The sequence below is a fragment of the Haliaeetus leucocephalus genome, unplaced genomic scaffold, assembly GCF_000737465.1.
Source record: "Haliaeetus leucocephalus isolate CR32 unplaced genomic scaffold, Haliaeetus_leucocephalus-4.0 Scaffold495, whole genome shotgun sequence".
NCBI classification, from domain to species: domain Eukaryota; kingdom Metazoa; phylum Chordata; class Aves; order Accipitriformes; family Accipitridae; genus Haliaeetus; species Haliaeetus leucocephalus.
In genome coordinates this window covers 6355867-6427372 of record NW_010972931.1, presented here as the reverse complement: position 1 = coordinate 6427372, position 71506 = coordinate 6355867, and the positions used below count along the sequence as shown (strand labels likewise).

At 40.8% G+C, this 71506-nt stretch overlaps 3 protein-coding genes across 5 annotated transcripts in view; all 3 read left to right on the top strand.

Moving 5' to 3' along the window:
• LOC104836919 (interleukin-1 receptor type 1-like) overlaps positions 1-2675 on the top strand; it is a 9429-nt gene extending 6754 nt beyond the window's left edge. The window contains exons 7-9 of the mRNA XM_010575713.1: positions 51-194; positions 1642-1803; positions 2284-2675. Coding sequence (XP_010574015.1) covers positions 51-194; positions 1642-1803; positions 2284-2675 — 698 coding nt within the window. The remainder of the gene's footprint in view (positions 1-50; positions 195-1641; positions 1804-2283) is intronic.
• Positions 2676-31702: 29027 nt separating this feature from the next.
• Positions 31703-59381, top strand: IL1RL1 (interleukin 1 receptor-like 1). 3 transcript variants are annotated; one of them, XM_010575711.1, is made up of 11 exons: positions 31703-31718; positions 33958-34159; positions 34457-34625; positions 34713-34875; positions 37531-37599; positions 39470-39602; positions 39695-39846; positions 47712-47855; positions 49767-49925; positions 53033-53254; positions 59362-59381. In XM_010575711.1, exons 1-11 carry the CDS (start codon positions 31703-31705, stop codon positions 59379-59381), a joined length of 1449 nt encoding a protein of 482 aa, XP_010574013.1. The 3 variants fall into 3 exon arrangements, with proteins under 3 accessions (XP_010574013.1, XP_010574012.1, XP_010574014.1); XM_010575710.1 differs by lacking the exon at positions 59362-59381 and having other exon boundaries at positions 53033-53379; XM_010575712.1 differs by lacking the exons at positions 47712-47855; positions 59362-59381 and having other exon boundaries at positions 53033-53379.
• A 5062-nt stretch (positions 59382-64443) lies between these two features.
• Positions 64444-71506, top strand: part of IL18R1 (interleukin 18 receptor 1) — an 18671-nt gene continuing 11608 nt past the window's right edge. Inside the window, exons 1-3 of the mRNA XM_010575709.1 lie at positions 64444-64506; positions 64820-64937; positions 65992-66232. Coding sequence (XP_010574011.1) covers positions 64889-64937; positions 65992-66232 — 290 coding nt within the window. The 5' untranslated portion in view covers positions 64444-64506; positions 64820-64888. The remainder of the gene's footprint in view (positions 64507-64819; positions 64938-65991; positions 66233-71506) is intronic.

The following is a 71506-nucleotide window of genomic DNA, read 5'->3' as shown; positions in this document are numbered from 1 at the left end:
TTTGGACAAATTTAACATTTAAAATACAGTCTTCTTGTATTTTTGTGCAGTTCCTGATGTAAAAAGATGGCTGACTGGAGGACTTGTCTCTTTGTTAATATTAACATTTATTACTTTAATAATCTACAAGATTTTCAAGATTGACTTGGTGCTTTGGTACCGTAATTCTGTCTGTGCCTTTGCAAGTAAGGAAGGTATGTGAGTGTGACCAGGTATGTTAGTCTGTAGTATGTTAGCTAGTGTAACTAGCTTATTGATTTTTTTTTTTTTTTTTCCACTTGCCATTACTTCTAAGCAATAATGTGATTATTTAGTAGAATGTATGTGGAATTTCTTTGAGGAATTTTCAGATACACACAAAGACATTTGGGGGGGGATTTTTTTCAGTCATATGGGTAAAATATATAATCATAGTTGAGTTAATAAACACTGCATAATGTTGAAGGCAGTCATGGTGGGATAGGTCAAAAAGACCTCCAGGTTATTGCCAAATTAGCATGTTGCTTTTTGCTTTTCTGTAAAGTAGTTTCTTTACATGTAGATTTATGGTCACTCTGATGATGATCAATAGGTGTCAGCAGAGCTACATCCTGTAAACTAGCTGTTTAAAGACGTGCATTAAATATTTATATTGAAAATCAGACTCTCTTTTCTCAGAGATTAATTTTGTTAGTTTTCTTTTTTTCCAACTTCTTTTACTCAACACTTTTCTTTCAGTCCTGTCAGTTATGATGTTTACATGCCAAAGAGAAAAAATGCTACTAGTTCTCTATTATGTGATTCTTCTTATGTGTTTTGATTGCTGTGGTGTAGACAAATACATTGGATAGGTATGAAAAAATTGGAATAAGTGCAACATTATAGATATTATGCATGGCAGTGCTCAGAATTAGACTGTCTGAAGTTCCCCATAGCTTGAAAGTAAATGGATTATGTGCATTGAGATAGTTAATGTTTCCTCATGGCTGTTCTAAATGTTTTCACAGAAAAGTAATTTCAACTTCTGGTTAAAATTTTAGTTTTCCCAGAACACTTTAATAGAGTTCTAATTAAAAAAAAAAAAACAAACCAAAAAAACCCCAACCAAAACCCAAAGAAACTTGAGCTAAACTTAACTTGTTGAGTTAAATCTGATTTTGATTTGGTTCCTTCGTTCTTGTTTATTATGCAATTTTAACTCTCAAAACACCAGCTGCCTTTTGGCCTTTTCTTCTACCTGCCTTTCCCCCACAAAAATATTACGAGAAAGAATTGCCATCTTCCACCGTCTCTTGTGGTTAGTCAGAAGTGGCGATAACTGCTGTTGAGTTTGTTTCAGGAGAGGTGGTGAAGAATGTCCTGCAACAGGACACTTTCTTAATGTCCTGGCACCCCTGGGGTTGGGGGCTCCTTCCTCAGTTCCCAGGTCCTGCATCCAGCTGACTTGCTGGCACATCCGTCCCCATGATGAGAAAAGAAGTCCGGTTTTGTGGCTGATGATCTTTCTTTTGATTTGTAGAGCATTTTAGTGCTTTGACATCATTCAGTCAGATAGGTGAATCAGCCTCCCATTACTTATTTTAAACAGTCAAAAATGGAACCTTGCAAAAGGCATGTTGCTGATTTTTAGTTTTTTAATAGAAACATTTGTGTTTGTTTTAGATGGGAAAATCTACGATGCATATGTCCTGTACACAAAAAGCAGTGGAGGTAGAAGTTTCTATCGTCTAGAAACCTTTGTTCATAGCGTACTCCCTGATGTTTTAGAACAACAATGTGGATATAATCTCTTCATATTAGGAAGGGATGATTTACTGGGAGAAGGTATGCTTTAATGAGTAGAGTTATTAGGTTGTCTTTTGGCATATTGTTCTCGGGTTACAAGATTATATATACAATTAAAAAATGCCTATTTTTGGAAAACAAAGCTGTATTTGTTTTTAATGGATAATTTGTCCATTTGTCCAATGGACAATTTTTTTATTTTGAAATTTTTTGGTTTCTTACCAAAAATTCTGTTTTGATGTTATGAGTATCTGCACTTTTTGTAGTGATGAACAAAGGAGGATTCAGCAGCATTAATATTGTTGAGGTTTTTTGAACAATATCTGTGGCTGGGGACTGAAGAAAACAATTTTTATCAGTAATTTCATCCAATGAATCATGAATGATAGTGTGGAGATCTTAAACTAGTCCTCTGAGCTAGCCACTGCTCCATACATATGCAATTTTAAAATTAAGAAATATTTTACATCAGTTGTAAAGTTTCTATGCAAACTTTGATTGTTCCTTCATTACTTATAGCTGTGGTCAGTGTTACTGATGAAACCCTTAAGCAAAGCAGAAGACTGATGATTATTTTGGGATCAGAAACATCTAGTTGCTGCCTGTTTCAAGGCACCTCTGAACAACAACTAGCTATGTATAATGCTCTCATCCGTGATGGGATTCAAGTGATTCTTATAGAAATGGATGAAATACAGGACTACACAAGCATGCCGGAATCAATCAGATACATTAAGCAAAAACATGGAGCTATCCAATGGAAAGGGGACTTCTCAGAGAAATCTCGTTCAGCAAATACAAGATTCTGGAAAAATGTGCGCTATCAAATGCCATCCAAGAAAAAGGTATCTTATTCTGACGTATATTTGTTGCCCCTAACTTTGAAGAATTCTGCAGCAAAGGGAAGTTAAGATGCACTTATGAAAATAATACTGAGAAGGTAATTCTGAAATGTGGGGTTTTTTTTACACAAATTATTTATAATATAAAGTAAATGTTTTCTTCAAGGAGTAAAAACTACTCATACTTTCCCCAAATTACACCCTAGAAGACAAACTGTGCAACTTTTATTTCCGTTCTGGGTTTTGGATAATGAAACAAGTTGTTGTGTTAGTCTCACACAGATATGAGAAGTAAACGTTGCTGATGCTGGTAGACTATTAAATAGTCATGGTCCACATAAATGTAATATCCACTGAAGAAGCAGCTGTGAAGTCCATTTTTTAAAAATTTAATCTGCAGTTGATAAATCAAAAATCTGTTTCTGTCGTCAGCATTTTCCTAGTCATTCTGTTCCTCTTCTTGTTGCCTCTCTGTGATTGACTTCCTCATTACTGCAAGAATCTGCACTGTGCAAGCTTCGGGGTCCCCTCCTGAGCAACAGGCCTCATCCTTGCTTATTGAAGGAGTTGGGGAAATACATGACATAGCAGATATATTTAAAACTCCTCACAACACTAAATATGTTTCAGCTGAACAATTGGTGCCAAATGTGTTCAGCAAATGGAATGGAATCCATGGCTTTTTAGATATTTGTTGAATAATTCTGTGATACCTGGTCTGTGGGGTGTTTCTAAACTTAGCCTCTTGAAATGGTCAGGAAACTGAAAATACTTCAGATTTCTTGCAAACTGGAAGCTTTCTAGACTGTGCTGCTACTCTGGAAACCAGACGTTCTCATTCCATGTCTCAACTGTGCTAACTACAAGCACAGAAATGTACTGAGAATCTATCAAAGGACTATGCTTGGACTGGGTATCCTGGAGAGTCTGGAAAATGGCCGGTTCTGAAACATGACCAGGTGCTAATGGCAAGAAATAATATCTTGTCTACTTGTGAAAGAAGAAATTAGAGGCGTGTGGCTATATCAACCTGCTTATGAGTAGCTTGGTATTTCTGGACCCCGATCTGTTGCTCTGTGTTCAACACCATGAGAAAACAACATGCTGCTTCCTTTTCAGGGTGGTCTGAAGTGGCAAGAGTTTTCATGCTCCAGCCTTGAAGAGCATCATCTAAATGCAAATGTGAATTCTGCTTGCTTTTTTTGTTCTTTTCTGAAGTTAAGTAGGTTCTTACATTATCTTTATTGCCAGGATAGGATCTGTCACTGAATTCCTTTCAGCTGGTTCTCAGAGGTGTGTGTGCTGTAGAATATACTCTTCATTGGGCTGCATTGATGGGAGAGGAAGCAAGGTCCAGGAGTGGAATGTGTGTTTAAAATGAAGAATTTGCAATAGCATTTCATGGTACCTTTTTCTTTGAGAAGATCTAGCAAATAATCCTTAACGAGCAGTGTCTCATTCTGCTGGCTGTGGGGTTCACAGCAGTGTAATTTTCCACAGCCTCCATTGACTAGAGACTTACTTCTGAGATGTCGCCATGAAACCTGAACAGGATAGATCCATCAGATGAGGTACTATTGTTCTAGTACATGTTGAATCAGTCTTCTTTGGAAATGCATAATGTTTAGGCTGGAACCTTTAAAAAATAAATTTAGGAACTAGAGAGTTTAGATAATCATTATTGTCAAATTTTTACACTGTGTTTAGACTTAGACTTGCTCAGAAAAGTGTGGAAAATTACACTTTCCTTCAAAGATTTTTTTTTTTTCCACTTGTGTTCAAAAACAGAACCCTCTTACTTTCTATGTAGAATGAGAGAAATAACAAAGAAAAGATGTTGAAACTGTGGTAGATTTTTTTGATGTCTTAATTTTATATACTTTGAAATAAAAAAAATACCAGTGACTAGGATTTCCAGTACTACAGATAAGTACATTGATTTGCATGGAGTTGTGCTGGTACTTTTTCTTTATTCTGTGAATGTGCTGTTATGATTTCTGGCTACTTTTTTCATAGTTTTTTTCAGAGGTTTGCTACAATATTCAAGATAAGCATTTTCCTACTAAATGAGACTCCTAAAGACTCTTAAGTGAAGACAGATGATTGTGAGTCAGTATTTATCTACCTGATTCTTTCTTTTAAACAACAACATTTAGTATCATTATGTAGGCATTTTAGTATTCTTATGTGAAAATGAGTGTGGGAGAAAGGTTTCAGTTATTGTGGTTAATTGTTAGCTAACTGCCTGAATGTAGTACGACATAAAGTGGCTTATCCTTTTATCATGGGACTTTATTCTGAGGCTGAACTTTGTGTTTTTTTCCCCCTTGGAAACTTTTTTTTTGCAAGTCACATAGGAAAACAGACTATTTTTTTGTGGTACAATAAAAGAAATCCAGTAGAGACCTATGTGCTGATTGGAGGGTTTTTTTTAATAAAGAGCACAAATGATTAGTTGGCTAGAGGTCTGCTTCTGGAAACTTGGTAGCTTCAGAAGGAAAAGGCAAATGCAATGTAATCCACGAAAAAGTATTTGTTCACCGCAATGTAGTAGATATATTTCAGTTTTTGTCTATCTAAGCTGACAGAGAAGACGGTCTGAATGGTAAGTCTGTGGTGTAAGATACATTGAAAGCATTCTCTGCACCATTTTTTACTTTTCAACCATAACTATATGATATTTACTTCTATTGGCTTGTTCCTGTCAATTTATTTGGCACTCCGCATTGCCCCTTCCCTTTCTTGCCTTGTGATTAACTTGTCTCAAATTTTACAATTCCACTGAGTCTTTTCATCCATACTGTGAGGCTAGTTTTTTCTGGGAGACTTTCCTCTTTTCATAATTTTCCATATCCCACTTTCTTACCTTTATGGCAGCTAGTGTCAAGAGATGGCCTGTTTCAGGTTTTAATGTACACAGCTATGACTGTATTAATTAATGGATAGAGGTTTATGTGATGGGGAGGAGCATGTGTTCTGAGCCCAAACCCAGAACAGGTTGTTATAACCTGGTGGAGTCTATGTGGTGGCCCCAGATGGGACAGCCCTGACTGACTCTTTTTCTTTTTTTCCTTTTAATTTACCTCTGTATTGCATCCTAGAAGGCAGAAGAGCAAAAAAAAAAGTGACTTTGCATTTCCTCTTTATCTTGGTGCCTTGAGCTTCTGCTGGAGGGGGAAACCCATTCTGCCTTTTGTTCAGAGGCTCTGATAGCTTAACTACTATACCTCCTTCTATAGCTGCAGTTAGGTTGAAGATGAAGCAGACAGAATACAGTTAATGTTTATAAAATCTGGGCTAAGGAGAGGCTTTTTTTCCTAGAAATACTTAAGGCTGTATTACATTGTAGAGCTTTAGAATACAGGTAAGTAAAATCAGTGGCTAGCAGCTTTACTCCAGAAGACTCCCAGGTCTCTGATTTAGTCATAGATACTACAAGGCATGAACGGAGAAGCAACAGAGTTTCCTCCTCTCATCCCTACGCTCATTATTCCTGAGAGTAAAGGCAAAGTACAGCACTTGTTCTCTTTTAAGATGGGATAATATTAACCAGGACCTGATGCATTTGTTGAGAGAAACTGAACATTAGTCACTAAAAGTGAGCTAGAAAGTAGTACAAACCACTTGTGTCTGCAGCCCGCTGAGGATTTCCCATGTTGAAATCAATTGGAAAAGGAGTCTGATGTCTGCTGGGCATCAGGGGCACAGTTAAAAAGTACAGCTCGTGTGTGACTTCTTCTGAGAGGTCACTGTGGCGTTACAGCTGGAGCTAGAGCTCCGCTTGGCAATGATGGTGACTATGAGGAGTTGGTATTTCACTCTGAAGAAAGGTAGAAAGCTCACCAAGTCATTAAGGTGAATTTTCTGCTCCAGAAAGGTTGGGTTTGAATTGCTGCTCCAGATCACATGACTTAGGTAAATTCTTTTTCTGGTTCGTTTTTGCCCCCAGCCACTCATATGATCTTCCCTAATTTTTTTTTGAGCACAACAGTGGCTGTAGTAGAAGGGCAGTTTTGAACACTGTCTCATTAGATTTTTTTTTTTCTTTCACTAAGCAGTTTCCCTGATGGGCTTTATTTCTATTGGCAATTATTAAAATCTGTGTTCTCTCTTTCCATTATCTCACCAGCAATATGTATCAGGGGAGTGCTTCCTTTTCCTACATTGTCCATGGTAACACACACCCCAGTGCTGCCTCATCTCTCCACCAGTCTCTAATGCTGATTTTGATCTTTTGCACTTTCTTGCTCAGTTTATTTACTCTGAATACACACAAATTCCCTGAAAAATGGAAGGGCCACATTCAAGGCCTTAAGAAGATATTTTTTCTCTCTTTGAACACATTGTTTCTAATACCCACACTGTTTGTTTGTTTTGGTTTCTATTTTTCAAATATACATAACTGTTTCTTCTGTGCCATGGAAGTGGGTGACTTGGACAAGCAGTTGGATTTGGAAAGAAATTCGAGTTATTTATGCTTGTCCTACCTCTCACTCCTAGGGAAGCACACTCAGACTGTATCAGCTAGGTCTGTACCTTCTGGGTAAGGTGTGCCACAACCACATCATTTCAAATGGAGCATAGGAGAAGTGGCAGGACAAATGCATCTTTGTAGGAGTAAAGAAGTTACAGACATGTAAAGCAGGCTATAAATTCTCCCATTTCTGAAATGGTGAATAAGCAGGGCATTTGGGAGTTACAAAGAATAAGATTCATCTGTCCCTTTAAAACAGAAAAAAAATTGGCAGTTAACTCCCCTACATATTGCCTACAGGAACAAATAGTGAAAAAGCTAAAGAGCTGTCTTGACAGGGATACTCGCAGTGGGAAAGAACTTGTGTGCCATATGTCCCCCTGCCATCTGTGTATGCTCTCTTCTGGGTCGTGACATCTGGTTCTGCTTGATATCTGGCTCCGATTCCTGTATTTTTAGAGTAAACGGGACTTGATTCTCTTCAGAGACTGAAGAGAACAGACCACATGCTGACTTCTTCAAGAAAAGCCAAGTTTTTCAAAAAAGTATGTCTCCTCAGCCTAGATCTGAATGGCTTGGTACATGTATGTATTTAAATGAGCCAAGGATGTGCCAGCACCGTCTGCTGTCACTTTTTAAAAACTGCTAACTTTGGTGTGTTTGACATTTTTGGAGGGTTGGGCCATAAAGTTAGTTGGGTACCTAAATTAGGAGATGAATTGGCTTATTATTGAGGAAAGGATCACGTCCAAGAGAGCAGACAACTGAGGATGGGAAAAGATCAGGGGTCCCAGGGTGAGGGTTGGTGAGAGAATAGTAACATCTGCCATAGGAAGTGGCTGTAGGGATCCTGAAACCCCACAGCAGTGAGATGCACCGGTGTTGCACTGTGCAATGCCTCCACCTACTGATGCCTGAGACTGAAGATCTCCCTTTTTAAAAAAAGCCACTCTGTTTACATAAGATCATAACAAAGTTCTGTTGCTAATAATGCCAAGCCACAACAGTAAAAAAACAAAACAAAACACCAAAAGGGGGTCAAAAAAGAAGATATTCTGATGACTGCTGTTCCGAATTATACTGTAATTATTATTTTTAGTGCTTTCCCCATGTTGTTTCTCAGTTGTAGGAACTAGCAGGGAGTTTAGTGGAAAATGAGATTTTTGGCCTTTGAGTCTGTACATCTGTTAATTCAGTGCCTCAGAATAATTGGGAAATGGGGAGGAGTTGTCCTCTGTAGAGCTGCGTTTCTTTATCACCCTCCAGCATATGTCAGTTAGATCTGACTGCTTTATGTTGAGCAGCACTTCACATTGATTATTCCAAGAAAAAGACTATGAATGGAGACCACTTCATCTGGGAGCTGCATTCCAGCAAATCAGCCGTGCATGATGTCTGGAGAACCGTTACCAACTGTGTGCTCCCCAGGCAATTGACAGTCCCACAGCTCACTTGACATGGTGAAGTATGGATAATTTGTGCCTAATTTAACTGTCTAGCCCACTCAGCTGGGAACAAATGGATCCAATGGTCACATGGTGAGAAAATCTTGGAGTCTGGAATGCTGAAGTGTTCGTAGGACCCCAGTACCCAGAGGGACAGTAGGCAAGATTCAGTAGTCCTGGAGTCCTTGAAGAAGAATTGCCTCTGGGCTGCCATCAGAGAGGAGCAGTCAGGTGCATCACGAAGACCATCTGAAACTGAATGTCACAATGTTCCTGAGAGCAGGAAGCACTGGCCAGTCCTCCCTGGCTCTGACAATTTATGAATCCAATTTCACAGGTAGTGTCTCTGCTACGTGAAATGATCAGTCCCCAATCCTTGCCTTGGATGGTGTGTCCAGGCCCCAAGGGACCTTGCAAACCCTCTTTTCCTTGGTGGTATGTAGCCCTTTTTTTTTTTCTTTTTTTTTTTCTCAATTAATCTACAGCCATATCGTTTATAAGTTGAAGAGAGTTTGCAAAATGGAAGTGAGTGGTTTCAAAGCCTATCTAGAACCTTTGCCAAAATCTCTGTGGAGCAAAATTTTGTACTTGGATTAATGCCTGTCTTTAATAATAATATGGTTATTATTATTAATATTACTATTAATGTTAATATTAACAATAAATGCAGCCAGATCAAAAATCCTGCCATAGCTCAGGCAAAATGATTCTTAGTTCCAGAACTAATGGTGAAGATGAGACTTTGCAGAAAGTGATTAAAGCAATTAGCACAGGATGGCTGGGGCAGAGTGGTTTGTAATGCTATCATCGATTCAAGGAGCTCTCAGTAGTAGTTAGATTTTGTAGTGAGCACTCGGGTGGCAATTCTTAAAGTGTTATAGTAGTATATGTATTAGGATACATGAAGGTCATCTGATGACTGAAGGATCCAAGAGCAGCCCCAGGCATGCTCACGTGTAGGCCCTCAAATGCACAGTGGTGCCAAAACTGAAATTTTCTGCTCCAGCTGTAGGGAGGCTATGAGCAGTCGCTGGTATCCTGGGAGAGGCTGGGAGTTATGGGAGAGAGGGGCTCAGTGGGTTTGGTGGGGCTTCAGGAATCTGGGAGTCAGGCCATGCACTTGTTCTTTTCTTCTTCAGTCTATCTCTCTCTTCCTTGAAACCCACCAAAAGAGGCTGCTTCTTGCTCACCTCATCTTCAGTGGCACACAGCTGCTTCTCACAAAACCCAGCCTTACTCGTATGCCTGCACTTGTGAGTTACAACAGGTCCTAGCTGGAACTGGGCTAGAGTGCTTGAGAAGAGAGTCAGTATGTACATTTCTCTCAAGGATATGAATAACACAGGGTAGTGGCTATTTCCATTTACGGAGTAGGGTCTGGGTGGGTAGTATGAGATGGTCTTTTCATAGGAAACAAAATGAGAGTTCTTGGCTGTATTGTAATGGGGGTTAAACCAAAGTGCATATTTTGCAAAAGAAAACATGTCATTTTCAAAAATAACCATATGACGACTTCTTTGGCAGCTAAATGCCATCTCAGCTGAGTAAGAGGCTAATAAGAAAAAAAAAAATCCTTGTAAGGCTTTAAGTGTTTAGCTAATTTGACCTAGAGCTGGTAGCATTATAAAGTCTTTGTGGCCTGGTCTGGGGGAGAAGGGAGGAGGTGAGGAGGAATAAAGCCAGTAGCACGCTATATAATTACTGATTAAGATCACATGTAACATTTTGAGCTACTTGTGGGACGTGTGAAGCAGCAAAGTGCCATTTTATCTTTGTATGTACCTCTCTCTAACCACAAATGTACTTACTATGGGCATATTTCACTGCTCTTGGCTTTTCTTTTTGAAAAGAACTCCAATCAGTCTGGTGATCTTCTTTTGATTTCCTGAGCGTGGCAACCTCCTGGATTGCCATGTTCCTCTCACAAGACCCAGTGTTGTGGAAATTCCCTTGCTTTAGAGGCAAAGCAGATTTTTTTCTTCCCCTAAAAGCTCCTGGCTTATTGTCAGCAACGTATTTTCAAGCGGGGAGTACAGAGCACTTTTGAGGGGAGCTGTGGAAGCAGTTATTTTTGACCTACACTGAAAACCTGCACCTGTATTTCATAACTCAGTGCAGGATGTATCCACCTGCAGGTGATCTGAAATGCCTAGGGGAGGAAAATGAGCCTTTTGACATGCAATGAAGTTTGGTTACAGATGCTGTGAGTCTGTGTGTTCCTCCAGCTAGGGGCTTGTAAGGGCTGGAGGGAGATGCGCTGGCTGCAGTAGCTCCAGCTGACCAATTCCTTGGGCCAAGAGCTGTCTCGCAGCCAAAGGACCCAGTTTACTTACAAGGGCTGCTGGGAAAAAAGAAGAACAACAAACGCTGGAGAAGAGCATGAGAAATACTCTGCAGAGTCAGGCCAGCAGCTGACCGAGCCAGGCATTCTGTCTTCAACAGAGGCGCAAGGAGCTGCTGAAAATCCGACCGATATCTCAACAGCTGCCCCAAGGCGCTGGGCTGGCTCTCCAATTGCCGAGGCAGCCGAGCAGGTTGCTGCTACCTTCTCGCCTTGCTGCCCAGCCTCCGTGTGCTCCAGCTTCTGACAGGATGCTCCGTCATTGTGGGAAAAGGGTGACATTCCCAAGGGCTCTGGTGGGTGTCCAAGCTGAAGCCACCCTTGCTCTGGTGCTGCACCTGCATGGACAGCCTCCCGAGGGTGCCAGCTCCAGCTGCACCTCTCGTCACTGTCAGCTCAAGCCAGCTTGGTTCCTGTGCCATGGCCGTGTCACTCTTTTGCTGTGACCATCCTGTAAGCTCCTCGTGCAGTGTCTCAGGTCTGATTCTGGGCCTGACGTCCTTGGTGGTTCCTCATGCACTCCCTCCAGGACAAGGAATGGAGCCAACAGCAGGCAGGCCTCTGAAAAGAGCTCCTCCTGTAGACCAGAGATGCTCCCACACGAAGTCGCTCTCCTTTTGCTTGATCCAGCCTAACCAAGCTGGAGCACCAGTTGTAGAGACACCTCGTGCTGGCAGGCTAATGGGTTTTGTCCCCACTAGCTGTTAGCTAAGACTAGCCAGGGTGTTTTAATGTCACAAGTTTCAGAATGCAGTGGTGGTTGAACAAAAGCAAGTGACATTTGTCATATAAGCGCCCCTGGAGATCTAGGTGTGCTTTGGTCTCCCGTCTGCCTGTTTGCCTACAAAAGTCAGCAGGGAGCTGGGCACATTTGCAGCTGCTGGGCCGTGGCTAATTTATCTCCAGCACTCAAGATCTGAAATCTGAGCTCCATTGAAACCTTGGGATCAGGATAACATTCTGGTGTCTGAACCCAGAAGTTTCTTTAGTATTTTGCTTCTTTTGCCTCTGTAGCAATAAACAAAAAACCATGTGAAAATGGCTGGGTTTTGCATAGCTTGTTTGGCCTGTGCTGCTCCAGTATTTCATGGTGTTTTGCCACTGCTTGTAGCAATAGGTGTCAAATGAAGTTGTGTGTTTACAGTGAGGTGCTTTTATCATGCTTACTCAGCAATTATTTAGACTGGGGCAGACTGCTGACTTTTTCTCTTGGGAGTGAAAAAGAGGGTTTTCTGCAAAGTCTTTTGCTATTGGTGGAAAAGAAACTCCCTGGGCTGGAGTATCAGAACCCAAACACTGTTCTGTAAGCCTTGAAAACCACATGGAGCGGAACTTATTTCCATTCAGATATAGTAATGCTGAGTTGGTCTGTTGTTATTGCATAACAAAATTAACTACATCCTCCCCCAGAAAAACAATAGTGTTGTCTTGCCTTATTAAGGTGACTTGGGACCCTGGAAGGTATTAAAACAGCTTTCTCTTGAAGAAAACAGTATTCTTTGTTGGTTCTTGGTTAGCAAATGCTCATGCAACATGAAATTACCAGAGAAATGCCTGCAGGCATCAAGCTGGTGTGGCCATCCCGTGCAGCTGGCTATCAGGAGAGTTGTGACACATTTTTGGTATTCTTCTGGCATGGTCTGACAGGTGCTTATTCCCTGTCCTCACAAGTTTGGATTGTCCTGCTCCCTGTGTCTGCCCACACCTGCTCCAAGGCTGCCTTTCTACTGTGCCAGTACTGCTGCCTGTCCGTGAAACCTGCCCAAGAACCAAACCAGTTGAAAAATAATTGTGCTTTTGTTGTTCATCTCAGCCAGTTGTTTCTCAGGCAGAGCTGTTTTCTGCACTGTCTGCCATCTAGGGACACAAAATATTTTTTTTCTGGCACAGGAGAGGTAGGAAAGCCAAGGGTGGAAGACTAGGATGGTGTGAGAAGCACTACTCCTAAAGCACAGCCTTGGTAGGGTTAAGCAGCTGTTTGATGGTCTGTGTTCTTGTGGCTATCCCATTTCCAGCACTCGAGTATGGTCCTTCAGAGCCCCCTCTGTAGATTGCAGTACAATGCCAGGAACACATTGAGGTAATGTCTCTCTTCTCTGGCCACCTGTTTGGGTTTTAAGGATTTTTTCTATGGATTGCATCTGATGGACTTTCAGTTGCCCTGGTCAAGGGGTTGAGTGAAAAAGGTCATATCCCACAGTAAGCAGCATGGTCTGAGACACCAGCTTCTGATGAGGGGTATTTTCTGCAACCAACACATTTTTTCTCATGTTTTTACCTATTCCTTTATCAAGCTTCAGCACAATCCCGGTGCTGGCCATCCAGCTTATTACAGAGAAAAAAGTGATGGATCTTCAGGAAAGAGTTATCAGCCCTGTGTAACTCCTTGCCAGAGGACACTGCAGAAGTAGGAAGTCCACACGTTCCTGGGGAGACCAGACTTGGAAGACAGATTCAATAGAAGGTGAATAAACAGACAAAACATAACAGGCTCAGGGAATTCCTGGTGCTGAGAGCAATTGGAGGCTAGGAGAGCACTGAGGTGGAGTTATGGTGTATGTTGGATGTGAACTTACTCTTTATTTTTCTTAATAGTCCTTACTGCAGAAGAAGTTAGCTACTGAGCTAGATGGTCTGAACCAGCACAGCTGTTGTCATGTTTCTGTGACTCGAACTATAAAAGCAATAGAAGGATGGAGCTATTCCATGAAAGCTTGCTACCACTGCTGTTGACAAGTATTCTTTCATGTCTTTTTTTCATATCATTTACTGATGGTTTAATTCCATAAATGGCAAGTCTTGAAAGGAATCATCTTGTCTGAATTGTAGACTCTTCAAAATTCATCATTACTTCTTTTGTCTATCTGCCTGTTCCTTCATGTCAGTGAAGTTTGTTGTCATTGTCCATTACATTGCCTCAACAGGCTCCACAGTTGCTTTTTATCCTTCTGAGAATTTGTAATTTTTCCACGATTCCAGTAACCTCAACTAGCTGTATATTGGCTCAAGATCTGTTATTTCCATTCTTGCAGTAAATTTATTCTTTGTCTTTTCAAGCTTTAATGGACCATCTGAAGGGACCCTGCTGGTGAAAACCACCTGGAAACATTTTGCTAGAGCAGGTTCTACTTCTTTTGTCATCACTGTTCTATTGTCTTAGTCTTTCGAACAGAAATATTTATTTTGTCTTGATGCAGATGATACTTTTACTGCTCCCTATTGGATATTACATTTTGACTGAAACTTCTGGGTGCTTCTTTCTTCTCATTAATATACACAGAATTTCCACCATAAGAAGTTAACTCCTTCTTTCCTGACATGTTTGACTCAAATGACCAAAACAGAAAAAATAGGAGGTAGTAATAATCGAGTACAAACAAGCACATTGACCTACAGTAAGTTCTGTTGACTTTGGCATATATAAATAATTAAAGGAAAAATGTACCTGGAACCTCACAGACTTTTCTGTTGGCAAGGTGCAGGGAGATGCATGGATTAGATATAGATGCAGTTATAACAGTGCTTTTAGAATTGAACTTCTCCTAGAGTCAATATGAGCCTCTGACTAGTTATGACAAATACTACTTACGACCTCCTTTAAATTCCACTGTTTTAGCTATGATGGCAGGTGGAATTGTCCATAACAATGACGTGCTGATATTATTTAATGGTAGGATTTCCATTCTAGGCTTTCTTTTCTTCAGCTCAAAAAAGCAACAACAACAAAAAAGAAAAAAAAAAGGAAAAAAAAAAAAAGAAAAAGATAATCAGAATTATTCATTTCCACTTTAGCTGGAGCATGGAAAATACTTACTGGCAAAAGTAATTTCCAGTAAGGAGTTAGAGGCGAAGTTGGTGGAAAAAATGGTTACAGGTGGGAAGCTGATTGATTGACTGACTGAAAGGAAACATAACTGAAAGGTATGCCCACTGAAGTGTACAATCTCAGGGGTTTTTTTGCACATAATCCCATTCCTCTTCATGCTGGCTGGAAGAGGTTATAGTAACATTTGTTACAATACTTAGTCGTGCATTTGAAAGTTTCTTCTTCTGAAATCTGCAGTCCAGAGATGTGTCCCTGCTTTCCTCATGGTGTTTCCTGAAAATGTAGTTGAGGTGTGTGCTGTTATGCTGGGTTGATATGCTAATCTATTGTGATGAATTAGCTGGAAAACATGCCACAATCTTGTTCATTTTCTATTTCTTTTGCTAAGTGTACGTAGTTTTCATCTAGATTTAAAGTGTTTACAGAGAATTAAGTTTTCTTTGATTTAGATTTTCTCATGAGACGCATTCTTGTAGTGTAAATCAGTATTTTCTGAAACTTCATAATAAACTACTCCAGAAAGACAACACAAACCGAACAGAATATTTTTAATAACAATAATAACTCAAGGATTTTAGTGTCTCCCAGCTATTTTTCAAAGAGTATATAATGTAACAATTGCTTTACAGATATGTTTCCTTAATTGGTTTATCAGCCAGAGAGTTGCTGTTCTACTTATGACTACTTTTAACTGCCTCTTTCCATCCTTTAGTTTATGAATTCATAAAAAAGTGCTTTTGCTAGTGATGTGGAGAGATATTAAACCGATTTTCTGTGTTTATTTCACATGATAGACTGCCATTTCTGCTGAGCTTTTAAAATTAAAACTTTGTGGCTACCCAAAGGTCAGATCTGACACCTGAGGTTTTGCTGGGGCAGAAAACCAACCTGACAGAAACCTTACGTTGACTTTACAGTATCAGTAAGCTTTGTGACAGCAGCAGGAGAAAGTCTGTGGAAAGAGCTCTCCACACAAGCACTCTTATCCAGAAAACTTCTGGTTGTCTGAGAAAATTAGGATAAATTAATTTGCATGAATGTAGTATTGCTTCTGTGATATCCCGCAGAGCTAGATATGTCAGTGCCTATGGGCAATGTCTTTTTCCGAATTTAGACACACACACCCCCCAAAGGGAAAGGGATGGTCTAATCTGGTTAGTGGCAGAAGGTGAGGACCTCTAAGACCTTTGGAGGGAAATCCCTAAATTGGCTACTCTTGACCCTTACTGTTGACTGTAGAGAGAACTAAAAGGAAATGCTTACTTCCACCCCCAGTCATGATGTAAGCTGGCTCGCTATCTTCTGAGAAGAGATGCTAACTGAGCAGAAACAGCTCTGATGATACAAAAAAAATCTGAAGGCATGGTGCACCTCTGCTCAGCTCTTCATTCTCATTCTAGCCTTGTGGTTAGTGCATTCGTCAGGAAACTGGTGACATATGTTGCCCTGAAGGAGAACGTGTTCCCTCAACTCCTGCTAGGACACTTTCTGCTTCTTCTGAGGTACCTGGGCCAGTTTGTACCTGGTGGTGCAGTTTTGCTTGTTGAAAGCAAGTGTGAGGGAGCCCAATCCACTTAAGAAGAGTCAGAGCCTCAGAATACAAATTTCTTATTAATGTCTACCCCCCAAGTGGCTAGAGTTAAGTTCATTCTTGGCTGTTCTCTGTCTTCCCCATGATTTATAAACCTTAGCATGTAGCATCCCAGTCTCAGTGGTCAGGGTGGAGGGTTCTTCCCTTAACATAGAAGCCTCTAGACACCTTAGAAGTTGTGTCTTCTGGTTTCTGGATAAGTGTTCTGACTGGAAGCCTTGTCTGGGCATTGTGGATTGTTCTCAGTCTGAGTTGTAAATGATTTTACATCAGAGAGAAATCCCTGTCCTTTCCAAACGATGGGATTCTGAGTGTGTAGAGTGCCTATCTCAAGCACAGAAGAGACCTTGATTGAGTTCAGGCAGTGCTGGACATCAGATGTATGGGATTTTTGCCTGAGGTGTGGGTCAGTCCTATTTTCTAAATCCCAATTCAGGCAATATTTAGCTAGAAACACAAGATATGATAAAGAATTTCTGGCCATGTCTCTGTTGTCTGGGCTTGAATGGCCTTTGAGAACAGCAAAGTGACTCTATCCTTTATAATGCACCAAAATAACCTTTTTTCCTGGGTAATGGAAATGAATACCAGAAGTCTCCTGGTAGTCTGCAACTTCTTTAAAGTAAGAAAATAACAAATCTTATTACTGTCTGGATGTGCAGTGTCTGACCCAATCATCTCCATGTCACCCACCCATCCTGTCGCATCCACAGCAGTGTGGGCATGTCTGCACTGAGGCTGCTGGGGCAATACGGAGCTGGCCAGGGAGCATCCTTGGCTCCATGGCCTAGCCTATGTTTAGTGTGTACCTGTGTGATCTCACCCGAGGATGTCACTCAATTCATTTAAGATACAAGAGCCTCAAGATGATTACTGAGCTAATCACTAATCTGGACACAGGCTGTGGCATTCACTCATGTGCAATTATCCAAATGAACCATGCAGGGTGGCTGGCACTCGCTTGCGCGTCCAGTACATGGTGCACACTAACTCCATGGAATCAAGAGTATGTGAGGGCTTACATACCATGATTTGTCTGTCTTTGCAGGACAGATATTCACTGAACTCATACGCATTTTTAATAATTTTTCATTGTTTTTATTACTTACTTCTACTTCTGCATTAGGGATGTTTATGTACCCCGAGAGATACCATGTCCACATTAACTAATAAAACTAAGCATCCTTGAATTTTCCTTCTTTTAGGCCTACTTGTGTCAACTGCTCTTTTGTAAACATAAAATAGGTGGAATGTGGTTTATCCTTGACACTGAGGTGTAGTTTCCCCAGCAAAGGAGGGGCCCAGAAGTGCCCAAAGCAGCTGGTTGTATATGCATATTTTTCCCAGATGCCCCACTTTAATGCAAATGGAGTCTGCAGTTGATGAGATGGCCCTGTCAAGCTGTGAACTATTAATCACAGTATTTGTGAGATGAAATGAAATAACCGACAGAAAAAGGAATTTAAACTCAAATAAGAGTTACCTCCACTTTTGTGTTTCTTCTGTTTCCCTATTAATGTAAAAAATAAGAACTATCATACCAGTTTGCACAACCTCCCCCAACCCCATCCCCGGATCTTTATCTTGTTGCTAACCAAAAGCACAAGCCATCAGAAACATGCAAAGGAGAGGATGATGAACTCTGCCAGTGTCAGTCACGTGGGATGGACATCCTCAGTTTAAAGTAGCTTTTCCAACAACATCTTAAATGATATCTCTCCATCTTAAATTTGAGTCATGCCTTTTGAACCCAGCTGTGCATCTACTTTTGACAGCTTCATGTGGCGATTAGTTTCTGTTTCTATTTATGTGAAAGAGTAGTGTTCTCTGCTTTAACCATGTGCCTGATCATTTCCCTATTTCTTTTATTATGAAAAGTACCGAAAAATCATTCCCTGTGTAATTTTTCCAAGTGCTGAAAGTCCTCCCTTTTCTCAGCTGCAGAGTGCCAGTCAATTTGGTTTATCCCTGTAGCAAAAGCCCTCTGTACCTCTGATATCCTTACTGCTCTTTTTAGTAACTTTTTTCATGCTATTATATCCTTTTTTGTCACTGACAACCAGGATTACATCCAGTGCTCAAGATAAGGATATATTGCATCAGTATAATAACATTTCCTGTTTTGTTCTCTGTTCTTTTGCTAATAACTCCTCATGATCTGTTTGCCCTCTTGGCAGCTGCTGAACATCAGGCTGTTTTCAGAGAAAATCCAAAATGACCCCAAGATGACTTTCCTAGGTAGTGAAAGCTGATCGCTTTGTATGCATTGGTAAGATGATTTCTCTGAGAATAGTGTTTTGTGTAGGTCAATGGCTAAAAATAACAAACCAAATAAAGCTAGAGGATACCCGATCTCATGGGCTTTCCCATGAAAATTTATCTGCTGTCCAAAAGTAATCATTCTGCTACAGAACTGACTGACAGAGTGGCCTTTGGATTTCAGTTAGTTTCACAGGATCTAGGAAACTTCCAGCATTTGGGTCCTGTCCTAGAGCCTTAGTCCTGGACTGGTGTGTCTGGGAGCCACAGGTAGTTAGTACGGCTGTTGGGTTCCGGCGCACGAGCCTGTGATGTGGTCAGAGGAGGACAGACAGACAGACATACCTCCTCACATTGTACAATGCAGAGCACTGCTAATGTGGGAGGTCTCGGACAAGCTTGCTTCTGCAGGCTGTTAGCTGTAAAGCATAAGTTTAGGAACAGTTTGGCTTGTGGTCACGGACTCTGAGCGTGATCAGGCAGGAGTGCTTGAAACCTGCAGCTCTTGAAGGCACTGAGGTCCTCAGAAGCTGCTAGGAGACTCTGCAAGCTGTGCTGCTGGCCATGGAAATGAGGTGAAACAGAGACGTTTCTAATCAAACACTTTTGGATAAAACAACAGACATGAACTGACCTCCATTTCTGGCTGGATCCATGCTGAGGACTCATATTTCTAGTGTAGGCATTGATCAGCTGTGGGTTAACCTCCTCACAGGGGCTCTGGGGGAGCTTGTGCTCCACTGTCTCAGAGAGCTGCCTCCCAGAAGTCATCCATGGACCCAAAATCCAAAGAATAAATGGCTTTAAAAAATGTTTGCTTAATATGAAGTCACACTACCATCCAGCACTGAATCCCTGCGTAGTAGGGTTGCCCGTATTGTACCGCCTTCAACCTACAGGGAAAGCAGATGGGACACGGCTTCTCCTGTGTCTTCCCAGCAACCGCTGTGTCTTATTGGCACCTTGCAGGCCAAACTGTTGTACACAAAGACCTCTCAAATCTAGTAGCCCTGGTGAAGACCTGCCTGGGTTTGCAACAGGCCATAGTTGCATTGTAATGGACATACCTTTAAATTGTTGTAACCCATGATTTGAGTTGCATATAGCAGGACTCACCTGAACCAGCAGAGGACAAGCCTTACAAGTGCAAGTGCAGCAGTGACCTGACCTGAGCTGGCTTTGGTGCCCAATAACTCCGTGTAACACACCATGTCTGCTGTCCTGAGCTATCACTGTAAGAGATGGAGCTGAAAGTTGGGGACTAAATGAACTCAATGGGCATTTTGTGGACATTTTACAAGGGTGGTCTGTAGACTAAGGGAATGATACCTGCATATTATATCAAAGGATGGGAAGGGGAGTGGTGCTTAATGAGGATGCGTTAGATAGTGTGGGACCTGAGCAGGATGTAAATAGTACGGAATAAAGGGTGGAGAATCTGATGAATTTGTCTGGGATAGAGTTAATTTTCTTCATAGTAGCTGGTATGGGGCTCTGTTTTGGATTTGTGCTGGAAACAGCGTTGATAACACAGGGATGTTTTAGCTATTGCTGAGCAGTGCTCACACAGAGCCAAGGGCTTTTCTGCTTCTTCCCCCACCCCACCAGTGAGCAGGCTGGGGGGGCACAAGGAGTTGGGAGGGGACACAGCCGGGACAGCTGATATTCCATACTATATGATGTCATGCTCAGTATATAAAGATGGGGGAAGAAGAAGGAAGGGGAGGGACGTTTGGAGTGATGGTGTTTTGACTTCCCAAGTCACCGTTAGGCGTGATGGAGCCCTGCTTTCCTGGAGATGGCTGAAAACCTGCCTGCCCATGGGAAGTGCTGAATGAATTCCTCATTTTGCTTTGGTTGTGTGTGTGGCTTTTGCTTTACCTGTTAAACTGTCTTTATCTCAGCCCAGGAGTTTTCTCACTTTTACCCTTCCGATTCTCTCCCCCATCCTGCTGGGGGGAGTGGGTGAGCAGCTGTGTGGGGCTGAGCTGCTGGCTGGGGTTAAACCACAACATACATACAGGTTGTTTTCCATGTAGAATCCTACAGAAATGAGGAATTTGACCTGGGGGTAACAGAAAGGTGAGCAATCGATACACCAAGACTATGTTATGCAGGGAGAGTAGACATGGTGACCACGGATGAGAACAAATAGCTCATTTTAGATTGATGGGAAAAGAAGCTTAGTTCTTGGAACAGCTCGTCTCCCAGGAAGATTTACAGGAAATCATATGGAGAGCTGCAAGAAGGTTTTCTATAAACAGAGGAGGTTTGGTTAGTGAGGGAAGAGAAAAAAGGTTGTGTTGAGTTTATATTTTCACGGTGAAAGAAACAAGCCTGAAACCTCAGGTAATAAGTGCTGAAAGGAACTCTGCATGCCATTTGGTATCTCTGCAGCTTACAGAGATAGGCAACTGTCGATATTCCCAAAACTTCTTGCAGCTGGCCAAACTGGGTACATACTGTTCTACAATAAACAGCCCGTTTGCTGACATACTCTGTCCTAGTTTCCATTAACTAGCTGCTGGGAGTCAGGGCCAGAGAAGGTTTTCATGCTCATAGTCGTCCCTGCTTTGTCAGGTGCTCTAATGTCTAAGGATTAGGTGCTCTAAGGATTTCTGAACTCTAGCAGGGGACTCCTTGGTGTCTGGACATCTGGCTGCTTCAACTATAGAAAAACTAACAAAAATGTTGATTTTTTTATTCTAGGAAGAATAAATTGGGTGAGTTTTCATAGAAAAAGCTCAGAAGTTCTACTTTTCATGAGAGGCCTTGTTTTTCTTTCCAAAATATTTTGAACTTCCAGGGAATTCAAACTCCAAGTTGCAGCCAGATTTGATAGTAAATACAATGAGATAATTATATTAAAGAATGTTCTTAAAACCCCAGTCCTTAACCTATAGAAAAAATAAGACATTTTCTTAAATAGTGATATTATCAAAAATATAATTTTTACAACTAAAGCTCTGCTCCTGCATGCTGTCAGTATGTCATGACCCTCTTTTATCAGTAAGACATTAACTTCCAGTAATTCATATACATTAAGGAACAAACAAGACTATTTAGTAAGAAGTCATTCTAAATAATATCCTTTGTCAACAAATTATCTTCAGTGACTTTCTGGAGAATCCCAATTCATTTTAGTTGTGTAAATTAATAAGAACTACGTCTTTCGCATGTGAGCTATATTTTCCACAATGCCATGTATTTGTAGAAGTTTCTTCCTAAGAAATTGTATAGAAAAAAATCCTTCTCAGGGAAGAGGTCAGATAGGAGCAACAACGATGTGCTGAATAATACTCTGTTTCCACAGTAATGGGAAATAGAGTGGGTGCTGCACGGGAGGACGTTAGCTTCCCATGCACTCCAAGAGGAGGGTTGGCTGTAAGGACCTGGGACTTCTGGAATTAGTCTATGCTGTTGCACCGAGCAATGACCTCTTGGATCTGATGGTCTTTGACTTAAAATTTGGAAGATTTCGCTTACGTACGTCTTGCCTGTGCTCTGAAATTATTTGGACACAGGAGGGCTGGTTTATTCAGCGTTTCTTTTGTGGATAAACTTTGGGTAGGTTTCTTGCTCAAAGATACTTGCCTGCTCAGACTCACTCTCATCTCCATACTTTAAGACATTCTGGCATCCAAGGACAGGACCACCTGTGGGAATGGAAGATCCTGGAGACTCAGCAGAGTATTTTTCTTTCCGTAAGAGCAACAGATGTACTGCACCGATCCTCTCTCTGGTAGGCTCCGTGGCCTCCCCATGGGGATTCTGCTGGTGGTCCGGTGACATTCAGAACAGCTGCTGTTATTTTCATTCTGGCTGGCTGCATCCAGCCTCTGTGGGATGGCAGCACAGCTGCTTTCTTTTTGGGGCAAGGCATGGAGCAGAGAAATTGAGAACTTCTTTAGAAAGGGAATCTGGTTTTAAGACACAAAGGCTTTGGTGATGATGTTAAGATTTTTGTTTGAGTATAGTCCTTGCCCTGAGAAGCATAACTATCATGGTTAAGATCTTTTATGAACTGCTGGTGATCAAATAACTTCCCAAGTAATATAATCAATGTGCAACCCAAAGGTAAATACATGCCAGCCACACTAAAAAGGGCAGATATGATTCTTGTTACTTTAGCCAACTACTTCCTTCAAGATACTCTCACCTCCTTTTTGCACCTTCTGAACTTTCATACACTGGCTGGCAACTAAAATGGAGCTGAAAACCTGACAAGAGGCTTAATAGCTCTGCCTTGGTGGGATGAAGGAGAAAGATGAGTATGCTGAAAATACTGATGGCTTTGTAACACTTAAATTCTTATTAATCCTTTTCTGTCCACACGTCCCTCACTGACCTTGGTGTCTGCAGGGCTGTTTCTCACATTGTCTCACTCTTCTCTCACAGTTGCTGTGCAGCAGCTTTTACCCTTTCTTAAATATGTTATCACAGATGTGCTACCAATGTCGCTGATGGGCTCGGCCTTGGCCAGCGGTGGGTCTGTCTTGGAGCCGGCTGAAACTGGCTCTGTCCAACATGGGGGCCTCTCCCAGTGTCTTCTCACAGAAGCCGCCCCTGCACCCCTGCACGTCTTGCCACATAAACCCAATACACTCTGGTTAAGCAAGTACCCCCCAACAGTGTCTTCTTGGGATAACTGTCTCAAACTTCTTGAGGAAAGGAACCAGCAGAGCTATTTGGGGACCAACCCATTCATCTTTATCATAATGTGGATGGTAATAGGACTGCATGATTAATGATAAAGACCAGGGGCAACTGCTACCTTGGGGGAAGAGGAGTCCATCCCCATCAGAATATTGTAACCCTTGAAAAATAATTCTAATTTCTTTTTTGCACAAAGCATGAGGTGCCTATGCTAGCCGCAAGTAAGGCATCGCAATGCAGAGGAACAGGAAGGACACTGCAACCTCAGTAGGGTGGATCCCCACCAGCTAAAAAACATTAGACCTACCATGGGTTTGGGCACACCCAGCAGCAGCTTCCCTGCCATCCCACCATTTGCTAACTCCACCAGTGGTCCCTACGTTGGCCGTGACAAACGTACATAGTGAAACCTTCCCTGCCAGGGTCGGTTCTGTCCAGCTGTCCCTCCCCTGCGTGCAATGACAGTCTGAAAGCAGGGTGCAAAAAATGTACACAGCAATTATTTCCTAGCTAATAGAGGTAGGTATTAGACAGACAGGGCTAATACGCTGCGAGGCTAAGCGCTGTTTCTTGGAGCAGAGTGAACCCTGATGTTGCCGAGTTGCTGTTTTCCTATCTCTGCTTTTTATCTCAGGATTTTATCTTTTTTCGTGTCATTGTTTTTGCTCTTGAATGCTTGAACTCCTGACTCTCATGATCTCAGTAACTTAATTCTATCTGTTTTTTCACTTTTTTTATCTACCGTGGCTTTAACTTGCATACTTTTCACAGCTCAGGAGTAATTTTGCCAACCCAACTGAGTTAAGTTCATACAGCCATGCTGCACCAAAACCAGCCATTGAGTCACAGACAGCTGAGTCTCTGGGCCATTGACTGCTAGTGCTGGTAAGGACCTGTGGGGCCAACTACAGCATCTTGATGCCAATATCAGATTTTTCTTTAAGGTCTAACACCTAGTGGCAGCTCCACTAGGGTCCCAGCAAACTCTTCCAGTGCTTCACTACTTTTCCTGTTAAAAGATTTTTCCTGCTGTCTTGCCTAACTATTCCTTGCTTTAGTTTAAGCCCATTACTTCATGACCTCTTTGCTTGGAGAACAGATGATTCTCTTGCTTGGTGAAGTGCTATGTGTAGAGGCTGCCAAGGGAGCATGACGCATCTAACTCCTCAAACAAATTTATTGACATATTTCTGTAAGCACATTTTTCCATATACTTATCAAACAGGATTTTTTTTTAGAAACTGGGTCAAAAGTTATGAAGCATTCAACATTGATTGTAGTTCCTTATGAAAGCTGCAGAATGGCTTTTGCTCAGCTGGCAACTATCCCCTTTAGCCAGGAGCTCAGTTACCCACCTGCATCATGATCTGGGAACAACCTGGGCATGGGAAACAGACCATGGGATGAAGAGCTTTTCTGAGGTATGGACAACACAATGAGCACCTCTGATCTAAGTTTCAGTGGACTTTATGATAGAAGAACTTCTTCTGTATCCAGGCAATGGAAGTTAGCTTGACCTGAATATATTTAACCTTTCCCTAGAGTAACCTGACATGTCGTGGTGAGAGGATGCTGAATCTACCACTGAACGCAGATGGTTAATCCAGACTTTTTACCTCAGTCTCTGGCATCAGGGAATGAGGAAGACCTTGATTCCAATGAAACTGCAGAAATCTGAGCAGGGAGTGGTTTGTGAGTTTTTCAAGGTGGGGATCTGAGCCGACCCTGACTGGCCGACCAAAGCATTGTGAGATTTCACTGTTGCAGGTTTGGGGTTTTTTTAGCTCTTTTTTGCATTTTCTGTGTCATACGGGAAGTGCAACCCACAGACCACTGCTAGACCAAGAACTGGGGAAAGCACGGGTGTGACGGCAGTAAGATTTTTGCAGTCTGGCTTATAATTGCTACTTCTTTGTGTGTTGATGTGGAGTTGCTGCCTGCTGACAGCAGAGTCCCAGAACACTGCAAGTGATAAATAGTATTCATAACTCTGCCAGGGAAGAATAAGAATTTGAATGACCATAGTATAAAATCTTCTTGTTTGGTTAAAGAAAGAATGAACAGTTGATTCTCAAGATGTCTTTAGGGGTTATTCTGCTAAGATGTACATGCTGATTTGTCCCCTGGAATTTGGCTGATTTGGTACTGAAATTGCCCTTTTAGACTGGCTGCTGCACAAGAAGGGGATAGTTTGGGACGTCTGATGGGTTCAGGTTTAGTGCTGATGCTCAGAAGTCTTGAACAGCGCTCCCTAAAAATGTCTTTCTGGCATTCAGTGGCCCATACGGTCTCCCGAATCCCTGCTCTGGTCGGTCACTGCACACCGGGTCATGCCCACCACTGTGGTGACTTCTCCCTCTCCCTCTTGGTCTCCCAGAGTTGCTTCTGGATCTCCTGTGGAACTGCCCTGCTCCTCCAGCCTTCTTTCCCTCAGAGACTTAATTTAGCTGCCGGTGCAGACAACTGGTTTCTCAGCAGCCTTCTTTTATCAGCTTAGCTTCAGTGAAGCAGTTTCCTTCACTAAAAACTGTTCCTGGTGCTCCAGGGACTTTCAGAGCTGTTCTCCGGGAGCTGCTGCCAGACTAGACCAGGCAAAGCTGTCACTTGTTTTCGAACAAAATCTGTTTCAAAGCACCCTCTGTTGGCTGAACATCCCTTTTCTGTTCTCCCTGGGTGTGTGAGAAAGCTAGTAACCAGCCAGCAGATTTATTACAGTATAATCACGCTAAAATGGAGTAATTTGTGATTAATGGGAAACCTATGCTATTGGTAAAAGATGTCTGATGATTAATTGGAATGATGAGATGTCATCTCTGATAGGTACTTAAGGTTACTACAGTAATTTGCATGTTCTGCTCTGTTCCGTGGGAGGTGTCTCAAAATGAAGCTGTATATCTTGCTCCTACGGATATGAATTGTACAAGCCAGTTCAAAAGAGTTCCCAGAAAGATCGGGTACAAGCCACAGCAGAGAAATCGGTGCAAAGGACCCAGCCGCAGAGAGCAAGCCACTTCTCTGCTTTCTGAATTTTCCAGATGGTAGGTCAAATTTCTATATTATCATTTAATCAAAAATAACTGAAGTATTTTATAAGAAAGTTTATTTCAGCTCACTTCTGTGCTTCTTTATCTCAAGAAAAAATATTAGATTAGAATAGTGGATACGCTTATGTGATAGACAAATAATTTTGGGACCAGCATAATGATTTACCTTATAATGAAGTGTATTTAGAAATGGATTTGCCCTCAGTTTTCTGGCAGATATTTTTACTAATTATTCAAAGAAACAGAACATATTTACTTTGCAATAGATTTTTCAGAGTTTAGTATATTTATGTCCTTTCTCGCTTCAAAATGTTTTGTAAGAATAGTGTGTATATAAATTCTAACATTTCCATACCTGAATATTGAAATTCCTAAATTTTACACTTATAGCTGGAACTAGTGTAGGTGTTAACTATTGTGAGTGCTAGTTGTGGAATAAGTTCATTGTTATTGTTGCTATTTTAATACCCCGTTTTCAGTCAGAATGGGTTTTCTGGTTTCCTAAAAGACTGAAAATAACTTTCAAAAGGTGAATGAATGAATTCTATGTCTTAGTAAACAAATCTCACACAACTGCTATTTCACGGTATGTTTATGTTGTAAAGTCTGTTAAGCTTTTTAAAGTAGAAATTGCAATAACATTTCCAAGTTTTGTTAGTATGCAATGTATGGTATTTTTATAATGTTTGTTCACTTATATAAACAGTACTACAAACAGTTTTTTTGCCAAATACAATTTTGGAAAAAAATCACAAATATGTTACTAACAAACACAGTTGCCTTTGGAGAAGCAAGGAGTTAAGCCCTGTGGACTACTGCTTCCGTGACATCAGTAGGGGGTTCCCAGTTCTTTCATCTTCCTTTGATATTGGATCATTAGGGGCCAGGTTTTGACATATTCAGGTAGTTATCCCAAATCTCTGTATTTGGATCTAGTGCTTTTCATCATCAGACTGAAACTTTACTTCACAGAGCTTAGACTTAAGCTCATAATATGCAGGTATTGTGAACTATAGGAAGAAAGAGATTTATGGAAAATGTCTCCTTATCTTCCCCCCCCTGAATATTAGCAATCCAAATTTATGGTATACTGAGGACCCAAAAATCTGTTATGCAGGTTTTACTTCAGACAAATGTAATAAAACATAAGTTCTAAATAAATCTGCAAAAGTAGAAAGAAAACTCATAACTATTTCCAGAAATTATGGTCTTTGTCTCTCTGTGCTTTGAGCTACAGGGACTTCTTCCTTTTGATTGTGGGATGTGCGGTGTCTCAGTGCCTTTGTCTTGTGCCTCATAATACCCTTTTTATTTGACCTAAGTATCACAGGTGTGTGAATGCTTTAATCTTGTTTTGCACAGGGTAATGCTGCAAGCTGTAAGGCACTAGTGAACCAGTCCTTCTCTTGCTATTTGCTGTCCAGAACTGCAGCCTCTGCCTCGGTTTTTATTGAAGTAATTTGGCAGTTTGCTGCTGACTTTGGAAAATGCAAACAGAAATATATAGTTCTTTAAATTGCCTGAGCTCTTTTTATTTTCAAGGAACATTCCTCTTTAATTAGAGCCCCATATATTGCACGTATTCACACACACAAACCCTGAACTTTACTTAAACTGCTGCCAATACACAGCAACTTAAAAATGGGGGGAAAATCAGTAAAGCAATCATCAAAGTGAGGTGGGGAGAATCTGTCTTTTCAGCACAACTATTTTGTACTGTTTTGGTATAGGCTGGTAGCCCAGTATGTGTAAGGTCTCACGAGGACATGCTTCTTCAAGAAACAGAAGGCTAAATACAACAACTGGCAAGTATGATGATAGGCAAATACAAATTTCTTACTTCTGGATCATTCCGGCACTTGTTAGAAGAGTTGGTGAGGGCAAGTAATTGGCTGTCTCCATTCCTGGACAAAGCTGTATCTCAAAAACGGAGAAAGCACAGCTCCTTCCAACTTTTTGTTAATCACCAGCCTTCCATTTCTAGGGCTGCAATAGCACTGGTAATAAGGGACTCACCAGTGTCTCCGATAGTGGTATCAGTTGTGGCCAAATACAAAATAGCCACATACAAATAAAATATCAAATGAGAAAGAACCTAATTTCTGACAGTCTCCAAATCTAGTCTATGATTTTCCTTTAAAAATCAATCTTTTACTTTTTGTCCCCTTGCTGAAGTATCTGCTTGCTTAAACAAAATAGATGTAAAAAGTAGTAGGACAGTTAGTGTAACTGCTGGTATACCTCCTTGGGGGCAAATAAGTTTGTGGAAGAGAACCAAACACTTGGGGGGAAAAGGCTCCCAGCAGAGAAAGAATATTCTGAATATTTTTTATGTCTATTTAATTACTCAAATAATCTAATGATATTAAATTCTATTTGTTATTCAGCTTAGAGTTCTTCACTTAGCTGATTCTTAGGGTCGGTTTGGAGATTCCACTGTGGAGACTCAGTTGACATAGATGTATCTTGTATGAACTAGCCCTGCTGCAGCTAGTGCTTTGCATATCATGTTTGCTTATGTGTATACACATACATGTATTTTGCATGAATGCTGTAGGCATTCAGCATCTGATGGCACAGTGCTCTGGAAGGCTGCATAAATACCCTTTGGAGGGGTTCATTTTCCCTCGCTACATCGCTAGTTCTGACTATGTATACACCCTGCTGCAGTCCCAGACGTGTCAGTCAGTCCCTCTCCAGAACAAGCGAGCCATTCCAAATGTATGTGGGTACCAAGTAGTTTAAAGTCAGCTTGTGAAACTGGCTGCCCAGCTGGACAGAAGGACGTCTTAGGAAGAAAAGGTCTGCTCTGCATAAGCCAATGCTCAGTAGCAAAGTCACAAGTATATGGAGATGGTGAATTACTGGGAATGATCAATAATGGCTCTTGTGAGCTGCAAGTGAAAAAGTCATTTCTGTGAGAAAGAACAAGTGAGACATAGGCTAACCAAAGCTGATTTGAGACAATAAGATTAGGTATAGTAACAGATAAGTGATAAGACAGTTAACTAGAGTGGAAATTAGTGCAGAAAATGAGGTGGTGGTTTAGAGCAGACCTGTATCATAACAAGGTTCAGTGAAACCAAGTCAAGCAAAATCAGTTCTCAGAAAGATTAGATCTAGACGGCAATGTTTCGATTTTACCCAGAGAGGCAGAAACAGAACGGGTAGATGTCTCATGGATTGTGGAAATGAGGTGTTCGCTGCAGTATGCCAGAGAAACTTCTCATCGCTTGCTCCTGGTGCACTGTTCAGGAGATTGAGACACCATGAATCTATCAAACATTGCTCCTATCAGCTGAATAGTCAACTGCTTTCCAAATAGGTGCAGGGCATTTGCACCTCCCTTTTCTTCTCAGGAGAATAAGGAGCCATGAGTTCCCATATCATTTTTCAACTGTGATTGAAGTAGACCTTAGCTGATGAATGAAGCCAACAGAGTTGCTGGCAAATACAAATCTGTTTAGGTCCTGAATTGGATCCAGGCCTCTAATAATCAGGCTATGTGAAAATCAGCTCCCCATTCCCACCTGACAGTCTAGTTTGCTCCCTGGCAGTGTCAGAAATAAGTTCTAGGAACAAGCCTTCTGCTCTAAAGGATGATCAAAGAGAAATGCTTTGCTGTGTTGATGCTGTGAATTTTGTTGTGTGCTGTTTTGCTCCGTATCACTCTTCCTTGAGTGCCTACCCTGTCCCAGGTCATTCCTGAACCCTCTTCTGGGCCAGCTTATTCATCCCTTCCAGGCCAAAACTCCTGATGTTTGTTGGGCTGAAAAGTACCTCCTAAAAAACTATTTAACCCGGCCTAAGATTTCCCTAGAATTAAAGAAGTCAATAGAGTGCATGTGCTTGTATGTCGTGCTTTTCTCCAGCTCTAATGAAAGTGAGCAGCTCCTCATGCACAATGTTTCTAGGGGCTCCTGGCTGGTCACTCGCTTCCCATACAAGGCATGGCATCAGCCTTGCCATGACATTAGTGCTAGGAGGCTGCTTTTTCGGTCTAAACCTCGTCTTTTCTGTGATTTCTGAGTATCCCTGCAAAATACCTACACTAAAATTCTTACGCTTTTCTCTTCCAACAATAACTTTTGTTATTATTTTTAAGAGTTTAAGAATAAGCCTCTGGATGTTATTAAACCTTCTAAAAGAAGAAACTTTCCATATCAATACAAAGCTGATGACATTTCTAAAACTCAAAATCGAGCTTAGTCTGAATTTCAGAACTTGCCAAAAACGTAGGTCTTGGTAAGGTCTGTCAATGTTTAGTCTGGAATTCTTTGGCACTGAAATAAAAATTCCTTGCAGTAAGTGTGGCGACAGTACTTACCCTGCCTGTACATTTCTTGCCTATTTTTCACTACTCCTCTTGTGCTCACTGTCTGCAAGATAAATTATAATTCCTTTCTAATGTGATTTCTCTTGAAAACTTATCTGCCATCTGTAGTACCATGGGACCGCTTCTTCCTCACACACGATAGTAGAACCCACCGCTCTGTGATCTGCAGTGAAGGACAGCGTTCAAGCGAAGGGTTTATCAATGGTAAGTAGCATGCTTACAGCTGGATTGCATGCCTGCTGTCTCCTGAGATTTTCCTAGATTAGGTCAATTTAATGTTCACAGACAAATAGCCAGTTTCTTTAATAAAAGGGTTTGCTGGAGAGTGCCTGAGCCACACCGCGAGGTGTGAATTACAGCAGGTACATATCAATTAGAGACAAACGAAAAGATCAGCGAGGCACGGGATCTGCCCTACTGCTGTTACACGAGTATAATATATGTTCTTTTACCTTCCTTTCCAGTCCGTTTCTTCGGTTCCCCTTCAGGTTAGCATTGCTGATGGCACTCACTTTTTTTTTTACTGCTAAACACTTACCTAGAGAAGCTGCCACTGAAGATACCTCCACTTCTGCAGAAAGCCAGGAAGGTGTTATACACCTAAACAGATGATTGCATGTAAGCTTAATTCAAAGAGAGGGTATATATTTTCAAATCCAGGATCTATCCTTTTCTAAATCAAGGTATAATTTTTCTGCACTTGACTATGAAGAGAATGCCAACATACATTTAGCTTCCTTAAAAAAAAAAGCAACCAAGCAAAAAGAGTCGTCTGCCTGAGGCCCACCATGGCAGAGTAATTCCTACACCCCATTAAACTAAGTCATAAAAGTAGTTTCAGCGGCACATCAACTACTGCATTGATTATAGAACAAAGAGCATCATCTCAAAGCTGCAAAACCACTGCTACACACGCACGCACACTTTGTACAGGGCAGCTCGCATGATGCACTTTATCACTGTGTGATACCGTTATCTGTTAGCAGATGTACATCAGTACCATGGCAATAGTATAACTGATGCAGTCAGAGTATATTCTGAGAGATCAATGTTTTTCTTTTTGGTTTAGAAATACGATGGGGTATGTACATTTGGTCTTCCTATCTACCTTCCTCTCGATTTCTATGACATCTGAAACATGTAAGTCACATTTTAAAAATACTTTCTGATGAGGTTTATTCTGTGGAAATGTGTGGGCTGTTCCCAAATTGGTCATTTTTTTTAAACCTAAATGTAGCTAGTTTACCTCAAGCCACAAATCACAGCTTAAAAACCAGCTTTTTGTGTTTTCTCTGCTTATTAAAATGCACTGAGTACTGTCCATTTCCATGACATCAAGTCTAGGTTCTACTTCTGCTCCTTGGCATCTCTGCAAGCAGAAAGAAAAGGGTCTTTTTGAAAGGATTTGAGAGTAGCTGGTGTTCCAGGCCTCAGCTGGGCAAAGTCTCCAAGACCATGCTTAAATTGCACCGGACAGGGCGTATGCGTATGCACCCTGCTGAACCAGGGATGTTACTGGGTACTTTGCTCATTAAAAATGCTTTTTAATGTCCTGGTTTTGGGGGTGCTAACCCACGAGTGCAATGTAACAATAACATTTCTCTGCACATGGGGGATACTCAAAACAGCAAGCTCTTTCTGATGGGTCAGCTCTGCTGACTCAGGTGTATAATGCTGACCCGTGACACAGTGTTACGTGGTACTCGCGTAGTTCCAGTCTCCAGCTGAGCTGCTTATTTGTCTGAAAAACATCGTAAGATATGATCTTTAAATATTTCCCCGTATTCTCAGTTTTACAATGTGAATGCTAAGTTTCAAATGAATCAGATTTATCAAGAAGCCAAATTCTGCTGAAGAATTTGCCAAGATAATTTACACTGATGTCATTGAGTTTAGATGAGGCCTCTCATTTTCTGTGTGTTCCCTCTCCTCTATTTTTTCCCCGAAGAAAGCTGTATTTCCAATGTGTTCCTCCTTTGGTGGGGCAATGCCACCTTCCCTGACACCCCAATAGGTCCCACTGGCTTTGCAAGGCTCTTGGGTGGGAATGCTGTTGAAGCGAGGGGGTTGGGGGTACTCATACTTGATGGGGCTAATTGAGGTGCCTGAATTAGTAAGTGATAAGACATGTCATGTCAGTGGAGATGAACTGCTTCTTAAGAAAGAACCAGAGCAGAAGCCAAGTGTTCACCATGTAGAGAGACTCACTACTGGACATGTGCATCTACGCATCTAAAGCCAGGCAGTGGCAATACTCCCACAATGTGTCATTTTTAATAGATATTCTCTATCTTGGTTAGCTCTTTGGTTACCTACCCTCATTTCCATGCTCCCTTGTCTACTGTAGCTCTTCTGCCAATCTCCACCTTTGTCCAGTCTCCATCCTTGCTTATTTTCTCATCTTTCTCTTCTCCAAAATGCAATTTAACTTTCAGACTAACATTTCTGTTTTCAGCAGCCAGTTCACTATTCAGGTTCCTGGGCACTTAAATATCTGTCAAAATTGCTCGATTCGAGTTTCTCTGGACCAGTTTCCGTATTCAAAAGAACAAATACACTCACTTAAAAAAAAAAAAATTAGTGTCTTACTCCCAACTTATTCCTCTTTTTTTCTTGTGTGTGAGCATGTGTGGTTCATTTTCCTAAGCTTCTTATTTGTCTCTTATTCCTTTCTGGCATCTTTTCACTTTCCCATCAGATTCTTCTTTTCAGTCTGTTACATTTCTTTCATTTTTTTTTACATTTTCCTGAACTTCAGAGGGAAACCAGAGGATTTTGTCCTTTTTTTTTTTTTAATAATCTTATCTACAGGCTTCCTCCTTCTACTTTTTTTTTCCAAGAAAACAAAAAAGAAATTTATTTATTTCCTTTTTCTTTATTAAAAAGGCAGAACAAGAGCTCTTCTGTGTTCTATAACTGAATATTCATTATACTGAAGTAAGGAAAGCTAACTTCATAGTACAGCATTAAAGCCAGTACTTTTCTTTCTTTGTGTTTAGATTCCTGTTTTGAGTAAAACTGGGATTTCAAGCAGAGATTTGCGTAAGGAGTTCATTTCAAGAAATCACTATTTTTCAGTTAAAACCCCATATTTTTTAGTGTATGTCTGGTTTGAATCTCTGCGTGTGTGTTTGTTTGCTTGTTTCAGTTGCACACATTAATCACTATTTTTGCAAACAAACTGCTCCATAATTCAAGTAAAAAAAAATTCTTGAAAAAAAATCTAGTGAGAATACGTTTGCTATATATCATCTCTGAAAACCCAAGGATGGTAGAGGGACATGACTGGCCTACTGATCCAGGAATGTCAAGTTGTCCTCTGTCTCAGTGGGGTTAAGGTTTAATTCATCAGAGATTTTTATCTTTTGTTTATTTGCAGTTGATGCAATGGAAGGTGAAGCTTTAGTTATAAAATGTCCCCGGTGGAGTTCATCTGTGAAAGTCAACTGGTATCACACAAATACTTACAAAATAATTCCTGCAGAAGAAGAGGGATCACAAGTATTTTCCTTAGAGCGATTTCTTTGGTTTCTGCCAACTTGTAGACAGGATTCTGGAAACTACAGTTGTGTTACACATTTGTAAGTGCAACACTGAAAAGTGAAAGATGTAAGACTGGAAAGAAACATACATCTTTTAATAACGCATTCTAATTATTATCTGTGGAAATAATGCCTTTTTTTTCATGTTATACACTAATTCATGTAACTTTTCATCCTGCAATTGTTATTTTTATGACAGGTCATTAAAATCAACCTGTGTCTGAACTACAATAATCATCCATATGTTTATAAAGCAAGACTCACATTTCTTACAAATATTGAATATATTCTGTATAAAAATACTATCATTGACATACCTTTATTCCATTTTTAAAGTCCACGTAATCGCACAAAGTCGTTCAACATCAGTGTGCAGGTGCATCCATACAAGCAAGGAGTATGTTTCCCAAGTCAGATTCATTACCCAAATGACACTGGAAGAGGAAAAATTGTTTGTCCTACAATTGACAATTATAAGAATGCTACTCTCATCCAGTGGTATAAGGTAAATAAAACCCCGATTGTGCCAGTTGTAGATCAGATTACTGTGAGAAGCTATTTGCAGCCAAATAAAGAAAGTTTTCTTTTCCAGGACTGTAAACCTCTTCAGGGACAGAGATACTTCAAGGGAGATAAATATATTTTTATTAACAACCCAAGAAAGGAGGATGATGGTTATTATACTTGTCAATTTACCTACACTCATAAAGGAAATGTGTTTAATGTATCAGCAACAAGGATTTTCATAAGTAAGGGTAAGACAGTCATTTTGTAGCTTCCTAAGATAAAAAAGACTGATGTCTACTTAAAGCAAAGGAAGGTCCTTTTGTACATTAAAGACAAAAAAAGTTTCTGTTGGTTTGTTTTATCTTCTTAGTGATACTTTAGAACTTTTTTTTTAGGTGAATTTTATGGGTGAGGACCCAAATGGAGCAAGATGAGCGTAAATTCAGACCTGGTCATGTTCAGCTTTTTGCTAACAGTCTCTGACAACACTGGTTCCATGCTGTGGTTGATAGAGCTGTCTGGTAGCACTTATTTCTGAAATGAAGGGTCTCCTCAGTGGGATGCTACAAAGCTCTGCTTTCTGTTTGTTCGAGGGGACAAGAATTTGCAGCTAGTGAGGAACATCTGGTGATCATTGGATCACCAATAGGTTGATGGCCTACAACTTAATACCTTCTGGTCCATCTTGATTATCTAGCATTTATTTGATAGTAGGGCTGAAAAAACTTTTAGATTTGTCTCGAATGATACAAAATGAGCGATACAGAGAGAGAGATAGAAAATGAGTGGAGCTCAGTGATTACTGTGTCTGTTATTTTGAATGCAGCCAACATGGCTGAGGTGTGTGGACTTTGGGGTGCCTCTAGGATGCAGTCTCCTCAGGGAGGCTTTGTATTTGGATGGTGGTCAGGGAAGGAGCACACAGCAATCAGCAGTTCCAGACTGCATCAACTTGCAAAACTTCAAAACATGTCTTCAGTTCTGCAATCAGACCAGTAGAAAGAAAGTCAGAAAGACAGTCAGAAAGACTTTTTTTTTTTTTTTTTTTTTGCAGGGTGGGCTTGGATTTGGGTTGTGGGGTGGGGTTTTGGGGGGTTTTTGTTTGTTGTTTTGTTTTGTTTTGTTTTGTTTTTTTGTTTCCAGAAAAAATATAAAGGTTATTTGCAGACTGATGTCAGACCTTTCTACTGTGGGGAGGCACCCAGCTTGTGGGCAGAATGCAGATTTGGAGTGTAGGAGCCTTGATTCCCGTTTTTGCTGCTGTGCCCAGATCTCAGTAGCAGTTTGTTCTGATTATTCTGAGGTGGACAGAAGACAGATTTGAGCTGAGACCTAGTACGGTAGCTTAGGAGGTGTTGTGCCTTTCACCCCCCTCTTCCCTGTAGTACCCTGTTGGTCTCCGTGACACTTCTCTGCCTAACACTTAATTTTTGTTTGAATGTGCTTTCATCAAAGCTTCTCTAACTGGTTGGGAATATTGTTGTGTCTGGGTTATAATGAAAATTCCTGGGTTTTATTTGGCACAAAGGCATCCAAATTTACAAAAGCCTTTGTTACATCCAGGCAGATTACTTCATTTCGAAGTTAATCTGACTTTCTTTTGAAATCATTGCTGAAAGAAGGGATTGCAACTTAACCTGTGAAATCTGAGCTGGGTCTGTCATGTCTGTTCCAGTTTTTACTAAATTCAAAGTACTTAATGACAACTTCTTTGAGTTTTTATCAGCCCTTAAAATTACTATGCTGGCGAGTGGAGCTGTTATATTTTGATAACATTGGTTTATGATGTACATTCCTGTTGCCCTGCAGATCCACAGTGACCAAGAGGACCTTCTGCCTCTGAGTGCTGGCATCTAAGAACTTAGCTAGCTAGGAAGTTACTGACCTTCTCCTGACTTCTTTTTTACCAGATCCAGCTAATGAAAATTAGAAACAGTTAGGATAAAGAGAATTGCTTTTCTGGCCACCTGGGAAGCAGAGAGTTAAATGAATTCCTGCAGATTTTTTAGGGAAATATGGTTATGTGTTTCACAGAGGTGCCTTGAGATGGAAAAGCTTAATGAGGGAAAGGGTAGCAAGCAATGTGTTTGGGCTGGGAAATATGAGACAAGAAAAGAAGAAAAATGCATCAAGGGAAAAAAATCTGAAAGGTCTGAATGCCTAATTCGAGTCAAGCGGCTGGATGTAGTTTGGACCTGTCCATAACAATTATTAGTGGGGATGGAAAAGAAATATGTTAAAGAAAAAGTAGTATTCCTTCTAGAAGGTAATGATACGGGATGCTCAACGTCATGGCAGACTGATGTAATGGGAAGCAGTTGTGTGCAGCAGCGGTGCGCAGACAGCAGAGAGAGAGTCTTGGGAACCAGGCATGCTCAGCTGTCGGGCTGCAGAGATGGGGGAAACAGAGGGGAACATGGGCAGGCAGCTGTGGGCTGGAGGGTCCCCAGTTCAGGTACTGCATAAAAGTACATATTAGCTATTTCATATCATGGATCTGAGTAATTTCTCAAATGTCGGAAGGAATCTATCTCTTTTTAAAAACAAAATAAGCAACTGAGAAAACACACAAACCTATAACTGCATTTTCTTTTTTGCCCACTCAGCAGCTAAAACAGTACTTGAGAAACTGAAACTTTTCCTTGCTCTTTAGGTACAAAGGTAAAAATTAAATAAATGGGGAGAAACACTTTATTAACGGGTACAGACTCCTCAGAAATATTTGGTCATAGGAATAAAACCAGATGATCCTGACAGACATGTGAAACACTGTTGTAGTGCTAATGTGCAATTCTGCTTTGGGATCTTAAAATATTAACAGTACAGATTATAATCATTATCTTACAAAATGCATTTTCACAACTTTCTAATATGTGCATTCTTTCTCTCCTTAATTTCTAAAGCAAAACACTCACCTCTGCCTCCTCAAATTTTATTTCCAAAGGATAAAGGTATAATAGAAGTGGAGCTTGGTAAGTACTCACTTTAAATTATTTCTAAATTAACATTTTGTGATGGCGTAGCGAACATGGGAATCTTCAAGAAGATTTAATGATGGAGTTTTTCATTACTGTTTTGCACCATAATGTTTACCAGATTTAATTCACCCCAGGCACAGGGATGTGAAGTTAGATGTACCTGATGGGTTATTTAGGCATTAAGCAGCAATTTAAGGGGATTTAAATAACCCATTCTACCCTCACTGGGACAGAGTAGGATTACTCACATGGTCAATTATTACATCTCAGCTGAAGGGGTGACCATTTCCATCCTCTTCAAAGAGGGCTTTAGCTAAATCCCTTGAAACTGCTCGATGGTACCCCTAAGAGAGAAGGATGGACTATTCTTGCAATTAGAGATACTCCTTGTTACTTGCAATCTCCATGTGGAGGCAGTGGCTGTGTCTCCGTTGATGGATGAAGGAGAGCAAGGGATGGTCGCTGTCCCCGAGGCTGAGGAGCACTGCCTGGCTCATGTCCCTGTTGGCTAGCGTTGAGCAGACCTGGCTGGCTGCAAGATACCGGGAGGGCTGAATGACAGGACCAGGGAGTGAACTTAGAAATAGGAGGTTGGAGAGCCCGTGATGCAGAGCTTGCTCCCCGTCTCCCTTTTGTTTAGGACCGCAGATGTTTTCAGTGGTTCAGATTCACTTGCAGCCTCAGAGCAAGGTGCTTGTGGTAGGAGTGAGAGCCGCCCGGGGTTCTTGTATAGTCAATGGAGAAAGGTGGACCCCTCCGGAAAGCAACTGAGCCCATCTGAAACGTGAATAGGTAGCTCAGGGTGCCTGTCTCCCAGGGCAGGTGGGGTGAATCTGGGCCACTGGGAGAAGGGATCGCAATTCCCGCTCCACTGCTTCTGTCCTACAGCAAGGCTGCGCTGGTAGCAGGTACTGCAGGGGTCCCATCCGAGGTGCCATGCACTGAGGCTCAGAGACGTGCTGGGTTGACTCACAGTCCCGTTCTTTTTGCCTCTTTCCCCCAGTTGCTTTGTCACCCAGAATTAGGTGATCTGTGCTCCAGGACCACCTTTCTCTAAGAAGATGGTCAGTCTCTAGTGCTCTGTGGGCTCTGCCCACCCCTCTGGGACAATAAGTGATCTGGCACTGCTTGCACGGAGCAAATTCGCTTTACGTGTAAAAACCATTTGCTGTACTGGTTCCATTGTCTCCTATTTGCAAAAATGAAGGGATTTCTCCATGGTCCCTAATACTGATTCAGGTTGTAAGTTATAAGATTTGTTAATCTTATCTAAGCCTTGCTTAGATGCAGATTTACATGGAAATGATTTAAAGTGTTTTAATTGTACCTTCTTCCAGTGCGATGGTGACCCTTTGGAATAAATATTTCCTAATAACAAATACTTAAGAAGTAATTTCCTGTGTTAGTTTTGCTTGGACTGGTTTACTTCACTTTTGTCCAGCTTGAATAAAATCCAAGATAAGACTCTGCACACAAGACTTCGGCAAAAGAATATATACTGAAATTTAGTTATGTTATTTCCACGTACATTTGTGTGTAAACCAGCATTTAGTTTCCATGTTCCTCAGTAGTTGATTACGTGGGTTAAGCATCGCAAGTAAAATCTACATTGCCTTCATCATAACAAATATAAATAATCCCTTTTGTAATCCTTGGTGTTGTATTAGATAATTTGTTAAAAATCTCATTTTACTATTTCTTTTTGTCATCATTTTGTCAGCAGTAGTTCAGAAAAATATATCAAAATTGTTAAGACGAAACTCACAGGTGGTATGAAGATTTGTAGAAAGAGATGTTATGAGGAAAATAAAATTATACTTGTTTTTCATCAAGGAGTGTTTACATCTCTCTGTATCTTGATTAGGTGCTGCTTTGTCTCTGAAATGTCAGGCCCGCCTGGGGATTAAGAAACAGCCGATCGCTGTTGTCACATGGGATATAGATAACATCCCAGTGAAACACTTAGATTCTTCAAGATTTCACGAAAAAACTCATTTGTAAGTACATATAACACAGAATAAGCTTTCTTCTATGCAAACTGTTCATAGCCATTAAAGCCAACAGTACCAGCTCTTTCTCTCTCTCTTAGTTTTGAAGGACGTGAGCAAGAATATTACGGAGAGACCACTTTGCACATTACTGAAATAAAAAAGGAGGATCTGCAGGCAAATTTCACGTGTGTAGCGGTGAACGAAATGCAGAACACAAGAGCCACGGTGACGTTAAAACTTAAAGCACAAAGTGAGGGTAGGATTTTTTCGTTTCGTTTTCTTACACTTTGCACTCAGTTTGAAATATGTTGGTGATTTTATTATTTGTTTCTGTTAGTAAGAAAGTTTCTGTTAGTAGGAAGAAAAACCAGCCTGCTTCCTCCCTATGTGTTCAAGCCAGTGGCAAAATTCTCTTGGCTTCATGAGGTCATGAAAGTCCTTGGGGTAAATTCTGCTGGGGGGTGGAGGGGGCGTTACTCGAATGGTATCAGCGAGAGGTTAAATATGCAGAGCACGACTGTATCAGCCCTGTGATAAGAATTTCCTGTTTCTAGGATATTTCTGCTTGGTGACAAATTCCCTGTGCCTTGAAGGCAGGCAGTGCACTTGGATTTGAAGTACACTGGTATAGTGCAGTCTGCTCTACAAAACACTCAGGCTGTGGAGGAGCCTCTGCAGATGAGAGAGCCAGGCAAGGAACTGACCTCTCCTTTGGTCGTCAGTGTTACAATGCGTTGTGAGGAGCAGAGATTCATCTTCTTTTGAGAATCAAACAGTTGTATCTGGTGTGGAACCATGGCAGAAAATAGGCAAACTTTAAACCCAAGAGTTTCAGCTGCCAGTTTGCCAGTTTGCTTGCCTTCCCTCCCATACCCCATCCACTGCAGCGCCTTGTTTTTTGACTGAATGTTAAACGTTGTGACTAACTTCTGCAATGTCTGGCTTTATCGTCTCTCCCTCTGAGAGCCACTGTGTTCACTGTGTGCCACACAGAGGTGCCAGTAACACTTTGAAGGCTTTCCCTTTGTTTTGTTTTTAAATTCATGGTTCTAGTAATTTCTGCCAGAGAACGAAAATCCAGGGCAGTAAATGATGGGGACTGGGATGGTCTTTAGCTTTTATGGGATTTTTTTTTTTTAATAGGGATAGCCATATACCTAAGCACTGTTGCCAGCACCACTGAGTTAGATTCTTATGGCAGAAAATGCTATTGTGTCTGTGAAGGCACAACAAGAAGCTGCGGTCAATGTTTTCCTTTCTTATCCCTTCAGATAAGCTGAACCACCAAGGACCTTGAGAAGAAGTCCCAAGGCCTTTACCAAGGATTAGTTTTCTATAAGAGAATGGTGGGAAGAGTAAAATCAAGGGTATTGTGATCACCGGGTGTGCACAGCTCCATGTCCTGCCGTATTCTTGACCGTTCATAACTTCCTACAGAATCATGGCTTCAAAGCATAGACATATTTCCTTGCCGTAGCCTAGACTAGAAGGGATGTAGGTGAATTATAACAGAGGATAGGGCATCAACCAGCAGGATAGCACCAATTCCCCCCAGAGGAAGGTGGCAGGAGATGTTTTGGTTGGATATTACTAAGTAAGTATGAGCATAGCATCAGTCAGGAAAGTGGAAGCACATCAGCTCTGCACTGAAGTATCTGAGCGTGGGAGCGTACTTGCAATGAGACGGAAGGAAACGGAGTAACAGTTCCTGCTTGCTCTAGTTCAGGCAGTACAAGTCTTTTATTGGCCCCATATTATGAACTAGATGAAGGAAAGAGTATATTTTATATTCTGTATTCATCAAGTGATTCATTGAATCTGATTTCTGTTGTAGACAAATCTTATTTTGTTTTTTATCCATAGGTCTTCAGTAAATGTTCATGAAAGCTCTTGACTGTGACCCCCCCTTTGCTGCTGCCTGTTTTGTGTGGATATCTGTCCCCTTCTCCTTGTTGCTGCTATTGTCAAGATGCCTGCTTCTGCTCCTCAGCACTGTTGGTGTAAGCAATGCTATGTCCAGAAATGGTTGTGCTCTGCCTTAGTTTTCTTCACTCACTCCTCACACAGCTGAGCAATATTTATGCTAAAACAATGACAGCTTGCCTCTGAGTATCATAAAAATGCTGTAGGGTTTGCTCGTGCCTCTCATGTTGTAACTGTGTAATAAAAATGTGTACTCTCCTTCTTTTTGTGTTTTGTTTGTTTGTTTATTTTTAATGGGAAAAACAGTTGTGTGGGTTTTTTTAAATATTTGGTTGTTCCTTAGTGTTTCCCACAGCACAATTTGTGTCTGCCCGCTACTATCCTGTTAATGTTCTTTTTATACAAGTTCCTGCTCTGTTTTCTGATTATTTTTTTTTCAGGACATTCAATATGGCTTACATTGTCATTATTTGTAGCACAGATCTGTGATAGGAAGTAAGAGATGAATACGTGTTGTGCCATTTACTATCAAATTAGTCCATTTGGGGGGCATTTAATGAACTAGATAAATAGTGTTTAGCAGCACAGGTGACAGATTAAGGGAGGAAGCAAAGTTGCTGTAAGCAATTGCCTTAGACCTCCTCTGCATTAGTACCTGTTCAGTCTTGCAGCAATAGTCTCTGTCTTCAAAAACCTGCTAAACGAATGATTTGGCTCACCACATGGAAATTTTCCATGGGAACCGGGAATTAAATCTATTTTTCTGAGTCACAATCAAATACTTTTAAGTCCTAGTTCATTGTTAGCAATATCATTATAATTAATCCTAACAATTTGCTTTCATAACAATTGTAATCCACATAAGAATAAAAAATTGCCAGAGAGGAGTGATGAGAAACAGAGGAATTTCTTTCACAGTCAAGAGTGGTGAGAGATGTTTAGTTTTGTCTCCATGGAAAACAAAAATACTCCCTTAATACTGGCAGGAACAGATGTCATTGGCAAACCTGCTTGACATTTCACAGGGAAAAAAGTATATTTTCCAGCTTAGGATAGATGCTGTACATACATGTATGTGTTCACATATGTGTGTGAAGAAAAGTGCTGTATTGTGGAAAGTGTCTGTCCCAAGTGTCTTTTCACTTATCTTTTTAAATAGGAAATAATTACTGCCAAAAGAAGCCTATCCACTCTTTAGAAATGAGCTACATAACCTACGTACCTCAGTTTTCGGGAGCAACGCAGCGCAGTCAGCTTCTTTTGGTGTGGAGGTATCCAGACTACGCACACTATGTCTTTTAGACACAGTGATATCAGGCAAATTCTTTGTTTTAACAGAAGAATTTAATGAGGATTTGGCTATGAATTTTGAGTCTCTGCAGCTATGGTCTTGCCTCCATTAGGAGGTGCTAATGTCCCCGCATTGTTCAGCTGCTGCTGCTGCATGTGGAGATTGCTTCTCCTCCTGCTGAGGAAGATTTTTCTCCATTTTTTTCCCCATCCAGCCCCTGCCTAGACTTTCATCACCCCCAGTCAATATGGAACCCATCCTTCCATGCTATTTCCCATCCTTTCTCTGCCCATTTTGACTAAAGCTGTTTGCTACCTTCTGACTCCTTCACGAACACTTGTTCGGAAACACAGTCTTCATGTCTCATAATACCTTTTTACAGAAAATATAGGCTGTCTCATTTCCTCCAGATCTTTCAGTCCTATATGTCCCAGATTTTACGTTCTCTCTCTGCCACAAGACATGTCCTCTCATGTGCTCTGAGATCATCTGCGTAACTTGTTGTGCGGTGTGCCTCTGGTTATTGTAAGGCTAAGGAATTTGCGACAACTTTTAATTCCCTTTTCTTCCACCTTTCGTGACAAAGATGTAGCTAGTATCACTGGGCACCTGCGCAAGAGACAGCAACTCTGCCTGCCAGACTACTCCCAGTTGCCCTCCACAGCTGCTTGGTATCTCTCACGCTGGAAGATGCCACCTCTCAAGAACGAGAAAACTAATCGGCTACACTGTTCACGCCAGTTCAGGTCATCGATATCTGCAGTGGATCGATGCTCACAAAAGTAGCTCTGCTGGCAGAAGGAGGAGAGCTGTTAGCTCCTGAGACAGAGGCAATGACAGATAATCGGAGAAACACTTTTGTGTTAACTCCTACCAGCACAGCTGGGTCAGGACAGGAACATCCTTTCAGCATCCCCTTTAACCTGTCTGCTAGGGAATACATGGTCTGTCTGAATACTTTCCAAGTCCTTCCCTTTTTATTAATATATAAGCTGTCACTGGCTTGTAGTTCCTCATCTTGATTCAGGGCTCATTAAATAACTGGAGGTGGCTTTTCATGTGTGTGACCCAGAAGCATCATCTTATTTCTCCCTGAGCATTCCTCCATTCTCATTCACAAGGAAGTATAAAATGCCCAGAGGACCACAAATCTTTCTGGTGTGAACCCTCTTCTCTGGAAAATGCCAGAAATTCCAGTCATTTAAAGCAGAGCTGAAGTTCAGCCCAGAACATCAGCTCTGTTCTTCCTCAAAGATATTTAATGCCGAACCTAACCTTTTGGCTCATCTTTGGTAGACGGATGTGGACAGGAATTCCAGACCCAGATCTCTGCCTTAACTGTCTCGAAGTGTGTCTACCTTAGAAGCCAGAGAAGTTACAAAAATACCGCTGTTCTTCCGGAGTTTGTCAGGAAATCCTTCAAATGTTGCTTTCTGACTTGTTTTCTCTGGCCTCTCCAATATTGTTTCTTGTGAGCTGATAGTTCTGTATTCCCATGGCTCTTGAACATAAATAAATAGTATTACAAGACATTCTACTCATGAACTCTCTGCCACTAAATGATGCAGCAGAGTCAAACGGAACAACAGGATCTGTTCAACCTTGTTCAGGGCCTCCAAAAATGGCTTCTGGCCCTTGCCCCCGTTGTGCTGAAGATAGCTGATGTCTTCCAGAGAAACGAGAGGCTGAGTCAGCCTTACAAAGAACTGAACCTGCAGTTCCAGGAAGACCCCTGTGTGGTTCTTGTCTGATGCACTACAAGCTGTATAAGCACAGGAAATTTATCACTTCTTTTCCAGCCTTGGTGTAACCAGTGTAAAACTAAATGTAAACAGCATTTTTAGGTTCATAATTGCAGAAGTTGTTGTTGGAACCTGTTTCTTCTCTAGATGTTTTACAGATACTTACTCAATGCATTACAACAGTATTTATAATGTTTTGGCGAGCACACTATCAACAAATGAAGCAATAACAGATAGTGGCAATCTCTGATGCTTGGGTCATCCTCACCAGCTAGTGGAAGAGGTTTCCTAATTTTGTCTCCGTGTGTGTGTGTATTGACCAGGAAAATGGATCAAATCATAATATTTGAAGGGGTCCACAAGGACAAAGCTCCTTCACGGGCATCATGTGACACTGTTAAAACTAAGAAGTGGCCAAACATCACTATAAAAGAAACTGGTTGTTTTCTTGCCCACTTCAATCTTGCTGGAAGGTGGTTTCCCAAATCTCCTAGTTCTGATGAGCTATGCTTCATCACATGCCTGATGTTTCCTTCTCCCTTTAAATGACAAAGAAAGAAACAGGAAGAGTGTGAAAATCATGTCAAATTTACCTCACATCCTGCCAGAGGAAAGGGAAAATGAACTCTTTATTTATATACTTTTTCAGTGGAATTTCTCAGGTACTAATATTTTTAGGTTGCCTCTGTAAATACTACTCAATACACTGCCTTATTCAACATCTCCTGGAGACACCAGGGGACCTGTAAATTTCAATATAAGATACTCTTCACTGCTAAATATTTTATCTTATTTCATTCACCTAGTGCGAAGTCTGTGCAAAAGCTCTGAAATTGCTCCTTGGCCGTGGTCAGTGCCTTCACCTAGTAGCATACTTACTGGCTGCATACAATCTGCAGCATTTTTCAATCTGTCTTGCTGCCTCTTCTGCAGAGGAAATTGAGACTGGCTCCTCAGCTTGCTGTAAGATGCACCTCCTCAAGCACCAGAGACTGGCCTGCTGCTGCTGCCATGTGTCGTGTGTGTTTTGCAGGCAGAGGGAGGAAAAGCCCCGAAAGTCTGATCCCAGCTCTGAATGCACAAGGCTTGGCTGGGTGGAGTTGCTACCAGTACATATAATCACCCTCCATGGGTTGAGATGCTGTGAAGGGTCTTTACAGTGAGGATGCCAGAGCTGACCTCCATGTTTGTATTGCCAAAAAGCTTGTGTTTAAATTTATATGTGGTCAACATTCAAAGGAATGTTTCTTTCCTCAGCTAAGATAATTCTGAAATTGCAGCATACCTCAAATCACATTGTCACACTGAAGGGATACATGCTTCTAGTGGTATTCCAAGCCAGGGCATTGCATCTGGCAATTATTTTTTCTATATCATAGTAAAACAAAAATAGATGGGCCATTTTATACAGATGTGATGCACAATCTGGACATTTTCACGTGCATTTCTGTGGGGGCAAAAGTCTATCTCCCAGTCCAACACCCCTGGAGGTATATTTTTTAATCCAAATAATTTCAGTGATGTGAATCACAGAAAAGTCCCCAAAGTGGTTATATTATTACAACTATAGGATGACGAGCTGTCATGCTGGGAAGGAATAATTAGGTAAAGTAGATGGACTGCGAATGAAAACCTCTTAATGGGTTTAGTTGTCAGAGAAAAAAATGTATGTGGAACTGCTCTGAGTCTACGTGTTAAAACCAAGTGGAGTATATTCAGGTGTCTTTCATTTGCTTAGGAGCAGTTTTCTACCATGAGACAATTGGCATTAATCTTCCCTCCAATGGAATAAAGAATTCTCTTTGTGTAACTGCTGTAAAAAGCCTTTGATATTTTAATTTCAAACTTGGTTACCTGGGATTCATAGTGTTTTCAATACTGAATCCTAGGTGAATTCAATATACCTAGGACATAGGTCAAAAGTGTCTTCTTCAGATTTGTGGTTGTAACAGTCTGGATTAAGCTTCTATCTTTCTAGTTTGGAGAGAGTACAAAATGACCTTGCTTTTACCTCCCATTGCCTCTTGCTGCAGCAGAACTAGATGCCATCTAGAGGACGCACATATCTAGATTGACTTCTGCTCTGTGAATCAGAACAAGAGGAAAAATGGGCTGTTACAGAAATGCAGCTATCACAGGGTTGTGATAGAAACGTAGCTCTCCCCTAGAAGAGTGATAATCACAATCTTGTCCTAGACTAGCTGTGTGCATACCATAGCACAGAGCTGGTGACTGCCGTCCTTATAGAATCATAGGATTATAGACTGGTTTGGGCTGGAAGGGACCTTCAAACATCATCTAGTCCAACCCCCCTGCAATGACCAGGGACATCTTCAACTCAGTCAGGTTGCTCAAAGCCCCGTCCAGCCTGACGTTGAATGTTTCCAGGGATGGAGCATCTACAACCCCTCTGGGCAACCTGTGCCAGTACTTCACCACTGTCATTGTATAAAATTTCTTCCTTATATCTAGCCTGAATCTATCCTTGGTAAGTCTTCATCTCTGAGGTGGAGGGGGTCAGATTCAAGAGCTCTTCCATGAGGGAAGCTGGAACTGAAGTGTGTGGCTCCTTTCTTTCCCAGTTCTCCTTACTTGTCATTGCTATTTTATGCTCCTTGACCCTCTTCAAAGGAAAAGGCAGGGGAGAACATCTGCCTCCAGCATAGTTTATTTTTGTGACCAGGACATGTTCTGTTTTCCTGCTTGTTTTGCGTACTTTGTTCTTATCTTGCAGATTGCATTATTTGCACATGTTTCTCTGTACCCTGTTTGCGCAGCTATGCCAGAAGCCTCCGCTTGTCCTTTTGTGGACACTTATCGTTGTCATGCGTAGGCTTAGCTGCCTTACAAAATGCTTGAACATTGTTGTTGGTTGAGTTATTAACAGTTTTACAATGTTACAAAATACTTAAACATCATTGTGGTATTTAGCGTAGGTAGGTCTGGATTCAACAGAAGTAAATATTAATTATATACTGCTTAGTATGCTTCTAGGTTAGGGGTCTCTGTGTTGGTTACACCAGCTGGGGAAGGAAAAAGATTTGTCGTCTCTGTTGTGAGCTCCTTAAAGTTGCAACAGAAGTAAGGATATGAGAGGCTGAGGCTTCAGCCCACAGGTTAACTTCTCTACAGCTGACAATATATTTCTCTTCTTTGCAGTCGGTCTTCCTAACGTCCCCTTGATCGTAGGATCTCTAGTTTTGCTGGTTGCAATAGCAGTCTCTGTTATACTTTATCAGTCCTTCCGAGTTGATATTGTCCTATTGTATCGGGAGATATTTCAGCCCTACTCAGTCAAGGATGGTGAGTAAGAGTTGAGCAAGAAAGTTTAAAAAAAGGAAAAAGGCAAATCATATGGAAATGGATTTATTTGATAGTTGCTTACTAACTCGTATGACACCTAAGCCTGATCCTTCTCTTTCTCAAGCCTTCTGAAATCGTTTTGATAAGAGGGGACATACATAGATCTGGTAGTGCTTTACATTCCCTTGTTTCCTGGGTTCTGCAGTGATATATTACATAAAAGAGGGATTCAGTCCTGGTTTCATATTTTTTTAACAAAATTTTTTGCCATGAAAAATTGAATGACAGTGAAAATCCGATTTACAGTGCTATTAACTGTACTTGTTTTGTGTTCTCTAAAGCAAAGGAACCAGCCCGCTGGCTAGTGTGTTAACAGGTATGTGTTAGAGCAATACAGTTTTTATAAGCCAAAGAGAAAGGTACCAATATTGTGGAAGACACTTTTGGGGGGAATACATCCCATCCAACTTTAGGGGTGGACTTCACCTCAAGATTAAGATATCTCAATTTAGTCACATGCAATGAAGGTGCACACACACAAGTTCCCATCATAGATATGAAACCTGGAGACCTGGGGCTGGGTTCAGCTGTCTAACCGTAAGCAGCTAGTGCCGTTGGAGCTCCCTTAGGACTTGAGAGAGACCTGAACCCTTCTGCAGTGGCAGCTGAAGGACAGGCAGTGCCTAGTGACACTATGTTTTTAGGTGACCGAATCCAGCTCCTCATCAATAAAATCAGCTGAGCGAACCAGGCACTGGGTCCTTGCGTCGGTCGTCTAAACGTGTATCTAGAGTCATTTGGGATGGCCAAAAACCTGGACACATTACACAGATCTGCCAGATGTTGCAGTCTTCTGGAGCAGGGTCTGGAGATCAGGCAGGATACTGTAGGAAGTCTCAAATGGCACTAGATGCCTATGTTTAGGCAACTCACCTGGGCTCCTGGCATTTACATGAGAGTAATCTGAATCACTCTAGAATTAACTAACTGCAATGGCCAGTTCTCCACTGATTGTAGCAGTTGTTCAGGCACCTAGCTTTCATGTAGGCACCTAAATTTACATTTTAAGAATCTGAAGCTGACTTCTACCACAGATGTCTGCATGGTAGATATATACAGCTGATCTAGTTACTTATGTGCTTTTTAAAGAGGAAAGAAGTATGCTTTTTAGGGCACTTTCCACTTAAGTATATTTTATGATGAAATGAATCAGGCTCTGGAAATGGCTATTTCTTTTTTATTGTAAGGGTGGTCTGGACAAGAACCTCAGATAGCAACAAAAGAAGGGATATGATCATCTCCACTGGAAAAAAAAAAGAAACATTTGGGATTAGAAAACAAATGCTGTAATGGAGAACATATTTGAGAGAAATGAAGAAAAGAGCGAAAGAAATATTTGACTTTGTACTTGGTTCTGACTGTGAGACTACTTCCTGAGTGATGGAGCTTTTCACTCAGAAGTATGATATGTCATGGGAATGATGAGTAATTACTTCAAGGTGGAAAAGTTTTAACAAGTGGAGTGTCTTGTACTGAATGACAAAGGCTGTTAACAGCCTATAGTATCACTGAAATAACAAATGCTGAGCTTCAGCTCTATTTCATGCTAATATGCTTCAATCAATTGAATTCTTACTCTATGTACTTTGGGACACAGCCTTCACAATACAAAGGTTGGGTTCTCCAAAGTTACAAACACACAGGACGTAGCAATTGAGCATGGGAAACAACAAATATGCACAGTCTCTAATTTCCAAACATGCACCTGATGATATACATTATTAAGATTAGCAGGAACTTCTACTTAGATCTATTTCAAAGACTGATATTTTTATTTCTCTTCTAGCTTTTGCAATAGACAGCTCTAATTCATGTTAACACAATACACTTCCCTCTTGTTTTGCCTTACAGACGGGAAGATATATGATGCATATATTATCTACCCCAAAAGCCACACCAATGAAGCTAATTTTGTGGAATATTTTGTTTACCAAATCATGCCAGATATTCTAGAAAATAAATGTGGATATAAACTGTGTATTTATGGGAGAGATATATATCCCGGAGAAGGTAAGTTTCCGATCAGATAATGCACTGAATGACTTGTCAAGTTTGAGCAAATTGTGGTTCTAGCCCCTTTTAGGGGTATAGGAGGTCCCTTTATGTTCCTGAGCTTGCTGCTCATCTCCTCAGCAGCTGTGTGTCTGCTTTTTCAGGCAGGGTGACGCAATGGCACTCTGTGCTTGCCAGTGTGCTAAGAAAAGCAAGCTACAGGGCAGGGGTACAGATCCTTTATCATCTTCTTGGGTCATGCAGGAAATGTGACCCCAAGTGTGGTTCTTTGAAACATACACCTGCTCTTTGGGTAATGTGACTCTGCAGAGCCATCATCTGGGCAAAGCCACAACTAAACCATGCGTGACTAGGTCTACAAGACACGGAAGAGGAGAAAACCACAAACTAAGTTGAGGAATTAGCCTCGCTGTTATCACTCAGGGTTTTTCAACCTGTTATGAGGGTGTTGGAGTCACAGGAAGTTCAGCTTCTGTTCACTGACATGACCTACTTTAACTTCACGTAATTCCCAGCGCTAATTCAAGAAAGAGTTGGTATTCTTTATTCCAGCTTCCTTGTCTTCCAGAATGGAATCATGTTAATTAATCTGTGCTAATTTCCATATGGACATCTCTACACTACCTCTTATGATTGCTGTCATCTAGGCACTATCTGCTTTCCTCCAGAGCTGACTTGCCTGTTTATCTTGTGCTCTGGTTATTCTGTGGACCAGATCTTCGCTCCCTGTCAGTAAGCAAGCATGAAGCCAAAGCTGGCACAGTTTCTGTTACACATTTCTGAAATCATCTGCATTGGGCTAGGTATCATTCATCTGCCCAGAGCTGGGCTGAGATCTTTGATGTTCTTCTCTTCTGGAGAGTACCAAAAGTGCTGCCTGGCCTTCGGAAAAGCCACTGCAACAAGAATGTTAAAAAAGCTGCAAGAGTTGCTGAGCCAGACCATTCCCAGGTCTAGAAGAAGGAACTAACAGTAGCTCACAAAACTGCCAATGACAAGAACTTATGCCACCTCTTCAGGTGATTAGGGACAGTGTGATATTTTGTTATGGGGCACTACTCTTAAACTGTGGTTTATGGATGCCAATCCTGAAGAAAACTGAGCATGGCATGCAACTGAGGTGAGGACCGTGGGACTAAAAAGGGCTCTAATAAATTGGATGAAAACAAAGACATTTTCACTGTGTGAAGGCATGAATGGATGCCTGTAACCCAGGAGTGACAGCCGGAAGACTCACCAAGCCAGCCTTGGACAGTGAGTAAATTTTGTTTGACTTGTTCAGTCTGATTTCATCAAAACTCTAAAAATGTCCCGAGCATTGACCATCATCCTTCTTTTTCTTTTCTTGCCTACTTTCCCATCCTTCTGCTTTTCTCTTCCTTGTCCACTTGCATGCCCCAAAATGCTTTCACTTGGGTGGAAAAGCTATTCTGAATCTGCCTGCCACTGGGAGCACTTAAAAGTTCTCTGCTTCCAGGCAAATGGACTTTACCCATATGCTCCCCACTCTTGTTTATCTTCTGATCTTGAGCCTTTCATTACCAGGTTTCCAAATCCCAGACCTTGCAATTAGAATATGCTAAGCAGAGTAAAACAGGAAATGCCACTTTGAGTTATTATCATCTTTCCTGAACATGTATCATAGCGTTTGATGAATCATGTTTTTCACTTTAAAACTTCATGTATTTCCAGAAAAAACATAATTGCAGTGAGTACATAAAATGGAATTATTATTTCAAGACATGCTTATGACTCTTGGTTCCAGAGCAAAACTTTGTCATTTGAATCTTGTGTTCTTCCAGTAAAAAGGAAAGTTAAACAGAATGATTCAAGTGATAAACACTGCATAGCTGTTGGACTCCCATTATGCTTCCCTAAACTAGCATTCTTTTTGTTTCCTGGTCTTACTGATTAATGGCATTTTCTACAACAAAGGAATTTGAATTGGTGAACATCTCAGAAAGGCAAATTGTTTTCACAGAATACTCTCAGAGCCAAGAAATAGGACAGAGAAGTCATTGAAAGGGTTCTCTTCCTGACGCAGGAGCTGAAAGCTGTGCTCCTCTGAGACCAAGAAGACCCTTGCAATGGGCTGGCAGCCCCCAGCAAAGGAAGAGAGGATGCATATGCATCTGGCTGATGACATCTGCAAATCAGTGGCTTTGTTAAATAATTGTTACATCGAATTTCCTTAGCTTTGCTCCCACCTCCTTTCTTTTGACCCAGCGTCACATGCTCCCACCAAAACAACTCCAGCTTTCATTCTATAGACCACAGGAAACTCTTCTGAGATGAGCGTTTCACTAGACAGGCATTCATCTGCAGTCTCTCTCCCATAGACATCGCAGCAGGTCATCGAGAAAAGCAGCTCCTGGAGGCTTGATGTGGAGCTTTCCAAGCTGGCCCAGAAGTTTCTCCCACAGCACGCTGGCTCTTGAGTTTCCTAGGTTCAACACCTCCAACACCAGTGTCCCAGTTGCGGTTGGTCAGCTCTCCCTAACACGGCAGTGGGAAAGAAAAACACCTTTAGTTTTGCTGACATACAAATGTCCTGCAAGTCTGGATTCAGCCCCGCAGGGCAGATGCCAACCCAACCCACAGATTAGCATATAAATTAGCATGCTATAGCTCAGGAGAATTAACATTCCCTCTGCCAGTAAGTAACCTTCTTAGAAGCAAGTCACCCCAAAGTCTGCAAATGACTAGTTTTCATGGGTAAGTATTGCAGGATCAGTCTATAAAGCACTAAACTTGATAGAACATGATGCCTTACACGGAGGCTATTGATCAAACACAAAGTTGACGCAATCCAGATCTACTGAACTTGACCCTAGGTTGTTGGATTAGAAATTCCTAACAGTTCTTAACAGCAGTGAAAATATTAATGTTTCAACCGAAGAAAACATTTGAAAGGCAAGCTTTGGGGTTTTGGGTTGCGATTTGTTTGTTTGTTTGTTTAAGCTCTTTTTCTGATGAATAAACTGTACCAGACTGAAGTGAGACAGAAGTTATTTCTGCTTAGAAAGCAATGAAAATGAAGTGCCTAAACACAAGAGTTTATAAAAGAAATTTCAGAGTCTTATCATTTTCTCATATATTCCTAGACACAGCCAGTGCAATTGAGAAGAGGATGCAGAAGAGCAGACGGCTGATCATCCTTCTAACCCACCATCTGATTAATTGTAAAGAACATGCTTACGATCAACACATTGCTTTATACAACGCCCTCATTCAAAACGATACAAAGGTGATCCTGCTGGAAATGGAGACAATTGGGACTTATGAGAAGCTTCAGGAATCTCTTAGATTTATTATTAAGCAGCAAGGTACCATCAAATGGAAAGAGCAGCACACTGTGCACCCTCAGTCATCCAATTCTAAGTTCTGGAAACAGGTGAGGTACCACATGCCGCTGACACGCAAGTCCTCATGCTCAGCTAATGCTGGGTGAACAGTCTGTGAAAATACTGTTACACTACCAGGATGGACCACGTGCCTGCACCTCTTTTTCCTTTCAGTAGGTACATGGTTTTACAGTCTGGAAGTCTGGCTGTCTTTTTGAACTTTTTTTCAGTCCTTTAATTGAGTAACAATAAGGTAAACTGAGGGAAGAGGTCTGGGGAAGTAAGGGAAGTTTTCATAGGTATGGGAGTTCTGTAAATAAATCATTCTAGGCTGTCTGCAGAATTTTGCATGTCACAGATAACAAAATGTACCTATACTCTTTCTATATATAGTTTACGTATAACTGAAAGTTATGATTCTGAATAGCTGAATGTCCTGCAGGTTTGCTTTACCTTTCCAATGCAGTTGATCAAACATAAATGCCTTCTGTATTATTTGACTAGAAAGTATAATGTGTATTATGCAACTAGAAAATATAATGTTGTGCTTTCATTAATTTTTTTCCATCACTTATTCCTTTTTGATTCAATAGTAATACTCGTACCATGACATTTTATTTTTTCCTTAGCACAGATGCCTCAGTACAGGCTCTTTTGAGACTGATGTAAATACAGCATTTAAAAACCCCCGCAGTGTTAAGGGAAATAAATACACTGATATACATTTATATGCATTTTTTATATTTTTTATATATATATATATATTAAACTGAATCTCACACAAAGGGGAAATTTTGAATCTTTCAGGTACAACAGGCCATGCTGTTACTGTTGCTATTATCTCCAGATAGAAATAACAGGTTATTGTGGTTTTTTTGTACACTGACAGCATTTTTTTAAGCTACTGACAAAAGAGACTGCATTTTTATAGCAGGCAGTATCCCCACCTTTTTTTTTTCTCCTTCTTTGACTTTATGCCTAGTTACACTTATGTCCCATAGGGAATACCCTGAGATGCAAAGGTCAGAGCCAAATCTCCTCCTAGTTCAGGGGAGTATGAACAAAATGTGTTCTAGTATGGACATCCTTGCAAACTTTAATCTTTTTAGCTTCTTAAAACCAGAAATTTTCTTATTGTTGGAGAAGGCTTGGTTTTGAGCTTCAGGCTTGCTACCGAATGGACTTAAAAAGTGAAAATTAGATGCAGAACACCTAATGTTACCAAGTCCAGGCTTACAGAACAGGCAAGTCCTTTCCTTTTACTGTAAGTTTTTATTGAATGTGGATCTTCAGACTTATGGATAGCTATTTGGAGTAGGAAAAATATGTATGCAATATATGTATAGATTTTTTTGAACATTAAATTAAAAGTTCTGTGGCAAACTAAACAGCTTTTCCCTGATGAGTTATATTTTCAAGTGTTCATGCACTCATCGCTCGCTTCACCACAACTATAAAATATCTAGTGTTGCATTTTATTATTGCCTCATTAGATTGTGTGCAGTGTTGGGTCCTGTTCCTAAAGATCCCTCTAAACCTCACTACCTCAGTGGAAGCTCCACAAAATGGATTCATGTCGATGTAAGAGACTCGGTTTATTCCTACAGTACCGTTTCTTCCCGAATGCTAATAATGAGGCATGTGTAAAGGCAGGAAAGCCTGTTGCTTTACGCTATGAAGATTTTTCACAGCAGCTTCTGAGCAAGACAAGAATATTCACTTCCAAGATTATTACAAGATCAATTTTTAATAGAGTTTGGGTCCTGAGCACTTAATGAGGAAGAAAGGATGATAACTGAATATCTTGGAAACAAAAAGTCTAGGATGAATTTTGAAGCTGGAAAGGGGTAAGAGGAGAAGGTAAAATGAGGAAGTGCACGGGTTCAGCAGTGAAGCAAATTACTCTGAAACATACTGATATCTCACTGACTTCTGTTAGCCAGGCATGTAGTTATGATGGTGAAAACCAGACTCACTAAATGGCTCTTGTGGTGACACTCCTTTTATATCAAGCCTCATGGTCAACCAAGAAAAAAAAGAGGAAAACAGTATCAAGCAAAACCTGACAACTCTTATTGTGGTTTACCAGCAGTGAACAGTATGGCCTTGACAGAAAGAAAAGGGGCAAATTCTGAGAGTGGCAAAGAACTTTTACAGAACGAGGGGGTGACTATGTGACTGTAATAATGACAAAAAAATCCTGCAGTTGTCGCTTCTTTTTGTATTCCTTGGTGGTTAGTAAAGAAATCTGAGTTATGCATTAAAATTAATGTCTTTCTACAGATGTTATCACATTTGTAGTGTTAATTTGTAGTGTTAAAGAGAAAGCACAAAAAGAACTGTGGAATACTTTTACAACACCATTACAACATCAGCACCACTAAGGCCATACCTGGAGTCCTGTGCCCAATTCTGGGCTCCTCAGCAGAAGAGAGAAATGGACATACTGGAGAGTGCAACGAAGGGCCGTGAAGTTGGTGAAGGGACTGGAGCATCTCTCCTATGAAGAAAAGCTGAGAGAGCTGGGACTTTTCAGCCTGGGGAAGAGAAGGCTCCCAACTGAAGGGAGGGTACAAAGAAGAGGGAGTGAGGCTCTTCTTGATGATGCCCAGTGACAGGGCCAGAGGCAACGGGCACAAACTGAAACACAGGAGGTGTCTTCTGAACATCAGGAAACACTGTTTTATGGTGAGGGTGACCCAGCACTGGCACAGGTTGCCCAGGGAAGTTGTGGAGTCTGCATCCTTGGAGATATTCAAAAGCTGCCTGGACATGGTTCTGGGCAACTGGCTCTAGATGGCCCTGCTTGAGAAGGGGAGTTGGACTAGATCACCTCCAGAGGTGCCTTCCAGCCTCAACCATTCTGTGCTTCTGTAATATGCGACTTACTTACAAACAATCTGAATTTTCAAAAACATGTTTTTAAAGAAAATTGGCAATTTTTACACTAGGCAGTCTGCTTTAGCGGAATAACAGAAGGACAGTCTGCCCTGTGCAAAAAGTCTCTCCTTTCATGACAAACAGCTCGTAGAAGAATCAGTTTGGATGCTTAAGGCTTAAACGACACAGAACAAAGGTAATTTTGTTGCTGAATTAGAACTTCCATGTAGAGATTTAATGCCCTTTAAATTCCGCCCTCTGCTCGCTGGTTTTGGTACCTCAAGGGACTCCGGAGAGCAGATTTGCTCTCACTTGTTAATAGAGCAGAGTCATCTTGCCACCTAGTGGATGAACAGGCATTAAGAGATTCTGACCAACCAGAAATTAGTCTAATAGCATTAGAATTAAGCACAGTGAAATTTTCAGGGTGTGCATACTGCTGTAGTCCCCTGAAACCCATGCAGCATTATTTGTAAACAGCAGCTCAGAATCTGGCATTCAGAATACAATGCTGACTCTCTTATAATAACGTATTTTGAAGGAACATAAGTGTCTCCTTGCCATATAACTGCAATCATACAGCATTGTATGTCCCCAGTTGTAAAACCTTATCTCTGGATACTTCATATGTGAAAAGTATACACTGCATTGCTGGCAACAAAGAAATAACAAAGAGGCAGGAATAAGCATTGACTTAACTGACACTGAGGTCAGTGGTGACGGTCCTGGTGACTTCCAAGGAATGAAAACCAGCTCCTGCTAATAGGAAGTAGGATAACTGTAGACAGCACGCACTTAGAATGTACTGCCCTCCCCACATATGCATTTAGTATACACCAGCCCTTTGTGTGAACATATTTAATGGTTTGGCCTTAAGGTCCCCTATACTGTTGAGATTTGATGTTCCCACCACGCACTGAACTGTGACCCCTCCTGGTTTCTTCACCTAAACGACAGTCCTGAAAAGCCAGCCCAGCTATTGCTCCTGCCACACGCAGGGAGAAAGTTTTACCTGTATTTGCTTCACATGGTTGTGAAGCCCAAGACACTGACCACCAGAAGGAAGTTTTTAGAAGTTTTTGTAGCACGCTATTATTTGTAGTGTACGGAACATTAATTTCTTACAGCATTGGAAGAGTATGTTTGGAAGATAATATAAAATTGATGGTATATTCTATTGAAAAATTGTGCATGCACAACTGTATCTTCCAGACTTTTTCAAGGGTTGAAAAACTACAGTTGTTGTGTTAGAAACACGTGCTCATGTGCTCCCTTTTCCCACTTTAAAGAGTGAGCTACATACTTAATTTTATGTGAAAGGTAGACTTTGTTGTATAGTAATTTATTCCTTAAAACTGTTTCCAGTCTTTATAGATCTTCTGGGAAGGTTATGAAGCAATCCTTCTTGAAGCCATTTCAAAGTACACAAAGGAGAAGAAGGTGACTGGATTTACAAAAAGCATATCATGCATATCCAGCCGTGCTGTGGACCATGGGAGAACACTGGATGCTCCATACCTTGAATTGAGCAAGACCTTTGACACAGTCTCTGTTGGTGAGATATAGATAAGTGGACAAAGGTGAGTGGAAAACAGCAGAACCAAAGTCCCTGCGGGATCAGCGTGTTGTGATCAGTATATTAACCTCAGCTCAGAGTAAATTACTGGTGGCATCCCTCAGGGACTGATACTGGTACCACTACTGTTTAGCATCCTCATTAATGACCTTGGCAATGGGACAGGCTGCACAATCAACAGATTGTCAGACAGAAAAACAAACTGGGGAAGGACAAGTGACACATTGGAGGGCTGGGCGGCTGTTTTGGACAGAAACAGGCTGGAGAAATGGACTGATAGGAAACCCACAAAGTTCAACCCACATGCAAAGTGCTGCATCTGAGATGGAATAAAACCATTCAACAACACAGCCTGGAGGTCAACCCAACACAAAGCAGCTTTGCAGAAAGAGACTGGATGTCCTGGTTCACACTAAGGTGAACATGAGTCAGCAGTATGTCCTTGTGATAAAGGCGGACAGCTGCTCCCTGCACTTTACCAGTGAGAGTGTAGCCAAGGAAAGTAATTATTCCCCTGTGTTCAGTATTTGTGAGATCACATCTGGAGTACTATGTCAAGTTTTGGTCTCTCCAGTACAAGTGAGGCACTGACATACTAGAGTGAGTCTGGGGAAAGACCACCAAGAGCACAGGACATGGAGGGAGAGGACAAGAGGTCCTGTTTCTGTCTACAGGAATCTAATGGAAAGATAGAGAGAATGGATGGAGCCAGGGTCTTCTCAAAGGAGTGCAGTGATGGGACAAAAAAGCAACTGCCACAAATTAGAACACAGGAAATTTAAAATACGTATTAGGAAAAAAAAATTCACCATATGCATGGTTAAATGCTGGAAAATGTGCCCAGAGAGGCTGTGGGATCTCCATCCTTGGAAGTGTTTGGGTCTCAGCTGTACGTGCCCTGAGCAGGGGCTGGACCTGATGACCTCCCGAGGTCCCTTCCAACCCGAATTATTTTGTGATGCTACGATGTGGACAAAAGTTTGGAAATGTGCAACTTGTGTATTTTAAAACTTCTGAGAAGCATGTGAGGCTCTAACAGACATTATCAGTCTGGAATCCCTGCTTTTTGACATCAGGGACAGATAATGCTGAAAAAAATATGGAATATAACTTAACTTCTGCTAAGAGTTAATATAACAGGTATACAGAGATAACAGAAGTAGATTAAAAAGGGCTATTACCAGCTAGAAACAAACAGGCTTAGACTGTGGTTATGAGAGTTGGATGTGTTGCTATTTATGACGGAAATAGTTTCACGGTTTAGGTTTTCAGTTAGCACCTCTGTGTAGTATATGTTGGATGGAAAGGAAGATACGAAAAACTGTGAGAAGTAACTTGTCTTCCCTAGCTGATTGGTCAGGTGGTCAGAGCTTCATACAAAAATCTGTTTTTCAATATTAGTGCAAACTTTCATTTTCATCATGGCATTTTCATAATGAAAATTTGAGCTTTAGTTATTTTGGGTTGAGTTTCTTCTCTATTATGAGGCTATGACTTCTCCATTAAAATTGTATTTGTCTGAGGACTAAAACCTGTAAACTTTATTCTCCTTTCATATACATTCACACATCTCAGAGCTAGCGATGACATTAGTTGAAAGGACTAATTGAACGCAGCACTTTCTACAACACAGATGAAAGTTCAGAAACTTGAGAGTATTTCAAATGGGTATAAAAACAAATGAATGTGAGAACAGCTCATGGAAAATATTGTTGTAAAAGAGTGAATTTAAAAAAAAAATAGATGTTTCCAAACTGTCACTAGCAAGATTTAGCCTGTCAAAGTAAAAAGCCGGTGACATTGTACTTTACCATTTTATTTGTTGGCTGCTATATTTCTTTCAGACTCTCATGTAAAATCATTATCCTCTTTATAATATCTACTTTCTTCTAAGTTTAAAATCTGGCACTGAATCATAAAACCCAAAACCACCGCAAAGTATCTTGTACACTTTTTAAAAGTAGCTATACTGGGTCAGATTCTTAGCTGGCTTTCCTGAAGTTATGCTGATTTATGTTAGCTAATGATCTGGTTGCTTTTATATACAATTGTTTCAATCTGTGATGAGGAAAACAAATGAGGTGAGACAGTAAAACTCTCCAGGGTTTCTTTGTTTCACCACAGCAGTAAAATATGCAAAAAAGCCAGCTCTGTGGAATCCTTCCTTTTTTAGTGTAACCTGCTTGTTTTACCTCTGAAGTGACACCTCCTGTTTCTGTTGGGAACTTCTACGTTCCCAGCTGTCCTGGGTAAGAAAAAAAAAAAAAGGGTAGCTGTCACCAAACAAGTTTCTGAACATGAAAAGGGTGATATGAAAATAAAAGAAATCCTGAGGGGATGAATTTTTTCCTGCTGCTATCAAAATAACTTTATTTAAATGTACAGTGAATCATTGCACAGTACATATCGAAGAAACCATTCATGTGAAATAAACAGTGGCAAGCATTAATTTACTCAGGAACAGTACTTAAACAGGAAATACGGCTGTCAGAAATCCCTAATGGAACCACAGTTCAAATACATCAACGTTTTGTAAAAAGCAGGCTCAGCTACTGGCATGAGGGCTTATTTAGAAGTGAATACATACACTCCCTTTGCAGTAATGGAGCTATAAAATGTTTCATGTCTTGAAAGCTTGCATTACTCTCTCCCCAAAGGGGATGCTATCACAGAAAAAAATAGCACTGAAATCGGGACATATCTGATCAAAGTGTTGCAGAATCACGTGTTTTGCCTTGTCTCTGTTCCTGCAGATCATAGTTTGTAATGCTTTGGGGGGTTTTCATTTCTTATTTTTTCTTCTTTTTCTTTTTCTTTCTTTTGTGGTCTTTGCAGAATATCAGCCTTTCAGGATATTGTTTATCTCTGCACGTCGTCGTTCTCAAAATGGGCAATGAACGTTGGGGGGGGGGGGCGGGGAGGAACTTGTAAAAGAGAAAAAAGTTGCTGTATTTAGCTCAATATACGTGTTCCTAAACCTCCATCCTACTTCCATCACGCTTCTTGGAAAAGAGTCCTGCAACCGGCATTCAGCAGAAAAGCGGAGGAAGAGGTGTTTTGGCTAAAGATAACCGAAGACATCACCTCCTTAGGCCTTTCCGCCCCCCCGCCGGAAGGTTGTGAGAGGCAGGAACCCCCTCCCCTAAAAAAAAATAAAGGTTGATTTTCCCTCCCTTTGCTCGCGGCGGAGGGGGGGGGGGGAACCCCTGGCCTTCACCCACGACGGGCTGCCAGCCCAGCACCCTTGGGAAGCCAAGGTAAAATACTTCAACCTGCCTTCTCCGTCCCGCTGCCCGGCCACACTCCCCGCTCCGGCTTCTTTCCAGCGAAACCGGGAAGCGCCCGCCCGGGCTCCCCGCAGCCCGCCGGAGGAAGGAGCGGCCCGGCCCGGCCCGGCCCGGGGCTCCCGCCGGCCAGGTAGGGCCCGGGGACAGCGGGACGGCCAGGGGAGGGCCGGGGAGGGAAGAGGAAGGGCAGGCGGGCTGGGGGGGAGGCGAGGGCCGGGCGCGGGCGGCTCTTTCCTTCCTCCCTCGGAGCCGAGCGTCTGCCTCTGATGAGGGCATCTCTGCGGCCGTGCGTGGGGGGGTCCTTCGCTTCGACCCGCCAGCCCACCGCCCTCCGGCCCCGCGGCTCCGACTCCGGGGCACCCTGCCTGTCCCCAGCCGTGCCTTTCCCTCAGCCCTGCCTTTTCCCTCAGCCCTGCCTTTTCCCTCAGCCCTGCCTGTCCCCTCAGCCCTGCCTGTCCCCTCAGCCCTGCCTGTCCCCTCAGCCTTGCCTTTTCCCTCAGCCCTGCCTGTCTCTGCCGCACTTCCCTTGCCCCCGCGGTTCCCACCCGGCCCGGGCACCACTCTCCGACTCTCTCCCGGGCCCATGATATACTTTTTTTCCCTTGTTGGAGAGATGTCATAAATCGTTTAGCTCTGAAAAGGGCTTATTTCAACACACAGCCCCTCGGTGGCACTGCAAAGTCGCCCTCCCCGGGCTGCCCCCGGCCCTTTCCCTCACACCTCGGTGGCTTGGGAGCAGGGCGGGCTCCTAAAGTGCTGTTGTAGATGGTACCAGCAAAAGATGATGCCTAAAACATTGGTGTATCTGCCCTCAAATACCTCATTTAGAAAAGTTAATATTCGTAATTTCCTATTGCCTTTCCGTTAATGCTAGTAAAAATTAATTTCTCACATCTACCTTTTCTGTTTTCCTCCCTGCAGTTCACAAAGTGAGAAATTCCACTCTTCCTTTTTCAGGAGGTTTTTCAGACTGAGCTGTCTTTGTACTGACTCACTTACTGAGAGAGATCACTCTCTGTTTCAGTGATGAACGAGGTTCAGAAGAGTTATAAGCACAAATTCTAACTCTCTGGAGTTTGGAAGACTACTACTGCATCAGCTTTCCACCTGGCAAGACTTGCATAGTAAGTAAACGGCTTCACTTAACATTGTTTGAAATGAAGATGGATTTTCATTTTTACCAATAAATTGCAATCCTGGCAGAATGGTCCTTGGACCTAGTATGGTTAAGGCAACTGTTTGCTAGATCCTTTTGTTTTCTTCATGAATCCTATTCAAATTATGGCACTGTGTGGTGATATTTGAAAAAGACTTAAATTCTGCAAGAAGCCATTCTTAAAGAGGTAAGATTAGTGCTTCCCTCCCTTGACCCTAAAATGTCTGTTCAGACAGTCTGACATTCAGAAGAATCTGTTGGTTTTAAAAAAAGGAAGTCACAACCCTTTGGGACCAAATTCAGGTTTCCAAAAGCGTTGATCAAAATGAGTTACTTGACCAAAATTGAAGATCACTTTGACGTGTCAGCCCCCTTTCATTCCAAAATCTTCTGGTGATTCTAGGAAAATAAGGAATAATTATAACGATGCTTAAATACACACAATTGTCTAGTTCATAAGGTATCATTAATGCATTTTACAGAACTTAAACCTTCAGTTTGTTTAAAGATTTTGTCGGCTTCACAATGGCACAGTGATTTTTAAGAACCATTTTTTATTATTAGAATTCCATCAGTGGGTTTAAGCGTGTATGAAATTTGAAAAACATGCTTAAAGCTATTGTCACTTTGGGCCTTATAGACAACTGGTTTTTTTATACTTTTTTCACTGAAACTGCCATTCCCCATTATTGCCTTAGCATTTTGCCCATTGAGTATTTCTATACTCCTTTGTTAGGCAGAGCATCTTTGCCTTTACTTTAAAATAACTCTTCATTTCTTTCTGAAAATTAAAAATCTTATTCTGTTCCTTGAAGTATCTCTTTATACTAGCTGAGTTTCACCAAAAGCATTTATCTTTCTTCCCCCCCACCCCCTCCCTCTGCCTAGTGTTTCATTGAAGAGTATGCAAACCATATGGCTCAAATGTACTGTTAGCCTGGAGTAGAACAATTTCAGACAAATTGATCAGGTCAACAGCAATGTGAGAGTAAGATCGAGGACCTGTGTTTTGCTTGTTAATAGTAGCCAGTAATCCCAAACCTGGTTATTACTAAGTAGCTTGCATTACAATGTGTTCTTTAATCCCTGTTAAAAGAACGGAGGGCTCTGTTCTGCATTCAGCAAAGCTTCAACTGTGTGCTGATGTGATGTGCCAACAAAGAATGGGATTTAAAATTAAAAATCCAGTGATAAATGATTTTATCTTTATGTAGTGGATCATAGTTTCATGGTCTGTAACAGCTGTATTTCTTCTGGATGTGATAGGGTGAAAAATGAAAAGTAAATTCAAGAAATGAAAATAAAGAGAGAGGCCCTTCTTCCCTTGTAAAGTGTAGCAGTTTGAATCTCCATGTGTAGAAGGGAACTGAAACCAGGTCTGACGAGTTTGCTGGATGACCCTTTAAAGTTGCTTGTTGCAGTACTCAGCATCCAACTTCTTTTAACTGCTTTCTAAATCTGGATCTGCCTACCAGTCAGTCTGAAAAAAGGGATGTGAAACACTTTCTTCATCTCCTTACAGTGATTTATGGGATGATGACATACTCATAAAGAACTGGGGGAGAACGATAAGAGAGGGAGAGCAGCTACACAGTTCGATGTCATTCTGGAATATTGCTGGAAATGCAGTAGCCTCCTGCCTCTGGCCACTATAGATCACAGGAAATTTCTGACTGTAAAACTCGGGGCAGTGTCTTACAACAGTAAGTATGTGCTTTCTCAAACTGAGAGAGGTTTAGGTAATAAAACCAAAGAAATGGAATGTTAATGAGATTTCTTTTGGCAGCTCTCTGTGAAATACATCTCATGTGTGTATGTCTCATTTGTCTGTGCATGTTTGGGTCAGTAGTTAAGCAAGGTTGCAGAGATTGAACTGAGCTTATTATGCACCTAATCTGTCTGCTATATAAGCAAAATTGAGGTGCAGTCTTAGGACTGGCTCTGCCTTTGGTGGTCAGTTAACCCGCCGTTCTGAGGAATCTCAGGAACATACTCCACACTGGTGTTATTTAGCAGTGGTTTTCATTTGCCTTTGAAAGCACAGTTGACTACCTATGAAGCAGTTGAATTTGAGCTTCTTCATCTCATCTCCCTCAGTGGAAACGCTAGCCCTCTCAGCTGGTGCATATTGGTTCTATAGACAAAATTGTAAGACAAAATTGTACATCTCATTGTTTTCCAACAAGCTGAAAATTAGCCATCAAGATGTCCAATCTATCAACATTGTGCTGTTCTCACTGAAGGCAAGGGGAGTTTCTGCTAGCTGTTTCTACAAGGTCCAGTCTTGCAAAGTTTATACTCTTTGTGGAGAAAAAAAGCACTGTCCTATCCTGTGGTAGGTGTCTACTGACTTGGGATCTACGTTTAAGTGCTTCTATAAGATTGTCAGTTTAATCAGAAATGTGAAATACATCTAGTGAACAAGAAAACAGAGGAAGAAAATCCTGCAGTGCTTTCTAAACTTAAAATAAACTTGCCAAGAAAAGTCTAGATAGATTACCTGATGTATGAAAATAGCTGTTATGATAAAAATGTGTAACTGTCCATTTGGAAAGCCCTCTTCAGTCCCAAGCAATAGTTACACTGCTTACATGCTCAAAGGAATCTGTTTCACTGCACTTGTGATAATTTGTGTGTGGTTTTTTTAGGCTTTCAGAACAAGCAAGAACAATTCAGTTTCATTTTTCTGGAGAAGAAGTGAGAAGTAACTCAAGAAAATGACTCTGATAATTTTTTTTTTAATGTTTATCACTGAATCTGCCACTGGTAAGTATAAACCTTCATTTCAATAGTAGAACCTTCAAAATATTTGCTGAATATGTGGCGTCTTCTTGACAGTGGCTTAAAGTGGGGCAAGTTTTGTATTTTGCAGCTAAGAACAAAATCTGAAAAGTTTTGGTAATTTCAGCCCAGCTCCAGATTTGGGAATTTTGGTCCGAAATACCCAAATTATGAAATAAAAAGAGCAGAGATGCTACCTGGAGACACCTGATGATGTTGTAGGGGAACATGGCTGTATGAAGAGCCACAGCAAGGAAGAGAATGATTGTGCTTATTTTTGTGCTATTCAGAAGTGTGGTCACAATAGTTGCTAAACAACAATAATCTCTCAGAACCTCAGGAGAGGTAGAGACCAAAGGCTTATTTTATTCTTGACTGTTAATGCTAGACCATGGTTCCTTTTCTGTATTTTTTATGACTTCTGTATGCAAAAGTACATTTGGGAAATTTGATTGGAAAAGCAGACTTTGAGACTAAATTTTACATGCATAATCTCATTCCAAGGCAACTTTCCCAAAGATATCTCAAGTTTTTAAGAGATCTAGCTACATAATGATTTAGTTTAAATTAAGAAAAGAAAATGCAAATGTTAATTCATAGGATCTCTGCTTTTATGGCAGTTGACCAGTTCTGAGGATTAGCCATATTTGTCAAGTCACACCATATGTGAAGAATTTCTCCTTTCCTCTTCCATTTGTGGCAGCTGCTTTACTGTAGAGTGAGGCCAGATTCTGCCGTTTGTGCCCATTTGATTCTGACACTGTTGGACCCAGGTGAAAGAATCTTAGGGAAACGTCCTTTTTTTTAATCCTCCCTTTCATTCTGGTTTTGCTTGGGTGAGGCAGAATAAAGACTTGGAAAACTGAGTTTTCCAGTAAGTATTGCTAGAATAAATAAATACTGCTAAACCACTCTGCTGAAAGAAAGTCGCTTTATAAAAGGCCAGCAGCACAGCAAATCACTTTAAAGTCAGGCTAATGTAATTTTCTGAAAGAAGTACTTGGCTTCCTAATGTATCTTTTTTCCTCGTTCTCTGAAGAGAAGCTGTGTCCCCTTCGTGCCTCCATTGACGTGCTAGAAGGGGAATATTTTTTCCTTTGTTATCTTGAGTCAATGCAAGAAGATTTTCAGGAAGAAGCATACACAATAAACTGGTACAAAGAAAACGCTGGAAAGCAGCAACTGATGAAGGAAACAGACAGAATTGTTTCCCAAATGAATTTTCTGGAGTTTTGGCCAGCTGAACTCAGTGACTCTGGGAATTACTCTGTCACTCACAGGTGGGTACGCAAGCTGGTGGGTGAACATCTTGCCTTTGCACTTGCCTATGAAGAAGCTAATTTCTTTGTCTTGCTTTGTATTGCTGGTGGCATCTGTACAAAGGAGGTGCAGGGAACTACATTAACTGTGGTGTCATTTTCCACATCATTTCGCAATATCCATCCAGGCAGACCTATAATATTTACAAATAGCTATAGGCAGCTGCAGCCTTTTAAGGGTTCTGTAAACCTTTTGATAAGGCAGGTAGCATTTCTGCTGGTTTGTGATTAATTACCTAAGCAAAATGAGTGATAGGCAACCCTTCTGTCCACTGCCAAGTAAAAGGAAACATTTGCTTGTCTTCTCCACCAGACTTGTTGTTCCTTACTGTCTTGAGTGGATCTCACGCTATGAAGCCTGCCAAGTGGTCTAATTGCAAAGTAAAGCAATAAACAAAGAGTGGCATAGCTGAACTCTGGTTTCTGTGCAAACCTTTGCATGCTTGGAGCCATTCAAAGAACAGATGAAATCATTGGATTTGATTTCTTACTGCTGTAGAACATTGTGAGTCAAAAGGAGAAATAAGGGGAGGCCTCAGTTATTTGGTGCTAATCTTCCTTAGACCACCATGAAAGACTAAAGGACTAAAGCAAAGGTTTGTTGCATGGAGTTCTTATGACTAACTTGCACCAAAACTGTAATTCAGCATTTACAATTGAAGCAATAATTTATTTTAAGCAGATTATTTTGCATGTAATGATTTGTGCTCTTCTCCAGGTAATATTTTTAAGGTTCTTGCCTGGTTCATAAAGGTTATGGGACTGTGGATACTGAAAAATGCTCTCCACATTTCTCCAGTAACATTGCAGACACAAGTTTGATGGTTTACAGTTTTAAGCTGGACATCAGTTATTAACTTCCAAGTTAACTCGGAAGCTGAAAACTTCATGTTTTATTTTTCTATGTATCATTATTATTGTCTTACTGATAGTATTTTAAAAAGTAATGAGTCATGGTATCTGAAGTGCTAAATATTATAAACAAAAAGTCTGTTGGTAGAATATTTCTTTTGGCTTTATGTGATTTCTTTTTAATTGTAGGGTACTCTTTATCCAAGTAGTAGGTAAAGCTTGAGAAAACTTTTACTCATGTATGTTGAACCCAGTCTTAAGAGAATTGTCTTTAGAGGTGATGAGTATGGTAGCTTGGCTACTTTGTTGTGCAAGGTTGCGCAAAGGTGGTGTGTTATTGAGTACAGACATTTGTCTGAAGTAGCACAGGTGAAGCCAGCTGCTCAGTTTTGGTGTGTAGGGGTTAACATTAGATAATACCTGACATAGGCTTGTCTGTTGTCACGGACCTGTACTTTTCACAGCAAGTCTGAATTTGGCTTTAAATTTTGGCTTTATTGATGGCCTTGATCAGTTGTCTATACAGTCACTTCACTAAATGTAGTACTAAAAAGCTATTAAATCTAAGAACTCACTCTGCTGCCAGCACTTAACCAGAGGTGTAAAATGCATGGTCTGACTTATTTTGGCATGGGGAAGGATAGTCGGAGACCATACCTGAATCGTCAGGCTACTGAAGGAGGTTGTCATAAGGAGTCTAAAATAAAGGACAAAAGAGAGGAAAGCTGTGATAACACCAGCCTTAATTCATGATCCTTGCTGTTTTGCGATTATTTTAAGGACTTGGAGTAATGACAGTAAATCCACAGTAAATTACAAGAACTCTGTAAAATGAATATGAAAAAATGTAAAGTTCAAAACTGAGGGAAACAGCCTTATGTATCGAAGAAGGAGATAACAGGAAAAGACCTTAAATAAAACTATTAGGATGAAGTTTGTTAAAATAAGTATTTGTTGGAAAACACAAAAATGTCTGAATCCTTTGTGAAATGTCTTGATTTGCTGATTTGCTTAAGCAAGAGGCTCAGAAGAAAGGTTTTGATTACATCGAAGCATTCATTTGGAATTAAGAGGTTTGATTTTCTGCTCTTTGTTTCATTTGCTAGGACTATATTATGCTACTACATTTTAAAACTCAGTTTTGAAAGAAAGCATTTTTATTTTGGAAAAAAAAAGTTTTTAATTAAAAGGATATATTTTGACTACTCTGAAACACCTTGGTTTTTTTTCTTCAAAATGTCTTTCTGTTAGGCCCATACAGATACTGTTAGGATCAGAATGAAGGCACATGCCAGACTCTTGCAATCCTCACACAGGAACTCATCACAGGTCTCACCACTGGAATAATAGGCATAAGGGGATTTTTTTAATGGGATTTTAATGGGATCTTGTGCTTAGTTTATATGATGGTTCTCACTGTTGTCAAGCATATTAAAGCAGTTTACATTTCAGCAAATACTGAAGATTATTTGCAGAAGCAGTTTTCTGCAGAGACAGAGGACTTTTAGTAGTCTCTGTTGATAGGGAAAAATTGTGGGCTATTGTGGACTACTGAATTGGTTTAAGATTTAATAAGAATGACAATTAGAATGGAATTAGTTTTAGTTCAGAGCATTTACAATAGGTTAAAGTTTTGGTTTTGAAAGCAGACATTCTAAGTATATTTTTAGTTATCTTTTTCATTTTCAACTATTTAATTTAGAGGTAAGTTTTTGTAAGCTATGTGGGAAATGATTTTTAGAGTGCTTATAACTGTTTAGGCAGGTTTAGTGAACAAAGTGACAATTAAATATACTGCAGATTTTTGAGAAAAGACAACATGTTGACAGATTTTGCAAACTAATTAAATTTAGGGATTTTTTTCCTGATATGTTACAACTGAAAATATGCAAGAAGTGAGATGTGAAAATGATGTAACAATGTATTTATGGTGTATTATCCACTTAGTTTTGACTTAAAGAAGAATCAGAAGTTTTCCAGTTAAAGCACAAGTGTCCTGCTGAGACATAGCATAGATAGCTAAAGTATGTGTATGTGTGTGTTGATGTGTTCACGTGTATTTGTTCGTATAGTAGACTTAGGATATAAATTCAGGAATTAATAGACATCACCTGTAAGCCTGAATGTGTCCATCTTCAGCAACATTTCTTGAAAATGAAGAATTTCATATGCATTTGTAGTGGGAGCGGTAAGCAGAAAAACTGTGTCACACATCTTTGGCAGGATTTCTGATTTGTATGTTTTTTCTTAGCCTATATCCTGTGGTTATCAAAGAAAAAAACAGAATACAAAAAAGCAGGTCATCTGGTTGCTCTGTGTTGGTGACCTTGAAACCGAAGGAACTTAGAGGTTCCTGAAAAAAATGAAAGTACAGAGATCTATGATAAACACGTGATACATTTTAAGATCCCAATGCTGCTCACTTTTTCAGTGTGTTTAGAACAGTTGAAAGCAGTGGGAACACACACATTTAGAGGTAATATTGTAGTTGCAATCAACTTGCAGTAGGTTGAAATACTGATATAACACTGGCTTGTTGCAGTGAAATAGCTATGGGATGACTTAGAGTTGGCTATGTATCCAGTAAACTTGGTTTATATGCTCTAAGGGCTTTCACTTCCCTGTAGCCTCTCCTGAGTCAAGCTAGTTTTTGTTGTTCCTTCTTGGTGGGTTTGGCGGGGAGAGTTGAAAGGCTGTTAAGTCAGAAATGGTTTTGTTCCCCACAAATTATCACTAAAGAATCTCAGCAAGTGAAAGCCAGGATAGAAATATAACAGCTTAGACACTAGCAGTTTAAACAGTAACAACTTAATCTATTTTTTTTGTTAAAAATCATGTATATGGCAGACAACTAGAAATTATGTGAGCCAAATTCAAGTTAGTTTGCATAGGCATGGTTTTTTCACCTTCCAGGGAGCTGCTCCTTGCCAGATTTTGGCTCATGTAGAATATTTTGATCCACTGTAGGTGAAATCCTTATTTGTTGAAGTAATTTCACCAAATATGATCACAGAAGAAAGCCTCTGTGGAGTGACAGTGCTGAGGAGAACATGTGGCTTTATTGATCCTTTTCTTCCATCTGCTGAATCTAGATAGTAAAACCCTATGTATTTTCTGGCTAGATCTGTAATTGCCTCTCCAGCAGTATTCAGATACTAGCGTGATATCTAAAGAAACACATGGACTGGGTGGAATTAATTGGAACTAATGTTTATGTCTATACCTGAACTTATCTTAGGTACCTTTACTGTCAGGGAGAGAGAGGCCTTTCTGGGGCACAGATTATCTTGTCCTAAAACAAACATATAAAATAGGTCATGTAAACTGCACTCTAAAAGGATGACTATTGACTGTGGTCCCACTGCTGACTGTGACTGGTAGCTCTGATTTAAATGTGTCAATGTGATGTTGAAGAATAGGTGAGAAGGACTCCACCTACCATGGATACCCGTACCAGTACATCTCTGATGGAAAAGCTTTGATAAGGTTTTTCCTGTTTATGAAACCATAGGTAACTGGTTGAGAAACCAAACCACTTTGTTTTCATTTAGGTATTCAAATTGCAATTATGAGTAATGACTATCTCAAGTGAGTAAGAAGAACAAGGAGAACCTGTGTAGGCTGAAAAAGGACTACAATGCAAAGAGGCTGAGCAAAATACATAAATACATCTCTCTGGGGAGCTTGAAAAGGGAAAAAAACCCAACCCAAAAGTTGGTGTAAATTCATCGTATAAATTATGTCCTAATAGTTCTTCTGAATCTTGTAACAGTAAAAGGCACATCAGTCAAGAATGGTGTTTAAGCTGATATCCTTGTCAGGCTTGCTTCTCCTTTTCAACTGCTTTGTCCCCTTAGCCATTCTCATCAAAATGATCCTTGACTAGTTTCAGTTCTCCTGGGAACGATTCCTTTTTTTTTCTTGGAGACAGAAAGATTCAAACATATTTTTGAAGATATGACTGACACTGGAGGGAAGTGCTCTGTGATTGCTGGTTTTGCTCTGTGAGACCCTATTTGTTCAGTAAAAAATGAGTGCTTTATGCACTAATTGCACCCATGAACTTACAGCAGCATATGACTTCCTCTTAAGCCCTAACTTTGCCAAAGTTAGGCCAACTTTGCCAAACTTAAGCTGAAAGTCCTCTAGCTTCTTTTCCCTCAGTAGTCATGTATTTGGACATATCCAGCAATGAAATAACTTACAGCTATAATCTGATTCTTTAGAGGAATATGTGGATAGAACATAGTAGATACCTGACTGACAATGGTCAGCTCCTAGATATTCAAAAGATGAGTATTCAAAAAAAGACAATATTCAAAAAATGAATAATGTTGCTTTGTAAACAATAGCAGAGTTACCCATCTTATTTTTGGCATATTT

Coding starts and splice junctions, on each gene's coding strand:
- IL1RL1 (XM_010575710.1), top strand. Junction 39,847..47,711: donor GTTAAAACTTAAAGCACAAA/GTGAGGGTAGGA, acceptor TCTTCTTTGCAG/TCGGTCTTCCTAACGTCCCC. Junction 47,856..49,766: donor GCCCTACTCAGTCAAGGATG/GTGAGTAAGAGT, acceptor TTTGCCTTACAG/ACGGGAAGATATATGATGCA.